The sequence below is a fragment of the Trachypithecus francoisi genome, unplaced genomic scaffold (assembly GCF_009764315.1).
Source record: "Trachypithecus francoisi isolate TF-2019V2 unplaced genomic scaffold, Tfra_2.0 Lachesis_group6, whole genome shotgun sequence".
NCBI classification, from domain to species: domain Eukaryota; kingdom Metazoa; phylum Chordata; class Mammalia; order Primates; family Cercopithecidae; genus Trachypithecus; species Trachypithecus francoisi.
In genome coordinates, this window is record NW_022681471.1 from 83,759,781 (window position 1) to 83,831,869 (window position 72,089).

Sequence of the window (72,089 nt, forward strand, 5' to 3'; positions counted from 1 at the left end):
GTCTTGCTAGCGGTCTATCAATTTTGTTAATGTTTTCAAAGACCCAGGTCCTGGACTCGTTGATTTTTTGGAGGCTTTTTGTGTCTCTATCTCCTTCAGTTCTAGTCTGATCTTAGTTCTTTCTTGGCTTCTGCTAGCTTTTTAATGTGTTGCTTTTGCTTCTCTAGTTCTTTTAATTGTGATACTAGAGTGTCAATTTTAGATCTTTCCTGCTTTCTCTTGTGGGCATTTAGTGCTATAAATTTCCCTCTACACACTGCTTTAAATGTGTCCCAGAGATTCTGGTACATTGTAACTTTGTTCTCATTGGTTTCAAAGAACATCTTTATATCTGCCTTCATTTCGTTATGTACTCAGTAGTCATTCAGGATCAGGTTGTTCAGTTTCCATGTAGTTGAGCAGTTTTGATTGAGTTTCTTAGTCCCGAGTTCTAGTTTGATTGCACTGTGGTCTGAGAGTCAGTTTGTTATACACTCTGTTCTGTTAGATTTGCTGAGGAGTGCTTTACTTCCAAGCATGTGGTCAATCTTGGAAAAAGTGTGATGTGGTGCTGAGAAGAATGTATATTCTGTTGATTTGGGGTGGAGAGTTCTGTAGATGTCTATTAGGTCTACTTGGTGCAGAGTTGAGTTCAATTCCTGGATATCCTTGTTAACTTTCTGTCTCGTTGATCTGTCTATTGTTGACAGTGGGGTGATAAAGTCTCCCATTATGATTTCATGGGAGTCTAAGTCTCTTTTTAAGTCTCTAAGGACTTGCTTTATAAATCTGGGTGCTCCTGTATTGGGTGCATATATATTTGGGATAGTTAGCTCTTCCTGATGAATTGATCCCTTTACCATTATGTAATGGCCTTCTTTGTCTCTTTTGATCTGTGTTCGTTTAAAGTCTGTTTTATCAGAGACTAGGATTGCAACCCCTGCTTTTTTTGTTCTCCATTTGCTTAGTAGATCTTCCTCCATCCCTTTATTTTGAGCCTATATGTGTCTCTGCATGTGAGATGGGTCTCCTGAATACAACAAACTGATGGGTCTTGAATGTTTATCCAATTTGCCAGTCTGTGTCTTTTAATTGGACCGTTTTGTCCATTTACATTGAAGGTTAATATTGTTATGTGTGAACTTGATCCTGTCATTATGATATTACTGAAGATTTTGCTTGCTATTTGATGCAGTTTCTTCCTAGCATCGATGGACTTTACATTTTGACATGTTTCTGCAATGGCTGGTACCTGTTCTTCCTTTCTGTGTTTAGTGCTTCCTTCAAGATCTCTTGTAGGGCAGGCCTGGTGGTGACAAAATCTTTAAGCATTTGCTTGTCTGTAAAGGATTTTATTTCTTCTTCACTTATGAAACTTAGTTTGGCTGGATATGAAGTTCTGGGTTGAAAATTATTTTCTTTAAGAATATTGAATATTGACCTCCACTCTTTTCTGACTTGTAGAGTTTCTGCCAAAAGATCTGCTGTTAGTCTGATGGGCTTCCCTTTGTGTGTCACCCGACCTTTCTCTCTGGCTGCCCTTAAACATTTTTTCCTTCACTTCAGCCTTAGTGAATCTGAGAATTTTGTGTCTTGGAGTTGCTCTTCTGGAGGAATATCTTTGTGGCGTTCTCTGTATTTCCTGAATTTGAATGTTGGCCTGCCCTACTAGGTCGGGGAAGATCTCCTGGATGATATCCTGCAGAGTGTTTTCCAACTTGGTTCCATTTTCCCCGTCACTTTCAGGCACGCCAATCCAATGTAGATTTGGTCTTTTCACATAATCCCATATTTCTTGGAGGCTTTGTTCATTTCTTTTTACTCTTTCTTCTCTACACTTCTCTTCTCGCTTCATTTCATTCATGTGATCTTCAGTGGCTGGTACTCTTTCTTCCAGATGATCGAGTCAGTTACTGAAGCTTGTGTATTTGTCACGTAGTTCTCGTGTTATGGTTTTCATCTCTATCAGTTCTTTTAAGGACTTCTCTACATTGGTTATTCTAGTTAGCCATTTGTCAAATCTTTTTTCAAGCTTTTTAGTTTCTTTGCACTGGTTGTGTAGTTCCTCCTTTAGCTCTGAGAAGTTTGATCGACTGAAGCCTTCTCTCGACTCGTCAAAGTCATTCTCCATCCAACTTTGTTCTGTTGCTGGTGATGAGCTGCATTCCTTTGGAGGGGGAGATACACTCTGATTTTTTGAATTTCCAGCTTTTCTGCCCTGCTTTTTCCCCATCTTTGTGGTTTTATCTGCCTTTGGTCTTTGATGATGGTGACGTACTGATGGGGTTTTGGTGTGGGCATCCTTTCTGTTTTTTAGTTTTTCTTCTAACAGTCAGGACCCTCAGCGGTAGGTCTGTTGGAGTTAGCTTGAGGTCCACTCCAGACCCTGTTTGCCTGGGTATCAGCAGCGGAGGCTGTAGAAGATAGAATATTGCTGAACAGCGAGGGTTGCTGTCTGATTCTTGCTCTGGAAGCTTCGTCTCAGGGGTGTACCCTGCCGTGTGAATTGTGAGGTGTCAGTCTGCACCTAGTGGGGGATGTCTCCCATTTAGGCTACTCAGGGGTCAGGCACCCAGTTTTGCAGGCAGTCTGTCAGTTCTCAGATGTCAACCTCCGTACTGGGAGATCCACTGCTCTCTTCAAAGCTTTCAGATGGGGGCATTTACCTCTGCTGAGGTTTCTGCTGCTTTTTATTTAGCTATGACCTGTCCCCAGAGGTAGAGTCTACAGAGGCAGGCAGACCTCCTTGGGCTGTGGTGGGTTCCACTCAATTCGAGCTTCCAGGCGGCTTTGTTTACCTTCTTAAGCCTCAGCAAGGGCGGGTGCCCCACCCCCAGCCTCGCTGCCACCTTGCAGTTAGATCTCAGACTGCTGTGCTAGCAATGAGGGAGTCTCCGTGGGCATGGGACTCTCTAGACCAGGTGTAGGATATAATCTCCTGGTGTGCCATTTGCTAAGACCCTTGGTAAAGCGCAGTATTAGGGTGGGAGTTACCCGATTTTTCAGATTTTGTGTGTCGCAATTTCCTTTGGCTAGGAAGAGGAATTCCCTTTCCCCTTGCACTTCCTAGGTGAGACGATGCCTTGCCCTGCTTCAGCTCTTGCTGGTCGGGTTGCACCCGTGGACCAGAGTCAACTGTCCGACACGCCCCAGTGAGATGAACCCAGTACCTCAGTTGAAAATGGAGAAATCACCCGTCTTCTGTGTTACTCATGCTGGGAGCTGGAGGCTGGAGTTGTTCCTATTCTGCCATCTTGGGCACACCCCTCTCGGGTACTTCTTTATAGCAGTGTGAGAATGGACTAATACAGGAATTGGTACTGCGGATAGTTGGGCACTACTATCAAGATACCTGAAAATGTGGACACAACTTTGGAACTACATAACAGGCAGAGGGTGGAACAGTTTGGAAGGCTCAGAGAAAAGACAGAAAGATGTGGGAAAGTTTGGAATTTCCTAGAGACTTTTTGAATGCTTTTGACCAAAATTCTGATAATGATATGGACAATGAAGTCCAGGCTGAAGTAGTCTCAGATGGAGATGAGGAACTCATTGGGAACTGGAGCAAAGGTCACTCTTGCTATGCTTTAGCAAAGAGGTTTGTGGCATGTTGCTCCTGCCCTAGAGATCTGTGGAACTTTGAACTTGAGAGAGTTGATATGAAATTGGAACTTATGTTTAAAAGGGAAGCAGAGCCTAAAAGTTTGGAATATTTGCAGCCTGACGATGTGACAGAAAATAAAAAACTATTTTCTGGGAAGAAATTCAAGCCAGCTGCAGAAGTTTGCATAAGTAATGAGGAGCCAAATGTTAATTGCCAAGACAATGGGGAACGTGTGTCCAGGGCATTTCAGAGATCTTGGCAGCAGCCCCTCCCATCACAGGCCTGAAGGCCTGGGAGGGAAAAATGGTTTCATGGGCTGGTCCCAGGGTCCCCCTGCTCTGTGCAGCCTCAGGACTTGGTGCTCCATGTCCCAGCTACTCCAACTCCAGTCATGGCTAAAAGGGGCCAAGGTACAGCTCAGGCTGTTGCTTCAGAGGGTGTAAGCCCCAAGCCTTGGTTGCTTCCACATGGTGTTGGGCCTGCAGGTACACAGAAGTCAAGAATTGTGGCTTGGGAACCTTCACCTAGATTTCGGAGGATGTATGGAAATGCCTGGATGTCCAGGGAGAAGTTTGCTGCAGAGGTGAAGCCCTCATGGAGGACCTCTGCTAGGGCAGTGCAAAGGCTAAATGAGGGACTGGAGCCCCCACAGAGAATCCCCACTGGTGCACGGCTAATGGAGCCATGAGAAGAGGGTCACTGTCCTCCAGACTCCACAATGGTAGATGTACTAACAGCTTGCATAGTACACCTGGAAAAGCCACAGACAGTCAATGGCAGCTGTGAAAGGAGTCAGTGCAGGGGGCTGTATCCTGCAAAGCCCCAGGGGCAGAGCTACCCAAGGCCATGGGAGCCCACCCTTTGCATTGGTGTGCCCTGGATGTGAGACATTGAGTCAAGGGAGATTATTTTGGAACTTTAAGATTTAATGACTGCCCCGCTGGATTTTGGACTTGGCATGGGGCCTGTAGCCCCTTTGCTTTGGCCAATTTCTCCCATTTGGAATGGAAGTATTTATTCAATGCCTGTGCTCCCATTGTATCTTGGAAATAACTAACTTGCTTTTGATTTTACAGGCTCCTAGGTGGAAGGGACTTGCCTTGTCTCAGATGAAACCTTGGACTTTTGGTTAATGCTGAAATGAGTTAAGACTTTGGGGAACTGCTGGGAAGAAATGACTGTGTTTTGAAATGTGAGGACAGAAGTGGTGACTCATGCCTGTAATCCCAGCCGAGGCAGGCAGATCACTTGAGGTCAGGAGTTTGAGACCAGTCTGGCCAACATGGTGAAACCCTGTCTCCACTAAAAATACAAAAACGAGCCAGATGTGGTGGCAGGTGCCTGTAGTCCCAGCTACTCAGGAGGCTGAGGGAGGAGACTTGCTTGAACCTGGGAGGTGGAGGTTGCAGTGAGCCAAGATTGTGCCACTGCACTCCAACCTGGATGACAGATTGAGACTCCATCTCAAAAAAAAAAAAAAAAAAAAAAAGAGAGAGAGAGAAAAGAAAAAAAAAAAGAAAAAAGAAAAGAAAAGAAAAAGAAAAAAAAAAGGAAATGTGAGGACATGAGATTTGGGAGGGGCCGGGGTGAAAATATATGGTTTGGTTGTATCCCTACCCAAATCTCACCTTTAATAGTAACCCCCATAATCCTCATGTGTCCAGAGAGGGACCCAGTTGGAGGTGATTGGATCATGGGGACAGTTTCCCTCATGCTGTTCTCATGATAGTGAGTGAGTTCTCATGAGATCTGATGGTTTTATGAGTGTTTGACATTTCTTCCTTCAGACACTCACATTCCCCTCCTGCTGCTTTGTGGAGAAGGTGCCTGCTTCCTCTTCTGTCATTCCCTTTCTGCCGTTCCCCTTCTTCCATGATTGTAAGTTTCCTGAGGCCTCCCTAGCTATGCAGAACTGTGAGTCAATTAAACCTCTTTCCTTTATAAATTACCCAGTCTCGGGTATTTCCTTACATTAGTGTGAGAACAGATGAATACACCATCTAAAGAAATGCATTTGGGGCAACTTAAGGAGCTCAGAGAAACCACAGAAGATAAAAAAAGAACCAGGGCCAATGAAACATGGAAGAAATTGATTCTACTTAATCCAAGTGATAGGAAGTTAAAGACCTACTCCTTAGTCTAAAGGAATACCAAATCTGGAGTCTGGGGATTGTCAAAGTGAGTGATGTGTAAATTTATACTTTCCATGTTAGTCTGTTAATCATCTATTTGTTTTATTTTATTATGTTACAATCTTGCCTACTTCAAAAAAGTCTTTTAGTAGTAAAGGAAGAGCAACTCTAACTCCATACAATTACTTTCACTTGATCCCTGAGAAATAGCACAGATATAAAATCTTTTCCTTTCCTTTTAATTAGATTTTATAGACCAAAAAGTTGGGGTTTTTCCCCTTCCATCAGATGAGAATGAATGAATGACTTTCTCCCTGGAGAAGGCTATATATTTTCCCTAAAGTCTCCACCAGTATCTTAATTGGCATCTGAATTTCTAGTTTTGTTTGTAACCAGAAAATTTCCCTTCATTATAACAATACTGTGGCCAAAAGATACATGGAAATTGCCAACTAGTCAAATGTGCATCAGTGTGGAATCCCACATGTGATTTAGGCAGGTGCACCATCTTTGTACAGTTGGTCTCAAGAAACTGTCTTAAACAAAATATAAAATAGATCTCAATGGCTTCCTGGTCAGAATATTTGCCTCTTTTGCCCAGCCTCGGTTCATGTATTCAACCAGTTGTTCCATTCAGATGATATAGATTATACTCTGACCACAGCCTCCAGCCAGGAGGAACAAGAAATCGAGGAGGAGACAGAGTCTGGTAACCGTGTCAGCTTTAAGATCTGACTCACTCTGCGGGATTTAATTGACAATACTAGAGTATTCATTTGAAAATGCTGCTGTATAAAAAGAAATGAATTTAGAAAATCATTCAACATGTAGACTCTGATGAAGAGCTTAGAGTAAATTTTGTTTCATTCTACTGTTTCTTTGGTTATGTAAACAGGGAACTATTCCCTAGAGAAAAGGTGTCCTGGCAGCCCTGGTCTTCACTATAAAAGCAGAGATACCCTGGCACTGCTGCTTGACCACTGTGTTTCTTTTAGCAAATCATTAACCACTCTCAGTCTTCTCAGGATTGTACGTAGTCATAGGGATAACTTACTGTCAACCTCCCACTCCTCACCTATGAAATGGAGAGCCCACACCACTTACCTCAGGGTTTAATGAGTAACTCACACAGAATATGACAAACGGTGGGTTTGAATTTAAGGGCAGTTTCTTTCCCCAAGCACCACCACACCTCATTATTGGTGCAGCATTCTGCCCTTGCTTTATACTCTCATTTTAAAATATATAACAGGGTCCAATTTCACCTCTTAAACTAATCCGGTTCCCTTTTTCAAACTCCTAATTTTGAAAAAAAAAAAAAATCCAGAGGAGTCCTTTTGTAACACCAAAGATTCTTGCCTGAGCCACGCCAAAGAGAGAGACACAGATCGGACCGAGAGAGAAAAAGCTGTAGGCTTTATTAAGCAGAGTGACCATACAAAGCTTCCACAGCGTGGAAGGGGTACCAAGCGGGTAGCCAGTGTCAGATTTTTTGAACACCTTTTAAACTCTTTAAGGTGGGAAATATGTGCGGCAGGAACATGTTACCAGAGCGAGAAACAAAGACAATTAACATGACTCAGATCTTGAGGCAACCGGAATTGTAACTTAAGTTTTATCTACTTATAACCTTGCACTGGCATGACAAAGGAGACAGGATCTCACAGGATTTTACATATTGTGTTTACAAGGAATTGGAATTGGGAACATAGATAAGGTCTGCTGGTCACAGAAAAAGGGGCTTTTAACATTCCTTTTAGTTTCAGGGGAGGGGGAAGGGAGAGAGAGAGGACACAGGGAAGCTTACAACAAAATTTTTGCTGTTTATAGCTTTCTTGGGGAAGGAAACACAGGCACAAATTCTGATGTTAGGAATATTTTAAGCATGTATCTTCAATACTATTCATCCAGGACCAAAGTAAGTCCTGATGCAGGAAATGAGTGAGTTTCACAGCTTTCTGAGCCCCTACTCGACTCAGGAAGCTCAGCTGGAACCTCCTCTCACTTTTTACTTTCTTCTGATATTCCTTGAAAATACTTCTCCTTCATAGTGGAGATAATTAGTTTTAAACAGCTTGGTTCCTTCCCTGCTGTGAAGTATTGAGTTTTATTTCAGGACCAAAGGACATAAACCAGTTTATGACATGAACAGGTTTACACAATCTGCAAAAGACAGGACAGAGATTGCATATTGTATTTACTAGGACACGAGATTTACACTGACCACTCTGGAATAAGACTGTGCTTACTTAGTTCAACTAAGTACTGAAAAGTCATAGAGACTGAAAAGCCAACACTTTTTCTGTGTGTATGTAATTGCTTTATTATGTCTTTTTTTTTTTTACTTTGAAAAAATAGTGCTTTGTCGTGGTGATAGTTCTATCTTTCATATTTTAAATAGGGGGAATGAATGGAAATTTGCTTTCTCAGCTTTTCAACTACACTGTGTTTTTAACAGACACTTTCTTTCAGTAGGATGCTGTGTATTTAAGCCCGCAAAATTCTTCCTAGGTATTTCTGAATCCTGTTGTGTACATGTGGGTTGAAAGTTCAAATATTTCATCTTCTTTAGTGTTTAGTTGCTCACTTTATTGTTAGAGAAACTGGTGGCCAGGTATTCTTTCTCTGTTTTCTGCCATAAAACCTTTTAGAATTCAAATTTCTTCTCACATACATCTGGAATTGACTTTGGAAGCACTGGCCATAGAAAAAATGTTCTTACTCAAACCATCTAATTGAGAAATAATTGACTCATGCCTACTCCCTAAGGTTGGGGCCAATACAGTGCTGTAATTTTTTCTCCGTAACACTAAAATTCTACTACAAGTATCTTCCTTAAAATCCTACCCATATTCAAGGAAACAACCATGAAAATTGTGTGTTTGTGTGTGTGTGTGTGTGTGTGTATGTATGTATTCTTTTCCTAGGATAGTGTTCATTTTCATACGTTAATTCTGTCATTTAATAAAATCTCATTCTTCTTTAAGTAAAACTGTTACCTTACATCTTTTCCAAACCTTGCCAATTGGCAAACGCCTCTTTGTAGAGCTATCCATAGTTCACAGATCTGCTAGTTTCCACTCTGTGGACCTCCAAATATAGTGCAAAAGAGAATGTGACTAGGGAGGAGAGGACTGTTAGACTCTAAAGCATTTTTGTTTAAATCTACCAACAGGTTGTACCCCTTGCATACTCCAGGGCAGAAAACCTGATGCATCCTGGTCCATTGTTCTCACAGCTCACCACTGAGGAAGCACATCTATGAATTCCCTATTCAAATTTGGTTGGTTCTTTAGTATGACTAAAACGTGGGGATCCCCCCATCTCTAAATCAATATTACTGCCTATTTCTTCTAATGGCATCTCAGCTTATTGTTTCTAAGCCATGCGAATCTTTGCAATTTTAATAATGGAAGCTAGCCCCCTTATCTCTATGAAAGCGTCCGTGTAGCATAAAGTGGGCAGTTGTCCAACCCACTTCCACAATTCTTGTTACTTTAAACATCAGTTTAGAAGCTTACACTGTATTAACATTTACTCTATACATAATAGATGGAATTATGAGATCACATAATGTGCTAATGTAATAAATTTTCATTTAAGACAAAATGTAATTACCTATTTCTTATCTGACAGAATTGAGAAGTGTTTCCTACTAAGTCTGAAGTGCACACTCTAGAGGATAAATGATACAGAAGGTATCTAAGTATACAAGAACCTTAGAAACATTCTCCCTGGAAATACAAAGTGTAGAGACAGTTATTAGAGAGAGGTTTTCACGTTCATAGTCTAAACTGGGTCTGATTGTTGCCATTACAACTAGAGAGCAATTTCAATAGAATATCTACCTTCTGAGGGGAGTATGGCAGTTCATTTCAGTGCAAGACTGAATCTGGCTTTGCATATTTGGGAATACTAACTTACAGTTTTTTGAGTGTGGATTTTTTGTTGTTTTTTTTAAATGAAAGCTACATACTCTTTACTAGGCTATTGTAGTTTTTAAAATGAAGACTTACTTGTATTTTAAAAAGATGTTTAACATAGAGTTTCTAATTGATGGATCTGGAAATCAATCTGAATTGGACATATGGCTTCAATGCACAGGAGAAGTTTCCTCATATTGCTACCTTAACATGAATTTGACACCCAACTTGAAAACTCCATGTAGAAAGAGTAAAATAAAAATAAAAATTTCATAAAAAATTCTTCACAGCCCCTTTAAAACTGCAACAGTGCAGTAAAACCCCAATTAAACAACTGCCCATTAACTTGTTATTTAAAATGTAGACTTAAAAACCAATAGACTTTTTTGGTGTGTATGCAATTGCTTTCATAAACACAGTTTACGCTGGAATAAGGAAGTCCTAGTTCATAATGTTGGAGGTCGTCCTCGCTGCTGCAGGCTGTTGAAGTGAGCCTCCTTCAAGGTCTGGTTGATGTGGGAGTAAAGACCTTGGCATGGTACATACCCCTCATGCAAGAACTGGGGAATGTTTGCATTGGGTTCAGTAACAATCTGGTTTAAGTTGCCTTCTGGTCCACTTGCTCTCTCTGGGATATTAATGCAGCTGCTGCTCCTTTCATTATCACTCCATGAGAACTGGAAGGAAAAAGACAGAAAGGGGATTGCTATTATGCTATTACAATATTTTTCCTACTTGGCTTGGAGAATAGCAGCATAAAACTCTATACTGGGCTTTAAAAAGCCATTTAAGATAGTTCATTCCATCCTCACAACAACCCTTTAATTAAGTTGGGATTAACAGCCCCCATTTTACAGATGAGGAAACAGATCACTGCCTTGTCCAAAGTCACATAGCTACGAGTGGCAGGGTGAGGATTCAAACACAGGCCTTCCAGTTCCAAATCCCTTCACACAGTCTCTACCCTTGCTTGTACCATTTATTCCAATAACTGCATCAGAGAAGTAAGTACTCATCCTTTACCTGAAGTATCAATTAATGCTAAGGATGTAGTAGAAATAACGACCATAACAAGTAAGTTGGACTATGGGTAAAAGTTACAATGAAGCAAATAAGACACATACATTTATACACACATGCATACACACATAGATACAAATAAACAATGATTTTGTACACATATCCTGATAGTGGACATGTATGGTCTTCCTATATCAATTCAATGCTACATACATATCCTGAAAGGCATTTGACATACTTTTAGTCAAAGTTATATGCTACTTATTAGCATTTTATGACTAGCATTTATTGTTCTTCTATATTTATGGATTTAATAGGTGTGTATTTTCTTCTTAAGATCTTTTTTTTTTAATTGAACTAACCTGATTCAGTGCCTTTTTTACATTGGAGAAGCTACTCAGGGATCCCTGTAAACAGTCATTTCCAAGAATTTCCTGCCTTCCAATGCTACAATTCCCAAAAGAAGAAGGTAATGGCAAGGACTCTTATTCAAATTATAATATTTAACAATGCTGGTATTATATTTCTTCTAAGTAATTTTTTTCCAAAGGCAACATTAGTAAGACTTAAACCAAGAATGGTCATAGTCCATAGGTCACTTGCAGCTGCTCAACTTAGGTCACACAGTACACTGCCCACAGCTACCAAGAGACAACCGATGCTCATCTTTATCCAACTAGAAACATATGTTAAAAGAATCTATACAGGAAAAGAGATAGAAGGGGCCAAATGAAGCCAGATGTGAGAGTTAGCAATAGCAATCAAATTGATTTAAGGATTAAATGTCAAGGCCAATTCAAAAAGAAAATTAAAAAAAATTCCTAGGCCTGAGTATAAAAATATAGAACTACCACTGCCACAAAGTAATGAAGTTATGAATATTCCAAAATTAAGCTATTACATTGGATAAAAAACCCACAGCCTACACTTGGTTCCTCTTAGTTGGCTTCCTTGTTTTTTTTGTTACAGGTACTGCCTGAAAAATAAGGTAAGAACTAGAAATCATTTCTGATGAATCAAATTTTCATCTCCAATGACATCATATTGATTTTACACTACAGTGCAACACTAGGGTGATGTTATGCTGTGTATATTAAAAATTCATAGGCTACAAGGGATTTCTTTAGAATAATTATTAAGAAAAAATACATCTACCTTTAATTTGTTTCATTTTAAAAGTTTTTAAACTCAATTGTGTACAGATATAAATAGAAATGCTCATTAAGACATTTTTATACTATCAATATTTTTAATAGCTGAAAATCAGAAACAACTAAATATTTAAAAACAAAGAAGCAGTTAAATTATAGTGCATGCATTCATACAACAGAATCTCATCAGCCATTAACAATAATGATATATCATGGTATATCAGAAGTCTTTATACTTCAGGTTCTTAGAAAAGTCTAAATTTATAGGCTATAAAAATAGTTAATGGAGAAATAACTAAACAATGACACTGACAGCTTTCATCTGGGTAAACCATTTAAAAATTAATTAGGTAAATGTAATGGAATAAATGCTTATAAATAAACTTGTCATATAATTTAAAATCTAAAGTTATATTAAGTTAAATAATAATACTCATTAAAGGTCTGGATCACTTCCAATTTTTAAAAAATTATACGAAAATATTTTTCTAAAAAATGTTTTCTTATTTAAAAGAAAATTATTTTTGTCTAATTCAAAGGTTACTTAAAAGTTATTTACGAAACAAGGTGAAAGTAACCAGTAAAAAAGAGCAATGTAAAGAAATGTCTCCCTCTTTACATACTATATATTTACCTCTTTATAAATATAAAGGGGTATTTTTGGCAAGAAAGGTTAAAAGGAAATCGTTTTTTAATAATTATTTTATGAGAAATAATAATTTCTTTATATGAGAAAGAATCTTGTATAGTAAATTTCTATCCTAAAATAACTGGTTATTTAAGAAAGAAAGATGTCTAGCATAAAACAGGAAGTTTGAGCATCTCATTAATGATTTGTATCAAGTTGTCTATAATTCAAGGGAAATTATAATAGTCTTTTTAGAGATTGGGTTTTGATTTTTTAGAAAACACTTATACACTAAAGAATTGGGTAGAACAACAACATTTTCTTAAGGTATTGATTTACTTTTAATAAAATTGCAAGGGATTTTAATTTTTTTAATCCAATTTTCAACTTTTATTATCTTGCTGTTTCCAGCATTCTCTCCCCTTTGAAAAGGCCTGAGATAACAGCCCTCTCCTTCAACTAATTTTCAGCTTCCGTAATTTTTTTCCTCAGGTTCTAACTGTTGGTCATGGCATGACGCTAAAAATGTTTTATCTTAAAGGTCTAAAGAAAATGTTTTCTTCCAACATAACATTCTGTGCTCTTGGCTTTAAATTTTTCTATGAATCCAAAAATTTTCACTTATTACCCAGGAAACACTCTGCCTATGTCTAACTAATTCAAGTATCACTTTCATTAATTTTGATTTGCAGGTTACCTAAATGGACTTTCCATAGGGAATATTAATTGTACTGCAGGTATCGGGGGAAACCAGGCCCTGACATTTCACGTACATTCTTTTCTATTTCCCTAAGTGTTGGCTGGTCTGAGAAATAAAGGGAAAGAGTACAAAAGAGAGAAATTTTAAAGCAGGGTGTCCGGGGGAGACATCACATGTTGGCAGGTTCCGTGATGCCCCCTGAGCTGTAAAATCAGCAAGTTTTTATTAGCAATTTTCAGAGGGGAGGGAGTATACGAACAGGGTGTAGGTCACAGAGATCACATGCTTTAAGGGCAACAAAAGATCACAAGGCAGGAGGTCAGGGCGAGATCACAAGGTCAGGGTGAAAGTAGAATCACTAATGAACTTTCACATCCCGCTGTGTACACATTGTCATTGATAAACATTTTAACAGGGTTCAAGAGAAGAGAACTGGTCTGACTAGAATTTGCCAGGCTGGAATTTCCTAATCCTAGCAAGCCTGGGGGTGCTGCAGGAGACTAGGGCGTGTTTCATCCCTATCTATATCTGCATAAAGGCAGACACTCCCAGGACGGCCATTTCAGAGGCCTCCCCTGGGAATGTATTCTTTTCCCAGGGCTGTTAATTATTTAATATTCCTTACTGGGGAAAGAATTCAGCGATACTTCTCTTACCTGTTTTCAGTAATAACAGAAATACGACTCTGTCCTGCCCGGCCCACAGGCAGCCAGACTTTAAGGTTATCTCCCTTGTTCCCTGAAAATCGCTGTTATCCTGTTCTTAAGGTGCCCAGGTTTGATATTGTTCAAACACACATGCTCTACAAACAATTTGTGCAGTTAACACAATCATCACAGGGTCCTGAGGCGATATACATCCTCAGTTTATGAAGATGATGGGATTAAGAGATTAAAGACAGGCATAGGAAATCATAAGAGTATTGATTGGGGAAGTGATAAATGTCCATGAAACTTTCACAATTTATGTTCAGAGATTGTAGTAAAGACAGGCGTAAGAAATTATAAAAGTATTAATTTGGGGAACTAATAAACGTCCATGAAATCTTCAAAATTTATGTTCTTCTGCCATGGCTACAACCGGTCCCTCCGTTCGGGGTCCCTGACTTCCCGCAACAGCAGGAGTTTTTTTTTTTTTTTTTTTCCCCTTTTGGTAACTGGCCTAACAAACAATTTTACATTTTATCAAAATAACTTCTTTTTTTTTTTTTTTTATATACTTTAAGTTCTAGGGTACATGTGCATAACGTGCAGGTTTGTTACATATGTATACTTATGCCATGTTGGTGTGATGCACCCATCAACTCGTCAAACCCATCAATTCATCATTTTATCAGTATAACTCCCCAATGCAATCCCTCCCTCCTCCCCCCTCCCCATGATAGGCCCCAGTGTGTGATGTTCCCCTTCCCGAGTCCAAGTGATCTCATTGTCAGTTCCCACCTATGAGTGAGAACATGCGGTGTTTGGTTTTCTCTTCTTGTGATAGTTTGCTAAGAATGATGGTTTCCAGCTGCATCCATGTCCCTACAAAGGACGCAAACTCATCCTTTTTGATGGCTGCATAGTATTCCATGGTGTATATGTGCCACATTTCCTTAATCCAGTCTGTCACAGATGGACATTTGGGTTGATTCCAAGTCTTTGCTATGTGAATAGTGCCACAATAACATACGTGTGCATGTGTCTTTGTAGTAGAATAATTTAAACCTTTGGGTATATACCCAGTAGTGGGATGGCTGGGTCATATGGTACATTTAGTTCTAGATCCTTGAGGATTGCCATACTGTTTTGCATAATGGTTGAACTAGTTTACAATCCACCAACAGTGTAAAAGTGTTCCTATTTCTCCACATCCTCTCCAACACCTGTTGTTTCCTGACTTCTTAATGATTGCCATTCTAACTGGTGTGAGATGGTATCTCATTGTGGTTTTGATTTGCATTTCTCTGATGGCCAGTGATGATGAGCATTTTTTTCATGTGTCTGTTGGCTGTATGATGTCTTCTTTTGAGAAATGTCTGTTCATATCCTTTGCCCACTTTTTGATGGGGTTGTTTGTTTTTTTCTTGTATATTGTTGAGTTCTTTCTAGATTCTGAATATTAGCCCTTTGTCAGATGAGTAGGTTGCAAAAATTTTCTCCCATTCTGTGGGTTGCCTGTTCACTCTGATGGTAGTTTCTTTTGCTGTGCAAAAGCTCTTTAGTTGAATTACATCCCATTTGTCAATTTTTGCTTTTGCTGCCGTTGCTTTTGGTATTTTAGACATGAAGTCCTTGCCCATGCCTATGTCCTGAATGGTATTACCTAGATTTTCTTCTAGGGTTTTTATGGTATTAGGTCTAACATTTAAGTCTCTAATCCATCTTGAATTAATCTTCGTATAAGGGGTAAGGAAAGGATCCAGTTTCAGCTTTCTACTTATGGCTAGCCAATTTTCCCAGCACCATTTATTCAATAGGGAATCCTTTCCCCATTTCTTGTTTCTCTCAGGTTTGTCAAAGATCAGATGGCTGTAGATGTGTGGTATTATTTCTGAGGACTCTGTTCTGTTCCATTGGTCTATATGTCTGTTGTGGTACCAGTACCATGCTGTTTTGGTTACTGTAGCCTTGTAGTATAGTTTGAAGTCAGGTAGCGTGATGCCTCCAGCTTTGTCCTTTTGACTTAGGATTGTCTTGGCAATGCGGGCTCTTTTTTGGTTCCATATGAACTTTAAAGCAGTTTTTCCAATTCTGTGAAGAAACTCATTGGTAGCTTGATGGGGATGGCATTGAATCTATAAATAACCTTGGGCAGTATGGCCATTTTCACGATATTGATTCTTCCTATCCATGAGCATGGTATGTTCTTCCATTTGTTTGTGTCCTCTTTTATTTAACTGAGCAGTGGTTTCTAGTTCTTCTTGAAGAGGTCCTTTACATTCCTTGTAAGTTGGATTCCTAGGTATTTTATTCTCTTTGAAGCAATTGTGAATGGAGGTTCATTCCTGATTTGGCTCTCTGCTTGTCTCTTACTGGTGTGTAAGAATGCTTGTGATTTTTGCACATTAATTTGTGTATCCTGAGACTTTGCTGAAGTTGCTTATCAGCTTAAGGAGATTTTGGGCTGAGACAATGGGGTTTTCTAAATATACAATCATGTCATCTGCAAACAGGGACAATTTGACTTCTTCTTTTCCTAACTGAATACCCTTGATTTCTTTCTCTTGCCTGATTGCCCTAGCCAGAACTTGCAACACTTTGTTGAATAGGAGTCGTGAGAGAGGGCATCCCTGTCTTGTGCCAGTTTTCAAAGGGAATTTTTCCAGTTTTTGCCCATTCAGTATGATACTAGCTGTGGGTTTGTCATAAATAGCTCTTATTATTTTGAGGTACGTTCCATCAATACCGAATTTATTGAGCGTTTTTAGCATGAAGGGCTGCTGAATTTTGTCAAAAGCCTTGAGATAATCATGTGGTTCTTTCTTTGGTTCTGTTATATGCTGGATTACGTTTATTGATTTGCGAATGTTGAACCAGCCTTGCATCCCTTGGATGAAGCCCACTTGATCATGGTGAATAAGCTTTTTGATGTGCTGCTGAATCCGGTTTGCCAGTATTTTATTGAGAATTTTTGTATCGATGTTCATCAGGGATATTGGTCTAAAATTCTCTTTTTTTGTTGTGTCTCTGCCAGGCTTTGGTATCAGGATGATGTTGGCCTCATAAAATGAGTTAGGGAGGATTCCCTCTTTTTCTATTGATTGGAATAGTTTCAGAAGGAATGGTACCAGCTCCTCCTTGTACCTTTGGTAGAATTCAGCTGTGATTCCATCTGGTCCTGGACTTTTTTTGGTGGGTAGGCTATTAATTGTTGCCTCAATTTCAGAGCCTGCTATTGGTCTATTCAGGGATTCAACTTCTTCCTGGTTTAGTCTTGGGAGAGTGTAAGTGTCCAGGAAATTATCCATTTCTTCTGGATTTTCTAGTTTATTTGCATAGAGGCGTTTATACTATTCTCTGATGGTTGTTTGTATTTCTGTGGGGTCGGTGGTGATATCCCCTTCATCATTTTTTATTGCGTCTATTTGATTCCTCTCTCTTTTCTTCTTTATTAGTCTTGCTAGTGGTCTGTCAATTTTGTTGATCTTTCAAAAAATCAACTCATGGATTCATTGATTTTTTGAGGGTTTTTTGTGTCTCTATCTCCTTCAGTTCTGCTCTGATCTTAGTTATTTCTTGCCTTCTGCTAGCTTTTGAATGTGTTTGCTCTTGCCTCTCTAGTTCTTTTAATTGTGATGTTAGAGTGTCAATTTTAGATCTTTCCTGCTTTCTCTTGTGGGCATTTAGTGCTATAAATTTCCCTCTACACACTGCTTTAAATGTGTCCCAGAGATTCTGGTATGTTGTATCCTTGATCTCATTGGTTTTAAAGAACATCTTTATTTCTGCTTTCATTTCATTATGTACCCAGTAGTCATTCAGGAGCAGGTTGTTCAGTTTCCATGTAGTTGAGTGGTTTTGATTGAGTTTCTTAGTCCTGAGTTCTAGTTTGATTGCACTGTGGTCTGAGAGACAGTTTGTTATAATTTCTGTTCTTTGACATTTGCTGAGGAGTGCTTTACTTCCAATTATGTGGTCAATTTTGGAATAAGTGCAATGTGGTGCTGAGAAGAATGTATATTCTGTTGATTTGGGGTGGAGAGTTCTATAGATGTCTATTAGGTCCGCTTGGTGCAGAGATGAGTTCAATTCCTGGATATCCTTGTTAACTTTCTGTCTCGTTGATCTGTCTAATGTTGACAGTGGAGTGTTGAAGTCTCCCATTATTATTGTATGGGAGTCTAAGTCTCTTTGTAAGTCTCTAAGGACTTGCTTTATGAATCTGGGTGCTCCTGTATTGGGTGCATATATATTTAGGAGAGTTAGCTCTTCCTGTTGAATTGATCCCTTTACCATTATGTAATGGCCTTTTTTGTCTCTTTTGATCTTTGATGGTTTAAAGTCTGTTTTATCAGAGACTAGCATTGCACTCCCTGCTTTTTTGTGTTCTCCATTTGCTTGGTAGATCTTCCTCCATCCCTTTATTTTGAGCCTATGTATGTCTCTGCATGTGAGATGGGTCTCCTGAATACAGCAGACTGATGGGTCTTGACTCTTGATCCAGTTTGCCAGTCTGTGTCTTTTAATTGGAGCATTTAGTCCATTTACATTTAAGGTTAATATTGTTATGTGTGAACTTGATCCTGTCATTATGATATTAACTGGTTATTTTGCTGGTTAGTTGATGCAGTTTCTTCCTAGCCTCGATGGTCTTTACATTTTGGCATGTTTTTGCCATGGCTGGTACTGGTTGTTCCTTTCCATGTTTAGGGCTTCCTTCAGGGTCTCTTGTAAGGCAGGCCTGGTGGTGACAAAATCTCTCAGCATTTGCTTATCTGTAAAGGATTTTATTTCTCCTTCACTTATGAAACTTAGTTTGGCTGGATATGAAATTCTGGGTTGAAAATTCTTTTCTTTAAGAACGTTGATATTGGCCCCCACTCTCTTCTGGCTTGGAGAGTTTCTGCCGAGAGATCTGCTCTTAGTCTGATGGGCTTCCCTTTGTGGGTAACCCGACCTTTTCTCTGGCTGCCCTTAAGATTTTTTCCTTCATTTCAACTTTGGTGAATCTGCAATGATGTGTCTTGGAGTTGCTCTTCTGGAGGACTATCTTTGTGGCGTTCTCTGTATTTCCTGAATTTGAATGTTGGCCTGCCCTCCTAGGTTGGGGAAGTTCTCTTGGATGATATCCTGAAGAGTGTTTTCCAACTTGGTTTCATTTTCCCCCTAACTTTCAGGCACCCCAATCAGACGTAGATTTGGTCTTTTTACATAATCTCATAATTCTTGCAGGCTTTGTTCATTTCTTTTTTCTTCTTTTTTCTTTTGTTTCTCTTCTCGCTTCATTTCATTCATTTGATCCTCAATCGCTGATACTCTTTCTTCCAGTTGATCGAGTCGGTTACTGAAGTTGCATTTGTCACGTATTCTCGTGTCATAGTTTTCATGTCTGTCATTTAGCTTATGACCTTCTCTGCATTAATTAGTCTAGCTGTCAATTCTTCCACTCTTTTTTCAAGATTTTTAGTTTCTTTGCACTGGGTACGTAATTCCTCCTTTAGCTCTGAGAAGTGTGATGGACTGAAGCCTTCTTCTCTCATCTCTTCAAAGTCATTCTCTGACCAGCTTTGATCTGTTGCTGGCGATGGGCTGCGCTCCTTTGCAGGGGAGATGCGCTCTTATTTTTTGAATTTCCAGCTTTTCTGCTGCCCTGCTTTTCCCCATCTTTGTGGTTTTATCTCTCTCTGGTCTTTGATGATGGTGACCTACTAATGGGGTTTTGGTATAGGTGTCCTTCCTCTTTGATAGTTTTCCTCTGACAGTCAGGACCCTCAGCTATAGGTCTGTTGGAGATTGCTTGAGGTCCACGCCAGTCCCTGTTTGCCTGAGTATCAGCAGCAGAGGTTGCAGAAGATAGAATATTGCTGAACAGCGAGTGTACCTGTCTGATTCTTCCTTTGGAAGCTTCCTCTCAGGGGTGTACTCCACCCTGTGAGGTGTGGGGTATCAGACTGCCCCTAGTGGGGGATGTCTCCCATCTAGGCTACTCAGGGGTCAGGGACCCACCTGGGCAGGCAGTCTGTCCGTTCTCAGATCTCAACCTCCGCGTTGGGAGATCCACGGCTCTCCCCAAAGCTGTCAGACAGAGTCGTTCGCGTCTGCACAGGCCCCCGCTACTTCCCCTGTTGGTCTTCAGCTGTGCACTGTCCCCAGAGGTGGAGTCTCAGTTGAAAATGCAGAAATCACCGGTCTTCTGTGTCGCTCGCGCTGGAAGTTGGAGACTGGAGCTGTTCCTATTCGGCCATCTTGCTCTGCCCATCCAAAATAACTTCTATGTCATTGTTATTAAAGTTTTAGTTTGCTTAGAAAAAAACTGAGGTTAAATTTTTTTAAAAATCAAGGTTACTACATCCATGTAATTTTCTTTCTTTTAAAGTCCTTGCACCTTTAAGTTATAGGGCTTTGACTCCTGGATATAAAAAGAACACCAAGTCTTGCTAAATCTTAAACAATGACAGCAGTTAAAGCCTTATCTTCAGACCCAGTAGAAGATGCCAAGCAAAATACACTGTGTGCATAATACACAGGGCCAGAAATTAAAACTATTGCATTCCTCAAGGCCTAGGGACTATTATAGAGGAGGTGGGTGTGTGAGATTGTAATGGTCAATTTTGAGAGATAAAATTAGTTTGTTTTCTCTATAAATTAACTATTAATACTGAAGGCACACTGATGCAAGACCAGCATCTGTGCCCCAATGTCAGAGTAACAAGGTTTTCTTGGAGCATTAACCTGCGTGGACGGGGGAGGGGAGAGGGAGAGAACAAAGGCGACTAAGGTGGCGCATTTCCGGGTTCTTCATCACCAACTTTCCTGTGCCCGGGAAAAACACAGATCGACTGCACAAGCGCAACGTGACGTCTGATCGAGTAAACCGAAACTTACTTGGCCACGCCTGCAGAGACGCCTATGGCACGCCCTTGTCCCACCCACTGCCCTACCGCTTCTGAGCCCAAAACATAAAAGCTGCTCCCCGCAGAAGTGCGGTGCAAACTTCCTCGGCCCCTCTTCATATGCGGACCTAGGAACCTCACCCGAGAACGCGGGAGCGACTTCCTCGGCCTCCACTGCAGGAGGCCAATGAACCTCGCCCTTTTCCCCTCACATTGGCTGGCTAATAAAACTTTTGTACTTTGCCTATTTGCCTCATCTCTGGTATCTGATCCAGTGGTCGCATAAAACAAATCATAACCCACTTAATTTTTTAAGAAATAAAGGTTATGAAAAAGTTTATTGAAATTATATCTTATGGTCAAGATGACCAAAACTTAATAAATTTGTTTAGAAAATTTTAAAAGACAGATTTAATGGGCCTCGTGCTGTCTTCATTAAAGCTTATTGTTTGGGAAATTAAGTCTCCAGTCTCAAAAAAATAAAAACTTTTGTCCCTTTTTGAAATCTTTGAGTCATCACTCGGCTAAATGGATGACTTATTGTGCAATGACCTTTGATCCTATTTTGTGATATCAGGTTTTTTTAACTTTTTATAGTTGACAAACTTTCCAAAATAAAATTCTAGCTTTGGTCCTCATTAATCTTTTGATATTAGGTCCCCTGAAGTCCAAAAGAGACATATTTGGGTTATTTGATATAATATAATCATACAGAAGTATTGTCAAATATAAAATGGCATTTAACCTTCTTTGGATTATATTTATATAAATGTGTTTTTAGTATGTATTTAAGAATTGTATGTAATTCCTGTGATTCTGATATGTCTTGGTACATGTCAGCAGTCCCCAATCTTTTTAGCACTTGGGACCGGTTTTGTGGAAGACAATTTTTCCACAGATGGGGGACGGAAGGGATGGTTTCAGGATGAAACTGTTCCACCTCAGATGATTAGGCATTACATTCTCATAAAGAACACACAGCCTAGATCCCTCACATGTGCAGTTTACAATAGAGTTTGTGCTCCTATGAGAATCTAATACTGCCGCTGATCTGACAGGAGGCAGAACTCAGGCAGTAGTTCTCGCTTGTCCACCACTTACCTCCTGCTGTGCGGCCTGGTTCCTAAGAGGCCATGGACCAGTACCAGTCTGGTGCCGGAGGACTGGGAACCCCTGGTATATGTTATCAGTAGTAATAATGATTATGTAAAATGGTTGTATGCCACAGAAGTAACCGAATTTCCTTGTCAATTACGTCTTTATGACTGTTCTAAGACTCTTGTTATTCATGGTGGTTTTACTTTTATCACTTTCAAAAGGTGGTTTTATAATCAACTATAGGACTCTGACAGGTGCTCTTGAATGCAGGTTTCTGATAACTTTGGAGATTGTGATACTAGAGTAGAGGAAAAACTTCCAAGACTCCCATAGAGAGCTAATGTGTTCATAAACATTGAGCAGAACAGGAGTTAATTACACAGACTAAACTGATGGAAACTGAAATAATCTTTTTGTGACTTTGAAACATGTTTGAAACTCAGAAACTTTTGTTTCTGAATTTCTAACTTTGTTTCTTTTTCTAACTTGTTTCTGAGCCCAGAAAACCATCTTTCTTTGAGCTATTTTACAGCTTTTAATATTGGGTTAACTATGCTCCTGTGAGAAAATCTGAAGCGTATTTCTCTCTACCTGATTTCTCCAGAATTTGAAAACTATTTGCAAGTATACGTAGTTTATGGTAGTATAGTTATTTGCAAAAATTTGATAAGACTGTTTTCTTTTGTAACAGGACACAATTGAAGCCACTGATTTTACTGAGGCTTTGATTGGGATGGCAGATCCAAACAGATTGCTTTAAGTAATCAAAGCTGACTTATAGAGCCAATAAAATCCCCTTGAGAAAGCTGGCCTCATATATTGTCTACACAGTCCGTGTACAGGTTCCTGAACTTTGGTAAGTAAAGAATGGCACTTTCTGACAGGCCCAAGGAGTCCCACATTATCATGGGACCCCAGTAAGGAATTCACTCAATTAATGTGGATATTTACAGGCACAGATAAATCCATGGCTGGGCTCAAGGCGTTGAAGTGTAATCTGAGATTCTTTGTGGGATAAAGTTCCAGCAAAGCCAATTTAAAAACAAAAGAGTGTGCATGGCAAATAGTTATTCTTGCTGACTTTATACAAATACTCAGGCAAAGTATAATAAAACTAACACTTATTTATGCACAAATTTGTCCTATGATTTGTTTTTAGTGAAAACGGAGCTTGAAGAGAAAAAAAATGTTTCAAAATAAACTATAGTACACTTGTTGTTAGATTCTAGTCTTGCCTAATGTTTTTTCAATTTTTCCTATTTTCCAGTTTAGACTGAATTATAAAATTTTTTTTGGCTACAAGTCTCCAAAAATAATGTTTTCATTTTTTTCTTTCTTTCCTTTCCTTTTTCCCATTTTTACTGATTTGAAATCACTAAAAATTAAGCTGTGCTTTCTTAAAACCCTGTGAACTGAAGCTAGACAACTTAAGCTTCAGAAAAAAATAACAGCAACCTATTTACATATATAAAACACTTTCATACCTGCCTACTGATGTATGGACTTCAGAGTAATATGGCCTATATTGATTTTCCAGGATTGTTCTCTATCTTTTTGTTTGTTGTTTTCTTTCTCTCTTCCTCCCCCTACTTTTTCTTCATAGAACATGATACTTCACAACCTGCTAAAAATGAGGTTTCCTAATAATGTGTGACCTACCCATCTAGAAATAAACCATCCTTGCCACAAGAGATCAAACAAAATCTGAGACCAGAGATTAATTTTCTTCTAAAATGCTTTCTCCAAAAGATTTAAGAAAGAAAGTGGGGGAAATGTGAAAGGAAAATAAATCTCAGGGCCCTAAAATCATTAGGCCAAGGGAAAAGCCAAGCTAGGAACTACATCAGGCAAACCCACTTCCCATTTTATTCCTAAATCAGACAGCTACAAATATTTTTTTTAAAGCGACATACCTTTCTCACAATTTGCCCACAAAGAAATTCCTTTTGGGCTTCAAGATCTTTGAAGTCCTGTTGAATTTTGAGCTGGCAATGTAAACTGATAACTTGTCTTCACAGGTGTCAGAGAGAAAGTCACACCTCTGCTCACCTGAGACAAATGCATATCTAATTACTCCCTCTACCCTATTGTTTATGTAAAAATGCAGATTCACTGAGCCAGACTAAATTGTATATTCAGTGAAAGACAGATCAAGGACTCAAAAGATTGCAACCTCTTGTCTCTTATCTACCTATGACCTGGAAGTCTCAGTTTCAAATTGTCTTGTCTTTCCAGACTGAACCAATGTACATCTTACACATATTGATTGGTGTCTTCTATCTCCCTAAAATGTATAAAAGCAAGCTATACCCCGACCACCTTGGGCATATGTTGTCAGGTGTGTGTAGCAGGTACATGCTTAACTTTGGCAAAATAAACTTTCTATATTAATCGAGACCTGTCTCAGGTATTTTGAGTTCATACATATAGTTGGGACTTTAAATACTTTTTAAAAAGTTTTAGTTTTGTATCTTCACTTTCTTTCTTATTTATTTATTTATTTATTTGAGATGGAGTCTCGCTTTGTCACCCAGGCTGGAGTGCAGTGGTGGGATCTCGGCTCACTGCAAGCTCCGCCTCCCGGGTTCACGCCATTCTCCTGCCTCAGCTTCCCAAGTGGCTGGGACTACAGGCACATGCTGCCACACCCAGCTAATTTTTTTTGTATCTTTAGTAGAGACGGGGTTTCATCATGTTAGCCAGGATGGTCTCGATCTCCTGACCTTGTGATCCACCCGCCTCGGCCCCCCAAAGTGCTGGGATTACAGGCGTGACCCACTGCGCCCAGCCTGGATCTTCACTTTGTAACTCATCTACTGCAAATATATTTCTTTTGTGAAAAACAAACATTTTATTTGTAAGTAGGGAAACTAAAGAATGCTACTACAAAACCAAATACAATCTCCTGCTTATGGATTCAGTTACTTCTGACTTCAAAGCAAAGACTTAAAAAGCGCTGTAATTCCATAAATGAGATTTTGGGAAGAGGGTTTAACCTCCTTTAGTCTAGTAAAGAGCATCTAAAAAGTCATATACACTAGCATTTTCTAGGCTAATAATGCTGTTATTTAATAAACATAGCCTATATTATGCAACCTGGGCTTTGTCACACTCACCCTGTGAATCTATTTCATGTGAGATATCCCACTTAATGAACTGTTTGTCAGAATGATTGAGAGGAAAATTTGCTTCTTGATGGTGTATGGTTTTGACACTTGAAACTGCTTAGTACAGAAGCATTAACCTTACTACACTTTATTTTATTATTTTTTTAGAGACAAGCTCTCACTCCATCATCCAGGCTGGATTGCTGTGATGCAATTGCAGCTCACTGTGGCATTGAACTCCTGGGCTCAAGGGATCCTCCTGCCTCAGCCTCCCAAAGTGCAAATTCTTTTATCAGGGAATAAATGAGATTTTAAGCACCTCACTATTTGGAAAGACTCATAATATATAACATCTTCAACACCCTCCTGATTCTTCATACAAATGTCTTACCAGAATGCTTATCCTATCTGACATTTACAAAGCTCATTCTTTTTTCTCTGAATTTTCAATATAGGTTTAATGCTGATATCTGTGCAAGGAAAATGAAGGACAGAGCCCTTACAAATTCACACACATAGCAAAATAAAATTATATTTATGAAGACTCTAAAGAAGAGTATCTCACTATGCAAAATTCACAAAGGCACTTAACAAAAATCCTGGAGTCCAGGTCTGTGTGTAAAAGCGGATTTAGGTTAGTTTGGGCCATAATGAAATCTGCATACTTACCTGTAACCAAAGAAACTTTGAGACCAGCAGGGATTTGCTAGAACACATTCTGTTTTAGAATAGGCATCAAAATCACCCGTGTGGCTGACACTTTGACTTATGTGCACATGCTGGGGCCCAACCTCTGAGAGGCTCTCAAGTAGGCACAGATTGTTCTGATGCCCAAGCAGTATCTAAACAAATATTTGCATGTCTATTATACAATGTATAAGGAGGCACTTTGCCTGGGATACTTAGGGATTCAACAGGTAATTCTTGAGCCTAATCAAGAAGAATACAGTACTCTGAGAGTGACAGGATCAAGCTATTGCAATGATAACGTAACACTGAATGCTGACTGGGGAAATAGAGGAGCCTTCTTAAAATGAAATGCATCTAAGCTAGGCCTTCAAAGATACAGAGAATATTAATAGGAAGGGTGTGACAAATGGAGAGAGCAATAAGAGCACAAGCAAGCTGAAGAAGAGTTATTGAGGAAACAAAGCCACAAATGATGTAGCTGGTATCTCCGAGAGAAGAGTTAGTGAGAACCAAAAATGCAAGAGAAGATATGGCTAGGTTATCAGGGGCCTTGAATGTCACTCTAAGAAGTCTGTACAAACAGGTATTTGAGCATAAGATAAATGCTCAGATCTATATTTAGGAAAAGCATTTTAATGGATGAATGAAATAGGGGGTGGATGAGACCACAAAAACCACTGGGAAATTTTGCAATGTATCAAGCAAGAGGCAATACAAGTGTGAATTAGGATGGTGGAAATGTAAAGAAAAGGATATATTTGATACACGCAGAGGTAGAATAGAAAGGAGTCATTGAGGAAATGACAGAGACATCTAAGTTGCTGTCAGGCACCTAGGACAATGATTGGCAAATGGTAGGTGCTCAGTAAATATTTGGTAATGCAATTTAGGAAGTCTCAGATGTTCCCTGACATATGTTACAGCAAAGGAGTAGGGAGGGGATGGAGGAGCTAAGGTTTACTGAGTGGAGGTGAGGAATAAAAGGGAGTGAATGTAGATTACAGTTTGGATTTAAAAGACAGGGAAAAACACAATATTTGAGAGAAAAATAAACCAGACACAAGATTAGTTAGGGAGTGAAAAGAGAGCCTTAGCAGGCTAATGAAGGAAACAGTAGATAAATAAAACTGAGGAGATGAGGAGGAATATTAATTACGGAATATCTTCATAAAAACAGAACAGAAATTCATGCATGTATTTATGATATAAAATTATATAACACTTTCTAATTGTAAAAGCAGATGAACCCAGTATTTTATTTATTTATTTATGTTTTGAGATGAAGTCTCACTCTGTCGCCCAGGCTAGAGTGCAGTGGCACGATCTCAGCTCACTGCAACCTCCACCTCCCCGGTTCAAGCAATTCTCCTGCCTCAGCCTCCTGAGTAGCTGGGACTACAGGCACGCACCACCATGCCTGGCTAATTTTTGTATCTTTTTTTTTTTTCTTTTCTTCTTTTTTTTTTTTTTTTTACTTTAAGTTCTAGGGTACATGTGCATAACGTGCAGGGTTGTTATATATGTATACTTGTGCCATGTTGGTGTGCTGCACCCATCAACTCGTCAGCACCCCTCAATTCATAATTTATATCAGGTATAACTCCCAATGCAATTCCTCCCCCCTCCCCCCTCCCCATGATAGGCCCTGGTGTGTGATGTTCCCCTTCCCGAGTACAAGTGATCTCATTGTTCAGTTCCCACCTATGAGTGAGAACATGCGGTGTTTGGTTTTTGTTCTTCTGATAGTTTGCTAAGAATGATGGTTTCCAGCTGCATCCATGTCCCTACAAAGGACGCAAACTCATCCTTTTTTATGGCTGCATAATATTCCATGGTGTATATGTGCCACATTTTCTTAATCCAGTCTGTCACAGATGGACATTTGGGTTGATTCCAAGTCTTTGCTATTGTGAATAGTGCCACAATAAAAATACGTGTGCATGTGTCTTTATAGCAGCATGATTTATAATCCTTTGGGTATATACCCAGTAGTGGGATGGCTGGGTCATATGGTACATCTAGTTCTAGATCCTTGAGGAATCGCCATACTGTTTTCCATAATGGTTGAACTAGTTTACAATCCCACCAACAGTGTAAAAGTGTTCCTATTTCTCCACATCCTCTCCAGCACCTGTTGTTGCCTGACTTTTTAATGATTGCCATTCTAACTGGTGTGAGATGGTATCTCATTGTGGTTTTGATTTGCATTTCTCTGATGGCCAGTGATGATGAGCATTTTTCATGTGTCTGTTGGCTGTATGAATGTCTTCTTTTGAGAAATGTCTGTTCATATCCTTTGCCCACTTTTTGATGGGGTTGTTTGCTTTTTTCTTGTAAATTTGTCTGAGTTCTTTGTAGATTCTGAATATTAGCCCTTTGTCAGATGAGTAGATTGCAAAAATTTTCTCCCATTCTGTAGGTTGCCTGTTCACTCGGCTAGGGCAATCAGGCAAGAGAAAGAAATAAAGGGTATCCAGTTAGGAAAAGAAGAAGTCAAATTGTCCCTGTTTGCAGATGACATGATCGTATATTTAGAAAACCCCATTGTCTCAGCCCAAAACCTCCTTAAGCTGATAAGCAACTTCAGCAAAGTCTCAGGATACAAAATCAATGTGCAAAAATCACAAGCATTCTTATACACCAGTAACAGACAAACAGAGAGCCAAATCATGAATGAACTTCCATTCACAATTGCTTCAAAGACAATAACATACCTAGGAATCCAACTTACAAGGGATGTCAAGGACCTCTTCAAGGAGAACTACAAACCACTGCTCAGTTAAATAAAAGAGGACACTAACAAATGGAAGAACATACCATGCTCATGGATAGAAGAATCAATATCGTGAAAATGGCCATACTGCCCAAGGTTATTTATAGATTCAATGCCATCCCCATGAAGCTACCAATGACTTTCTTCACAGAATTGGAAAAAACTACTTTAAAGTTCATATGGAACCAAAAAAGAGCCCGCGTTGCCAAGACAATCCTAAGTCAAAAGAACAAAGCTGGAGGCATCACGCTACCTGACTTCAAACTATACTACAAGGCTACAGTAACCAAAACAGCATGGTACTGGTACCAAAACAGAGATATAGATCAATGGAACAGAACAGAGTCCTCAGAAATAATACCACACATCTACAGCCATCTGATCTTTGACAAACCTGAGAGAAACAAGAAATGGGGAAAGGACCCCCTATTTAATAAATGGTGCTGGGAAAATTGGCTAGCCATAAGTAGAAAGCTGAAACTGGATCCTTTCCTTACTCCTTATACGAAAATTAATTCAAGATGGATTAGAGACTTAAATGTTAGACCTAATACCATAGAAACCCTAGAAGAAAACCTAGGTAGTACCATTCAGGACATAGGCATGGGCAAGGACTTCATGTCTAAAACACCAAAAGCAATGGCAGCAAAAGCCAAAATTGACAAATGGGATATGATTAAACTAAAGAGCTTTTGCACAGCAAAAGAAACTACCATTTTTGTATTTCTTTAGTAGAGGCAGGGTTTCACCATATTGGCCAGGCTAGTCTCGAACTCCTGACCTCATGATCCACCTGCCTTGGCCTCCCAAAGTGCTGGGATTACAGGCATGAGCCACTATGCCCAGCCCAGTATTTTACTTTCTTTCAAGCCCTAGCTTTCCTCTCAATTCTATCCCTCCATGCCTACAGCTTTTCCTTTATGTGAACCTCCACAACAAAACATTCACTCGTAATACATAGTCTATCCCTGGAATAATAATATGATGTTTATTCAAAGGCACCTGTAGAAACTTGAATAAGTAAACAGATGATCCTAACCAAATCCATCAGAGGGCACTTAAAATATGTGCTCCCAAAGTTCCAAGGCATTTAAAATGACGTGTACGCATTATCTAATACTAGAAACATTGTGGAATCTTACGAACTGTAAAACACCAAATTAATTAGGTTGTTGAATTACAACCATTTTCCAAATTAGCAAGGCAATGATAGTCATGTGTTAACTTCTCTGTGCTGATGGGGTAAATAATCTATGCTTTTTGTAGCTCAGTTTCCTCATAAGATGAAGTTAGGACAGACACTGAGTTGTAAGTTATTTTCCAGCTCAGAAATTAAATTTATAAAAGCTTGTTCCTCCATTTTGAATGTATCTCTAAGTAGAAGCCAATTTTAGAAGGTTCCCATTTTCCCACGGGGTTTAAAACCACATCTAATGACCATTATTTTGTTCAACAATGATTTCATTCCCAAAAATGTCTCCCAAAGTAGTTCTGTCTCTTAGAATGTATGTGATCAAACGTGATGAGAATGACTCCAAACTACTAAGAATCTAAGAGGAAATGTTCTTCAAAAAATTTCACCAAGGCCAGGGCATGGTGGCTGATGCCTGTAATCCCAGCACTTTGGGAGGCCGAGGCAGGCAGATCACGTGAGGCCAGGAGTTCGAGAACAGCCTGGCCAACATGGAAAAACCCCATCTCTACTAAAAATACAAAAACTAGCTGGCCATGGTGGTGCATGCGTGTAATCCTAGCTACTCGGGAGGCTAAGGCACGAGAATTGCTTGAATCTGGGAGGTGGGGGTGCAGTGAGCGGAGATCGTGCCACTGCACCTCCAGCCTGGGTGACCCAGTGAGACTGTCTCAAAAAAAAAAAAAAGTCCCAGTTGTCAACTGAATTGATATTACTTAAAATGATAATCTGACAAGGGGAGATTTCCTGTCAGTTGACAAATAACAGGATTCATAGAACTCTAATTTTAAATGTATTTGGGGCTTCCTGGTTCTGTTTTTTCTCTCATTTGTCTTACTTCTGCTACCCCCTTGGAATTGTAGCATTAGGGCACAAAATCTTTTCCTACTCTATACAGTGGGGAAGAGAAAAAGGCAGAGATCTGCTCCAGATAAGCCACTTGTGTGTGTATCTACATAATTGTCCACTCTTAATTTCTTGTACTATTCAGTAATCTGAAAGGTAAAATGAATGTTCCTTGAAGTTGAAATTCAAGTTCCTTAGAATGGTGGTTACTACAGGTTTAGAAAAGAGGAAGGCGGGGGATGAAAAGAAGTTGGCTAAGGGGTATAAAAATACAGTTAGATAAAAGGAATAAGTTATAGAATTCAACAGTACGGTAGGAAAATTACAGTTAACAATAATTTATTGTCTATTTCAAAATAGAAGAGAAAAATTATAAGTTTCCAACACAAAGAAAAGACATGTTTGAGGTGATGGATATCCCAATTACCCTGACTTGATCATTACACATTACATACAGGTATCAAAATGTCACATGTACCCCCAAAATATGTACAACTCTTCTATATCAATAAAAAATTAAAAACTTCAAACTCTTTTTATAGCACCATTAAATTTGCAAAAATCATGAGACTGCCCCAAATTTTTCACTTTTTTCACTGAGAAAGCAAGATTTGCCTTCCAGCTAATAACATATCACTATGCACTAGAAAACATGTTTTCCATATAAAAATAAGGGAAGTAAGACTACTATTCCCTGCTCATATGAGGGGACAAAATTACAGGGGCTAATTCCTCCTGATTATGTTTGGCAAAGTTTTTCTGTGCTTCTTTTCCATTTTCTGTGAGATACTATATCATAATTTAAAGCTCCAGCTCAAAAGCCACTGTAATCAATTAAGAAAATTTTTATGAAGGTTTCTTGGAATAATACATTTCTTTTCATTACAGAGCACAAATTGGATACTTTAGTGTAGGCAATGAATGAAATAGAGGGTATCTGCCCATACTTCCTACCTCCGTATCTTGAGAATCCTGAAAGATAGGGTTTCTCTTATTCCTTTTGGGCTGGGCAGAATGATGATTGCCCTCTTTACTGCCATTTCTTCTTCTTTTCCTGAAAATAAATTGCAAAGAGAGAGTTGTTAGATGAAACAACTGATCTTTTGGATGCTTAAACTGTAAAGCAGTGACAACATACATATATGAGACCTTGCCTGAAAAAATATGTCACTATCTGCTATCCCAAGATATAAAAGTCATAAGTACTCCATCACCAGGCATGAAGATAAAAAATGTAATACAAGAACTCTAAGTAAACTCAAGCTGCACATTTCATTTCTAGAAATAATTTTCGTAACTTTAAATGACCCTTGAAAATAAAGAATACGAGGAATTTAATAGCTAAGTTTTCAAAATCTACCTAATTAGTTTCATTGTCTTGACTCCACGAAGTTACAATTCCAGGGTAAGTGATTTTGAACCCCTTCAGTAACACTTCAGACATGTGTGTCTGCCAGTGTCTACTATTAAGTTCTTATGCCAGTGGTGTAGAGACACTGAAGAGATATTTCTCGTATTCTGAATGTGGTTAGGCACTTACTGTTGCCATACCAGCTAGTATTATGACATAGTTACTGCACTAGATTGTCACCATGAGATTGTGGCTGATTACTTCCTTGAAACATTCATTTCTCAAAATTGTTTTCAATGATTGGTAAGATTACATCTTCAGTTTCAAGTTCCTTGTCAATAAGTAATCAGACTGCAGCATTTGACATAGTTTTCACAGCACTCTATTATTAACCAGACGTTCTCCCCAGCCATCTGCTTAGAGACTACTTTTGAGTTATTGGTACTCTTAAGAATGGCTGAGTTTACTCATTTTTATAATTTCATTACTCTTTAATCAATTCTCATCTCTAGGAGACTGAGTACTAGTCATGTAGTGCAGCGATTTCTAACACTCTGTTAAATTAAACTGCTTTCTTTAAGAAAAGAAAAAGCAACAAATAATAGGAAAAAAAGGAGTTCCTATACTCGGAACAGGGGCTCTTTAACCACATCCCTCCCTGGATCTGCCTTCCTGTGCCACCCACTAACATAGCCTGACCCTCTTCTTAAAACTGAGGAAAGAGCAGGCCCAGAGAAGCACAGTGACTCAGACAGTAAAATGAGTAAGGCTGGTAGAGCTGAGGCTGGAAGGAAAGTTCTCTTTGGCCTTGGCCCAAGGTCCTCCAGGAAAGTTTTCAGGAAGTAAAAGTTAATGAAGAACTGCATGTCCAAATCAAACAATATCTTTATGATAAAGAACTTGCCAGTATAAATGAATTCAGCTTATTTGTGTACAGTGTCTAAAAAGGTACTTTTTTTTTTGGCAGGAATTGTGATTTTTACCCAGATATGTGAGACATGCTAAAGCAGTTTTAGTGGGATTTGGGGAGAGAAAGACCTTTGTAGTCAGATCAGGCTTGCTTCATAAATACTGTTTACTGTCAACTGTCTGTGTCCCTAATTCCAATAGCATGTTGGTAATTTGGCCCCTGAATTCATAGTTAGTGTATTTTTCTTTATATTGCAAGCTCCTCATTACATGATCTAAATCAATGCAGCAGGCCAGGTTGACTAGCTTTTCACCACTGGAATAAATAACCTTAGGATGCCTTCCAGAAAATAACCTTAGCATACCTTTCAGAAAATAACCTTAGGATGCCTATCCTTCCAGAATCACAGTTCTATGAATTGATCCAGGGCAGGGTCTTTGTCAAAAGATAGCCAATATACTAACAGCTGATCAAAACATGGAGCAACAATAAAACATCCACCGCATCTACCAAGGAAATTCTATGCTACATCTTACTCACCGAAGCCTCAGTGAGATTATTATGAAATGAAAGAGAGAGCCTCGAACCTGGAAAGATCTGGGCTTTGTCCTGAGTCTGTTACCAACCAGCTAAATGGCCTTTGTCAACTGAACTGGCTGAGGCCAGTAAAACTGATTTTTAAGATATCTTAATGACATAGGCAAATGCTGACTACAAAATGCCGAATAAAAAATCACGTAGAAAACTGCTGCTGTATTACACTCCATTATGACATGATTCATTATATATAAAGAAAAAAAATGACTGGATATAAATATTATTTTATTTCACAATGTTTATTGAGCATCCACTAAGTACTAGGCACTCCTCCAGGTGCCAGGATAAAAGAGTGAAACAAACACATGCCACAGCTCCTGCCTTCATTAGGGAGCATGGTGATGTTTGTCTTTGATCATGGTATTTTGAGTATTTGAGTATTTTGCACTCAAGTTTTACTGAAACTTTCAACAGCTTACAATACGTTTGCATTGTTTTTAAAACAGACTAATACTATGAAAATGAATTTTCAAAGTGTGAAGCTGAGTTTAAAAAGTGGAATGTTCAAATCATGAAACAATGTTAATCTCATTTTTTAAAATACAACTTTATGAATGAAAAACATCTAAGGAAATTTATCACAAAATACGATTAATGGTCACAATTGGGTGATCGGACTGTGGATACGACTGGCTTCCTTTATTACGCTTTAACAGTCTAACCAAGTTTTCTACCATGAGATTCAGAGATGTTTGTAATGAAAGAATACATTGATAAAGGTCCATAGAACCCTCGTATCACGTGGAGAAAGATGACTAAACCAATCAGAGAAACAGAAATACTAGTTGCTAGGGTACCTAGCAGCCTCACCGAAGAAATGCCAATTTGAAAAACAGAATGCTATTGTCCACTGACTGAGTTTTCGAGAGGGACCACATCCCCACCTCACCCCCGCCTCCAGGGCTTGTAAGGCACTGACAACCAAAGAACCAGCATTTTCTTTCGGAGAAGGGTTCGCAGCATTTTTTTTCAAGCCAGAAGGGCGGGGCATGAGGCGAGCAGGGCCGCTCCGCCCGGCAACACTGTCACCTGCAGGTCATGAGAGCCGAGCGCCACCAACCCCGGAAGAAAATACATCTCCGCTGCGTTTCTGCCCCGAGCCTCGAGATCTTGGCTGAGAAAGCAAAGCGTGATGACAGTGGGGACCAGAGAACAGACAGGTACCGGCAGGAAAGGCCCCGACGAACCTACCGTACAGGGCAGCCTCCCATAGTACAGGACTACCTCGCATCGTCCTGCCCTCGGAACCATAGCAACCGCGCAGGAAGTTCCTGCGCCGCCGGATAAACGCAGCCCGGAGGGCGGGGCTGGCTTAGGATTGATGGGCTCTGGGCCTGTGCATCGGAGTCCGGGGAGGTTGGCGCCGGTCTCCTCCGGGTCCGCCGCAGGCTTCCTTCCCTGCTGTTGGGAGCTGACACCTGAGGGACGATCCGCTGAGCGTCAGGATCTGCTGCGCGACTGCCCCAGCCGCCCCATGTTCGAGACCTGTGCCAATCCCATGGACATTCTCCTCCCACCCAGCCAGCCTCTGAACACGCTTCTCACGTGGTACACGCCCTGTCCTCCTCGCAGCCCTCACACTGCTGATCCTCCTCGGCGACCTCAGCGCCCCCGGGGCTGACCAGGCCGTGGCCTGTGCCTCTCTGTCCTCAGGGGGGTTCTCCTCCCACCCCTAAGTCTCTTCCGCCCGCGGTCACGCCCCGGGCCTCAGGAAAGACTGCTATTTCTTGCATCCCCCACTCTCATAACGGGCAGCACACGATCCTGTCCTAACAGCTCCCTCTTCCAATGCCCCAGCATCCACAGCCTTCAGCCCCAAGGAGGCCACCTCTCCACTAACCACAACCGCGTTCCTCACCATTTAACCTTCCTTAGCCAGCTTACCCAAAGCTATTAATTCTCTCTCTCCTCCCTACTCTCCTGGCAATCCCCCCCAAGTAGACAATCAATGTACACCCTCCACAAGTGTACCTTCTCTGTCTAGTCTACTTACAAGATCCCTCCACAAGCACCAGCACCCAATTTTCTCATGATATTCACTGATTTTCCCTTGAGAAAACAGAAACAATCAGAGAGGAACTCGCACCACTTCCCAACAGCAGTGAACCTGCACTTATAATCTTGGCTGCTTCCCTGGAGGAAGTGACAGGATCCTACTTGAGACAAGGCCCTTCACCTGGATCCTACACCCTCCACCTTCTTAAGGGATCATCTTTTGCAGTTATGCTTTCACCTGAATTATCATGTTCCTCTATCTGTACTTTATTATCTATAAAGTTGGCAAAGGGAGTGCTAGAGTTTAGGCTGATCCTGGTTCTTGCTGTTAAGTAGGTGATACCACAGGGGGCTGCATTCCCTGAGGATGGGGGCAGGGAGGGGGCAGATGTTGAAAGTGACTGATTCAAGAGCTAAAGATCATGCCATAAAGGAAGCCTAACCCAGCTAGGGGCTAGGTGACCCTGCAGCCAAGGCTGTGGAGAAGACAGCCCTGGACAGGGGACTTTTAGACAGCCATGTTTGTCTCTGCATTGTGCAATTTTAGCAAGAATCCTGCTAAGTTAGTTTAGTTAGAATTTCCCATGCTCAGTATCTCAGTTAGGTTCCTCATCCCTCAGGTGATGTCTGGTCACCCTGGCCCACCTTCACCAAGAATCCTGTTAGTTCAATTTAGCCACAATACCCCCTTACCCTTGGTGTTTCCTCTTAGTAATTTTCCATCCATTGCTCCCCACCCTGCTCCTTGGCTATAAATTCCCACTTCTTGTTGTTGTATTTGGAGTGGAACGCAGTTTCTCTCCCTTCACTACAAAACCCCATAGCAGTTGTCCCTACGCCTATCCTGATGGTCCTGAATAAAGTCTGCCTTACCGTTTTTTAATAAATGTCATGAATAATTTTTTTTCCTTAACGTCCTTTACTTGGATCCCATGCCCTTCCACATTCTCAAGGAATAAGCTTTTGTAATGATCATTCATTTTACTTGAATCACCACATTCTCCATGTCTATTGGATCATGCTATCTTCTACAAAATGGGCAAATAGATGGTTAGAAATGAGGGATTTTGTTTTCTAGAGCTGATCTTGGTTACTGCTGTGTTATAGGTGAGACCCCAAGGGGCTGCATTCTCTGAGGAAGGTTCGGGGGCTGGAGGATATGGAGATAGGGACTAGGTTACCCTGCAGCTGAGGCTGTGGAGTGGACAACCCTGGTCAGGGGCGGAAGAGAAGATGAAGCCCAGATTCAGAGTGGTCTGCAGAAGCCAGCACACATGGCCTGAGGCTGAGTCAGCCAGGGAGTACCAGATTCTGACCAAGATGAGAGAGACAAATATGCAAGTTACACCAGCCACAGACAAATTGTGAGCAAATCAGCATCACCGGCAGGATTTGGGAGATAAGTTAGCCTTCCTTCAGAAACCACTGAGGACACTGCAATCAACATGAGACTCCTAAGCAATGCAGACCATCTTGCATTGCTGTAAAGAAATACCTGGAGTCTGGGTAATTTATAAAGAAAAGAGGTTTGAATTAGCTCATGGTTCTGCAGGCTGTATAGAAAGCATGGCGCTGGATTTGTCAGAGGCGTTCGAACCAGCGCAATTCTATCTTCAAAAATAGGAAAAATCTAGGAAAAATGAGACTGGGACTTGCTTGGCTGCATTCTCGGGAAGTTAGGTATTTCTAGCCTCTAGATGTTTCTACTGAACAGACCCTGACTCAGGAGTGTTCTGATATCCCGATATCTTGAGAAAGAGCCATCCTACTTTTGCTTTAAAAATCATAATATCGATTCTTGTAAAATATAGAAGTTAAGAAAATTAATCCTTTATCACAAACCCTTGTAGCAGAGCACATCTCCCCATAATCTTTTTATCCTGTATACAAATGAGTATTGTACCTAAGGTGGATGCATTCCTTTTCTTACTTTTGGGAATACCTTACTCTGTCTACAGAGTAGCTGTACTTTCACCACTTTACTTTCTTAATAAATTTGCTTTTGCTTTGCACTGTAGACTCAACTTGAATTCTTTCTTGGGCAAGATTCAGGAACCCTCTCTTGGGATCTGGATCGGGACCCCTTTCTGGTAACAGCTTCTGGGGAGGCCTCAGGAAGCTTTTACTCATGGTAAAAGGTGAAGCAGGAGCAAGCACTTCACATGGCAAAAGCAGGAGCAAGAGAGAGAGAGAGAGAGTTGGAGGAGGGGAGGGAGGCGCCACACACTTTTAAATGACCAGACCTCATGATTATTATGTAATGGCCCATTTTGTCCCTTGTAATAATCTCCACTACAAAGTGTGCTTTGTGAGGTATTAATTTGACACCTTGAGTTTTTATGTGATTCATATTTGCAGGGTATATCTTCTTCCATCCTTTACTTGTAACTTGTTTATTTTTAAAGTGAGGTTCTTTTTTCCCAAGATACAGATTGGTGATAAATATATTGTGAAAATCAAGATTTTCTTGCAGCTGTGAAACAGTAACAGTAAAAATACCAAAAAAATCAGATGTAGAAGCTAATATGGAACTGAAGTGTTTTGCAGAAATCCACAGAATAATTTGTTAGGTTCCTCAAAAGAACCTCAATCGAATTTACTGACAGCCTTTATAGAAAGATAACTTGAAACTAAAGTGACACATTTATATGAAAAAGTATTACTTTATCGCCCCATTTTCCGCAGTAGGGTTTTAGATGAAATTTCATTTCACAAAACTGTTCTGTTGCTAAAAATATTTTGAAAATGGCTATATAGGATGATCTCTCAGAGGTTTCTCAGCTTAGAAAATTTGGGATTCAAATATCTTTCTCTAGATTGAATGGAAAAAGTAAAAAGAGAACAATATCATGGGGGAGGGAAATATTGATCTCCTGTATTTTTCTTTTCTTTTTCTTCCTAAACTAACTGGTCTGTGTTGGTTCTCAGCTGTGCTGTTAATCCAGGGAAAAGTTGGCCTACAGGAGAACACATGGATTCACTGGGCCCCAAGGCAGTTTTGAATTGCCCAGAAACAATAGCCAGAATAACTTTTGAAAGAATAACTTTTGAAATGGAGATGATTGAGATCTTCTGACATGGTTTGGTGGTGTCCCCACCTTGTGGAAGGGACCTGGTGGGAGGTGATTGAATCATGGGGGCAGGTCTTTCCCATGCTGTTCTCATGATGGAGAGTGAGTCTCACAAGATCTGATGGTTCTATAAGGGGGAGTTTCCCTGTACAACCTCCCTCCCTTTGCCTGTTGCCATTCATGTAAGATGTGACTTGCCTTCTGCCATGATTGTGAGGCCTCCCCAACCATGTGGAACTGTGAGTTCTCCATTAAACCTCTTTCTGTTTTGTTTTGTTTTGTTTGTAAATTGCCCAGTCTCAGGTACGTCTTTATCAGCAGCATGAAAACGGACTAATACATCCTCTGATTTATGTTACTTCTCACTCAAGTTGCTTGAAGTGCCTTCTCATCAAGAACTGTTTGGGTAGAGACAGACACATTTGTTCAGCCGTATTTTTCTCTGTTTTTTTCTCCTCTTTCTTTCCTCCTTCCCTCCGTCCCTCCTCCCTCCCTCCCTCCCTCCCTCCCTCCCCCTTCCTTCCTTCCTTCCTTCCTTCCTTCCTTCCTTCCTTCTTCCTTTCTTCCTTCTTTGTACAAAAATAAGTGAATTTATTTCTTCTCAGTAAAAATATCAGAATATTTCATAAATTTTGTGAGGTTTTTCTTTGAAATTTTTATTTTGGGTTGAGGGGTACATGTGCAGGTTTGTAATATAGGTAAATGCGTGTCACAGGGGTTTGTTGTACAGATAATTTTGACACTCAGGTATTAAGCCTAGTGTCCATTAGTTATTTTTCCATATCCTCTCCCTCCTCCTACTCTCCACCCTCTGATAGGCCCCAGTGTGTTGGTCCTTGCTATGTGTCCATGTGTTCTCATCATTTAGTTCCCACTTATAAGTGAGTACATGTGGCATTTGGTTTTCTGTTCCTACATTAGTTTGCTAATGATAATCACCTCCAACTCCATCCATGTTGCTGCAAAGGTCATGATGTCTCTCTCTTTCTTACAGATGCATAGTATTCCATGGTGTATATGTACAACATTGTCTTTATCCAGTCTACTATTGATGGGCATTTAGGTTGATTCTGTCTTTTTTTTATTGTGAATAGTGCTTCAATGAACATACTTGTGCATGTGTCTTTATATACCCAGTAATGGAATTCTGGGTCAAATGGTTGTTCTGCTTTTAGCTTTTTGAGGAATTGCCACACTCCTTTCCACAATGGTTGAAATAATTTACACTTCCACCAATGGTGTATAAGCATTGCCTTTTCTCCATTCTACTTATGTCGGAGACTTCTAGGGATTCCAGCTCTCTCAGTTGCCTATGTTTGAACTTTATGAATTTGTTACATTTCAGTTGTTTCCTTCTTACCCACTTTTATGACTGTCACTTCTCGCACATATGTTCTGCCAGAGGTAACACAGTTTGTGTGTCTCATCTCTCCTCAGAGGGACTTGTCATCCTCTTGTATCAGTTTCCATGGCCGCCTTATTACCTCAGCTCTCTCATGATCTAAAAAAAAAATGATAATATAGACTATTAGGCTTTTTCTCATTTTCAGGGCTAAAGTGACTTTCTCTTGAGCCTTTCTAAATATTATGTGGAGGTAGAGCTCTCCTTTGTTAATATTTTGACTACTGGTACAAAAATGCAGCATTCAAATATTTGAATTAAAAGATAATCCAGGGGATAGTTGACTATGGCTTGGAAGCTAAATCCAGCCCATGGCTCATTTTTGCATAGCCTTTAAGAGAAAGACTTTTTTTTTTTTTTTACATTTTAAACTCTTATTTTTAAAAACCACAGCAATATGCCACAGAATCTATGTGGCCCACAAAGACTAAAATATTTATTGCCAAGCCTGTTAAAGAAAAATCCATGACCCTGTATTAATCTAATATGTACTATTCTGCATTACATTAAGGCATACATTTTCATCCAATATTTAATTTATTTACTCACAGACTGAAAAGTATGGATTACTTTCTGATCTTACCCTATCACCTTAAGAAAGCATCCAGCTTTACCAAACCATGTTTTCAGTCTGAGAAACTTGTCCCAGGGCTTAAATGAATACAGAAACATATATCTGAGGTCGGAGATTGTCAGGACTTGTTTCTGGTCATAACCCTGCTGACTAAAACAGGATCTGATTCAGACAGAATAAAGTGGATAAACTGGCAGAAACACAGCAGATGGCCATAAGGGTGATCCCTGGCTGCCTTTATTGCTTATTAGCATGAGACACTCCCACCAGCACCATCACAGTTTACAAATGCCATGGCAATGACCTGGAAGTTACAACAGCTTCCCATGGCAATGGCCTGGAAGTTACTACCTTTCATAGAAAGTTCTAAATATCTCACCCCTCAACTTGCATTAACCTGCCCTTAATGTACGTATCAGTCAATAGAATGTGTTTGCAAAGACCCCATAGGTTGGTGACTCTGAGTGTAGTGCCTGTGAGTCAGCCCTGCTCTGCAAGAAGCAGTTCCATTCAATAAAGGATTGCTGTCTGACACTACCAGCTCACACTTGAAATCTCTCCTGGGCAAAGCCAAGAGCCCTGTCAGGCTAAGCTTCAATTTTGGGGCTAGCCTATCCTGCATCAGTTTCAAAAGGAGAATTTTTCCAAGTATTCCATGACTGTGTATTTCTCAAGGTCATTTTTTAAAAATGTCAATATCTCAGAATCTTTCATTCTATGTCTTGGTCAATGTGTCATTTATGTAAGCCTGATGGTGACATATACCTCAAGTGTAATGACTGTTAGTCTATTATAAATGCAGTAGAATTATTGCCCAGTGAGACGTAACATCAAATATCCATATTTAATTGCATTGGACTCCTCCAAGTACTTACAGGAAAGTTGGTAAGAATATATATTCATGCTTGAAAATATTTTGGAATACGTGTAAAATGGATCAAATCCAAATACCACAGATGGCACTGTCACTAGATGCTGATGAAGTACATAATAGGAACCACAAGAGGCAGTCAATAATAAAGGGGGGAAATGAAAGGGAACACATCAAAGCACCATCAGACAAGTGCAGAAGCACACACATGAACACACCCTGTAGTTGCAGAAACACATGTTAGAAACTAAAGCCCCACCACTAATTAGATTTTTTCTCACCAACTCAGGAGTTCGCAAATGAGTTTGCTAAGGGTCAAACGCCCACAATAAAACGGACCAATTTAAATATCACTGAGAGTTACTTAAAGCATTATGTGGAAAGCTACAGACAACAGTGAATTTATTCTGAGCAAGTCTTAATCCATCATCTTCACAGATGGCTAAAGAAAGGGCCTCTAAACATTTTGTCTCGTAATCTCTAAGGTAGTGACCTTCAAACTCTTTTATTATAATGCATGAGAAATACACAGTTTGTATATATTTCAGTACACAAATAAAATATAAGTATGTATATGTGGGTGTGCCATGTATTTATATATTTTGTATGCAATGGATACTATTTACTATTTTATCTCATTTCTTTAAAATTGTCATTCTTTGAACTCATCCAGCTGGTCAAGGGTTATCTCCCACAAGAATGGTGGGAAGAAGCTTAAATTTGGCATGAGGTTAAACACTGCCCTTTTAAGCTGGAGTGCGGCTACTCAGCAATCATTAAAATCCAGGTCTCCGTGAAGCACAACCATGCAGCCATCTGATGCTGTGACTTTGATCGTGTGCTAATTAGTTGCTCACAGAAAGTCTAAATCCAGAAATCACTATCTCCCATTCTTTGAGAACTTCTGAGTGCACTATACTAAAAACTAGAATTAACAAGAAGATAAAAGATACACTAATATTAGGTCAGGATTATGACAAATGACGTTTTTCAATCCCAAAACTCTTTGAAGCCCTAGTCTAAAAATCCTTGTCTTGTTGACTCCATCAATCCTAAATCATTATGATTCCTACCCAATTCTAACAAAACTGTCCCCGACTTTAAAAGACCCACTTTACACCAGATTTCAAAATCAGAATAAATGTGCCTAAAGCCAGTCCACATCTGACATACTAGTGGCTCTTTTGAGGTAGTGCTCTTCCTTACAGTGTTATGCAAATAATGTCAGAGCTGTCTTATGAACAGGTTATTTGGATGCTATTTGGGGAGTACAGTTTATGATGAGCACAGTCACCACTGCTGTGCATCATGTCACAGTAGACTGAGCCTAGATCCTACCATCAACATCTATGGAGATTTCTGAACTATACACTGCCTGAATGACCTACAGGTATATTCATGTAAATTTGTTACTATTCCAGAGACTTAAATGTGCAATAACATAACCTAAAAATAGTAAACAGGTGTGTATTTATTTAGTCTGCATTAGAATTTAGTTAAACTCATTGCAAGCATTACAGAAAACACAGAACCAAATAAAAATTGGTTAATCAAAGCATGTATAAAAATTGGCCAAGGTGGGAGGATCACTTGAGCCCAGGAATTCAAGACCAGCCTGAGCAACACAGTGAGACCACTGCCTAAAAACATAAATCAATCAATTGCCCAGGTGTGGTGTCCACACATGTAGTACCAGCCACTCAGGGGAACTGCTTCTTTAGGATTGCTTGAGCCCAGGAGATCGAGGTTGCAGTGAGGTATGGTCATGCCACTGCCCTCCAGCCTGGGTGACTGAGCGACATCCTGTCTGAAGAAAAGCATTTATAAATATAGATATGAAAATAATTTAGTTCTTTCACAAAAGGTCTTTCTGAGACACGTCCTCCACTAAGGGTGATATGGGACTGTCTGTTCCCAAAGTTTCTGGATGCATGAGAATGGTTGGGCAAGAGACAAAACAAAACAAAACAAAACAAAACAAAAAGATCTCTCAAGTCCCTTTCTTTATGTTCCTGAGACCCTGTGGATGTGAGTCTGGGGACAGCAGGAAAACCCTGTCTGGCCCTGCATGTGCCTGACTTAATAGTGTGCATGCCCCTTGCTGGGCAAGTCCTTTGCTGCTCATGTGCCTTAGTGTCTGTCTCCTGTCCCTGCAGAGCCCTGACAGATGGTGACTTTTTTATTTTATTTTATTTATTTTTTATTGTTTTTAGATGGAGTCTCGCTCTGTTGCCCAGGCTGGCATGCAGTGGCGTGATCTTGGCTTACTGCAAACTCCACCTCCCAGGTTCTAGCAATTCTTCCTCAGCCTCCCGAGTGACTGGGACTACAGGTGCATGCCACCACGCCCGGCTAATTTTTTGAATTTTAGGAGAGATGGGATTTCAACGTGTTGCCCAGGCTGTTCTCGAAATCCTGAGCTCAGACAATCTGTCTGCCTCGGGCTCCCAAAGTGTTAGGATTACAGGCGCGAGCCACTGGGCTTGGCGACAGATGGTGACTTCTTTTGTTCTTGCCAACTAGGATCCAGCCGGTAGGTCCACAGATCATTCCTCCCAGAAGTTGAAGGGGGAGTGAGCATGAGGAGGGGCGGGTGGTCTTTGCGTGCATCAGGCGACTGGATCCATGGCCATGTAGAGAAAAGGTTGCGAAGTGGTCATCCTTCTACTAAAAGGCAGTAATGCTGCCTTGGCCTCGTCGTCGTGGGGAGACCAGACAAGGGAGGAAGGAGGGCCCTGGAGGGGAAGAGGGTCAGCTGAACATGGAGTGAGTTGTGAAGGGGTACACTATTTGAGGTCTTTGAGTCCCTAGAGCATATGAATCTGCCCACAGAGGACGGATTCCAACCTCCTTAGTGGGGACCTGGGGAGAGGAGGACTGGACGTGGCAGGACAAGGAGGGGCAACTCAGCCCACAGGACAAAGTCAGATCTCACTGCGCATGCTTCTTGGGTGACCGCCTCAGTGCGCATGTTCACTAGGCTTCTTCTGGTGGACCTCTTTGCAGCACGTTGCAAACGCTATGGAGCTGAGAGGTTGTGAGGGTTGCTTTCCTGCTGTCTGAACTCTTCTCCCCTACTGAAACGTAACGGGTAGGTCCGCAGGGCAGTCCTTCTGGGAGGTGAAGTGAGAATGAGTGTGAGGAGGAGCCAGTAAGCTTCTAAATGGGTCAGGCTGCGTGGTCCCTGGCTCAGAGGTAGAAGTGCCTCAACGTCGTCATCTTTCTCATGCGGCACCAGGGCCATGGGCCTTCTGGTCTTGGCAGGGCCACAACTAGGGAGGAAGGAGGGCCACGGAGTGGAGGGGGGTCAGGCGGAGATGGGGCGACTGCTGGGGTTGCTGTTGGAGGTATCTGAGTCCTGGAAGCATCTGGAACCCCCAACAGAGGACAGATTCCAGACTCCTAGGTGGGGAGTCTGGGTGGGTGGGAAGGAATGGGAAGGGACGAAGTGCATGGTAAGGAAGGAGCTTAGAAACTGGGAATGCCGCAGGCTGGTGACCACAGCCCTGAGGTCTGTAGAGTGACTGGCAGAGGTGGCCCGTGAGGAGCACCCAGCACTGTGTCGCAATTTCTGAACTCCACCATGGAGGTTTGAATGGGCGGGGCTCTGTATTTCAACAAAATTTGATTTTAGGGGGCAAATGGGCCTAGCAAATGGGTGTGTGAGAAAAGTCGTTGTCACTCAAATTTTAATTCTCTAGCTGTATTTTCCTAAATGTCTCCGTGATGGAGAGTTCAATTGTGACACCAAAAACCTTATCAGAAATTTCCTGAGTCTTTGCCAGGAGCCTTAAGACATTGCTGTGCTAGCTTGACCAACATAAGTAGCTTTGTAAGCATACGATTCAGAAGACATACACACACATTTGTCCCTGGGACTTACTTTCAAAGTTTTTCCAAATTAAAAAAAAAATTGCAAGTTAACATTTGTCCATAAAAGTGGCCAAATATAGCTATCCTCTCAAGTGCATTTTCCTAATCAGGATATTCTGTTTGCAGAGTGAAATATGAGGTACCAAGGAATATCAACATATAGGCCTATACCAGAAGTTTATGACCTTCTGAGCTGACTGTGCCTCTGCTTGTGAGTGCCTTAACGTTCAATATTTTCTATTAGCAGAACGTTATTTTTGTGATAGTGTTATTAAACTAGTATACATACACTGGTAAAAGGTCTTCCGTGCTGATAAAAAAATGATCATGGCATCTCATGAAGGACAGACTAATCCAAGAGGATTATGTTCTGGTTTTGTCTGAATAGATGATCTTCTGTTCCCCGGTTTTTTGCCCATGACTTCCTTCTCATGCTTATTGATAACTGATTGCACACATCTCTACCAAGATAGATTAAAATGGCTACCAAAGCCCTTAAGGGTAACTGTATTAGAGTAAACTCTCTGTGGAAGAGTAACTTTATGAAACATTAAGAATATGAAATAGTGTCGGAGAAATGTCTTTAGACTTATGATCAGAAGTATCTATGTATTCTGTATACTTATATTATTGAGAAGTATGTCAGTGTATTTGCACACACTCACCGCTCCTGGTCCCGGGAGCTCAGTCATGAAGAGTCTCAAGAAGAGGAACCACTAACTGAAAGTCGGGATCCTACACCTGGTCAAGAAAGAGAAGAAGATCAGGTGCAGCTGAGATTCAAGGTGCTGGGAAGGGAACAAAAGATGTCTGTGGGAAGGGGAGGAGGCCTATGTGTGCATCACGCATTATGCCATGACCAGTAAGGGGAGGAAAGAAAACATTAGGAAAAGATCGCAAACATTTGCTGAAATTTGGCTGTAAAAGTGAAGAGTATAGTTTGCAGTCTTATGCAGTCTCTGGATATAATGAATCTTCTCTTTTTCTTTGCGATCTACTTTGTATGCTTGCAAATACAGTCCCTGCTAAATTAGAACTTAGGTGACCACAGCCTTGAGTTCTGTAGAGCGCTTGGTAGAGGTGTCCAGTGAGGAGCACCCAGCACTATGTTGCAACTTCTCAACTCCACCCTGGAGATTCGAATGGGAGGGGCTCTGCATTCCAACAAAACTTGATTTTTGAAACCATCTGATGTAAGAAAATGTACATTATTTCACTAGTGTAATTTGATCTTCTTAGAATGTTGTATCATCTTCTCAGCTGTGGTGTCCACAGCGTTGTATGCACCCTTTAATAGCGTGTAGAGTGCCAAGTCACCCTACCTTTTAACACCCTGAATAAAGCCCATTTGCATAGGGATGTTAGTCCCATTTTATAAATAAGAAAACTGAGGCTCATGGGTTGAGGTTTACCAAAGAACACTTGAGTCATGGAGACAGAATTCATATTTCATTTCAAGTTTATTCATATTTCAAGATGATGATTCCTCCTATCATCTATGTTGTAAGAGAAAGTGACTGGTTTTGCTTAAGATGCATAATACTCAAATATGGCTGTACTATAAGGTACTTCAGTATTGGCTCAGGACAAAACACGGTTCAGTGAAGCAGGATAGAAATTCCAGAAAAGAGCTCAATGAATGACAGCCACTGTTTCCTTTCATTGGTGTTTTTCACAGTATGTTTGGTAAAAGTTGGATAATTCAGGACACTGGCATATGGATAGCTATATTAGTATGATTTTGAGGGACTTTTAAGAGTTGTTTAAACACTTTTATAATTAGAAACTTAAAGTGCCATAAGATTATCATGAAACAGAAATTGTTTCCTCAACAGGTAGCATTTTCAAGGTAAACACTGACAGAATTTGGGCCATGGATTATTTAGCAATTCACTGTTAAGGGGTTTCCAGAATATGGTTGTCCATAATGCTAGTTTGTTTGTTTGTTTGTTTATTTATTTATTTATTTATTTTAAATTATACTTTAAGTTCTGGGATGTATGTGCAGAATGTGCAGGTTTGTTACAGAGGTATACACATGCCATGATGGTTTGCTGCACCCATCAACCTGTAATCTACATTGGATATTTCTTCTAATATTCTCCCTCCCCTCATGCCCCCAGCCCCCAACAGGCCCTGGTGTGTGATGTTCCCCTCCCTGTGTCCATGTGTTCTCATTGTTCAACTCCCACTTATGAATTAGAACATTCAGCGTTTGGCTTTCTTTTCCTGTGTTAGTTTGCTGAGAATGATGGTTTCCAAAGGACATGAACTCATCCTTTTTTTTATGGCTGTGTAGTATTCCATGGTGTATATGTGCCACATTTTCTTTATCCAGTCTATCATTGATGGGCATTTGGGTTGGTTCTGAGTCTTTGCTATTGTGAATAGTGCTGCAATAAACATATGTGTGCATGTTTCTTTAGTAGAATGATTTATAATCCTTTGGGCGTATACCCAGTTATTTATTTGCACTCAACTTCCTGTACTCTCACTGTGGGACAGTGATTTTGCTGTTGTTGTTGGTACTTTATTCTCATTGAGATTCATCTATGGAAAGTTACATATAGAGCCTTTGGACCTAAGCATAACTTTAATTAATTTTAACCAGAAATTTTTCAAGTTACTTCAACAAGGGATGGGTGTCACGATTGTATGACTTGTCATAAGCCAGCCAATACATTGATGTAAACTTTCAGAAAATTACATTTAAGTTATGATTAAAATGCTATTTATGTGGCAGACTTCAGATATCTTAGGTAGTTGATACTTGCTATTCATAATACACAATGCTAACATATGGAAAATGTAGGTGTAGTGTGGTTTATCCTTAGATTGTCATTTAAAATAAGATTTCAGGCCAGGACCAGTGCCTCATGTATATAATCCCAAAACATTGGGAGGATAAGGCCAGCAGATCCCTTGAGCCCAGGAGATTGAGGCCAGCCTGGGCAACACAGGGAAACCCCATCTCTACCAAAAAATACAAAAATTATACTTGGTGGTGGCATTCACCTGTAGGCTCAGCTACTCATGAGGCTTAGACAGGAGGATCCGTTGAGCCCAGAAGGTTGGGCCTGCAGTGGGCCAAGGTGGTACCACTGCACTGCAGCCTGGACAGAGTGAGACCCTGTCTCAAAAAACAATTAAATACATAAAATACGAAAAGACTTCATAATACGAGAAAACGAAATTGTAACATTTTTGCATCACATTTGTTATGACACTAGCCTACAGGCTTTTATTTCATAATGCTGAGGAAAAGAATATTATCATTTCCTTATTTATATTTTATGTTTGTCTGCTTCAGTTGATAATTTTTGCATTTTTAAGTGTCTGACCTGGAAGCTGATCTCCAAGAGCTGTCTCAGTCAAAGACTGGAAATGAATGCAGAGATGATCCTGATGTCAAGGGGAAGATTCTGCCAAAACTAGAGCATTTTAAAATGCCAGAAGCAGGTACGTTATCCATTAAATGCAAAATTAGGTGCTTTCTGTTTTCTACAAAATTATACTTTTGATAATAGAAAGAGAGAATATTAGTGCCCCTTTAAAAACAGAACTTAAATGCAGACTTTCTTTGAAAGGTAGTTCAGACCCTGAATGCCTGACTGCAAGACTTAAACACTATCAGATACAGAAACAAATTGGGTCAAAGCCATATTGAATCGTCAAATGTGAAAGCATTTTCTTCTGAGTATAACCAACAGCTAATAATTTTCCAATTAGTTTTTAATGTCTGCTTTTAAAAAATACATTGTAATGCCATTTGTAATACCAGTTTGTGTGAAATGTGCTGAGAACTGAAGAGGATTCTAGTACCAGCTCTACCATAATTTGTGATATTCTTAATGAATCCCATAAATTCTACACCCACGTTTGCTCTTATTGAAAATAGTGAATGAACATCAGATTAAATTCTATTTCAGTGCTGATTTCTGCATGCTGTGGTTTTGTTGGATAGAATACAAAGATACTCGACTTTCATGATTTGTTTATCATAATAATCAGCTTCAGTTCAATTATAATATCTGAGTTGAGACTTCATTGCTCCTAAGAAAATAAACAACCACTCTGCTTGATATTTGTTTCTCTAGATGGAGACCTTAATGACTGTTTTTGGATTTTGTCAACATCTGAATTCTGTGGCTCTTAGTGAAGCCTTGAATATCTGAATAATAGAATGGCAGGAGACAGGTTTCTGTGGCCCATGAAGTAGGGAGAATGCATGTAGGTTAGTGAGCATGCTGCTTGCCCTACTGTTAGTCTTCATGAGCTACTGTGTGTAATTAGATTGAAGACACATATGATAGAATCACCTCTAACTATATCATAGATTACATATTACAAATTTCTGTCTTGAGATGTCAGTTAACAGGATCTAAAGTTTAAAGTCCAGGGGCATGCCCAGATGGCCATATAGGAAAAGCTCCAGCCTCCAGCTCCCAACGTGAGCGACACAGCAGATGGGTGATTTCTGCATTTTCAACTGAGGTACCGGGTTCATCTCACTGGGGCATGTTGGACAGTTGGTGCTGGCTTGCGGGTGCAGCCCGACCAGTGAGAGCTGAAGCAGGGCGAGACATTATCTCACCTGGGAAGCGCAAGGGGGAAGGGAATTCCTTTTCCTAGCCAAAGGAAATTGAGACACACAACACCTGGAAAATTGGGTAACTCCCACCCTAACACTGTGTTTTACCAATGGTCTTAGCAAATTACACACCAGGAGATTATATCCCACACCTGGTCCAGAGGGTGCCATGCCCACGGAGCCTCCCTCATTGCTAGCACAGCAGTCTGAGATCTAATTGCAATGCAGCAGCGAGGCTGAGGGAGGGGCGCCTGGCATTGCTGAGGCTTAAGTAGGTAAACAAAGCCGCTGGGAAGCTCGAATTGGGTGGAACCCACCACAGCTCAAGGAGGCCGGCCTGCCTCTGTAGACTCCACCTCTGGGGATGGGGCATAGCTAAACAAAAAGCAGCAGAAACCTCGGCAGAGGTAAATATCCCTGTCTGACCGCTTTGAAGACAGCAGTGGATCTCCCAGCATGGAGATTGAGATCTGAGAACAGACAGACTGCCTGCTCAAGTGGGTCCCTGACCCCTGAGTAGCCTAACTGGGAGACATCCCCTACTAGGTGCAGACTTACACCTCACACCTCACAAGGCTGCGTACACCCCTGAGACGAAGCTTCCAGAGCAAGAATCAGACAGCAACACTCGTTGTTCAGAAACATTCTATCTTCTGCAGCCTCCGCTGCTGATACCCAGGCAAACAGGGTCTGGAGTGGACCTCAAGCAAACTCCAACAGACCTACAGCTGAGGGTCCTGACTGTTAGAAGGAAAACTAAAAAACAGAAAGGACACCCACACCAAAACCCCATCAGTACGTCACCATCATCAAAGACCAAAGGCAGATAAAACCACAAAGATGGGGAAAAAGCAGTGCAGAAAAGCTGGAAATTCAAAGAATAAGAGCGCATCTCCCCCTCCAAAGGAACGCAGCTCATCGCCAGCAATGGAGCAAAGCTGGACGGAGAATGACATTGATGAGTCAAGAGAAGAAGGCTTCAGTCAATCAAACTTCTCAGAGCTAAAGGAGGAAGTACGTAACCAGTGCAAAGAAACTAAAAACCTTGAAAAAAGATTTGACGAATGGCTAACTAGAATAACCAATGTAGAGAAGTCCTTAAAAGAACTGATAGATATGAAAACCATAACACGAGAACTACGTGACAAATGCACAAGCTTCAGTAACCGAGTCGATCAACTGGAAGAAAGAGTATCAGCGATTGAAGATCAATTGAATGAAATGAAGTGAGAAGAGAAGTATAGAGAAAAAAGAGTAAAAAGAAACGAACAAAGCCTCCGAGAAATATGGGATTACGTGAAAAAACCAAATCTACATCTGATTGGTGTGCCTGAAAGTGACGGGGAAAATGGAACCAAGTTGGAAAACACTCTGCAGGATATCATCCAGGAGGACTTCCCCAACCTAGTAAGGCAGGCCAACATTCAAATTCAGGAAATACACAGAACACTACAAAGATACTCCTTGAGAAGGGCAACTCCAAGACACATAATTGTCAGATTCATCAAAGTTGAAATGAAGGAAAAAATGTTAAGGGCTGCCAGAGAGAAAGGTCGGGTTACCCACAAAGGGAAGCCCATCAGACTAACAGCAGATCTCTCGGCAGAAACACTCCAAGCCAGAAGAGAGTGAGGGCCAATGTTCAACATTCTTAAAGCAAAGAATTTTCAACCCAGAATTTCATATCCAGCCAATCTAAGTTTCATAAGTGAAGGAGAAATAAAATCCTTTACAGACAAGCAAATGCTTAGAGATTTTGTCACCACCAGGCCTGCGTTACAAGAGATCCTGAAGGAAGCACTAAACATGGAAAGGAATAATAGGTACCAGCCATTGCAAAAACATGCCAAAATGTAAAGTCCATTGATGCAGGGAAGCAACTGCGTCAACTAATGAGCAAAATAACCAGCTAATATCATAATGACAGGATCAAGTTCACACATAGCAATATTAACCTTAAATGTAAATGGACTAAATGGTCCAATTAAAAGACACAGCCTGGCAAATTGGATAAAGAGTCAAGACGCATCAGTTTGCTGTATTCAGGAGACCCATCTCACATGCAGAGACATACATAGGCTCAAAATAAAGGGATGGAGGAAGATCTACCAAGCAAATGGAAAACAAAAAAAAGCAGGGGTTGCAATCTTTTCTCTGATAAAACAGACTTTAAACCATCAAAGATCAAAAGAGACAAAGAAGGCCATTACATAATGTTAAAGGGATCAATTCAACAGGAAGAGCTAACTATCCCAAATATATATGCACCCAATACAGGAGCACCCAGATTCATAAAGCAAGTCCATAGAGACTTACAAAGAGACTTAGACTCCCATACAGTAATAATGGGAGACTTTAACACCCCACTGTCAACATGAGACAGATCAACGAGACAGAAAGTCAACAAGGATATCCAGGAATTGAACTCAACTCTGCACCAAGTGGACCTAATAGACATCTACAGAACTCTGCACTCCAAATCAACAGAATATACATTCTTCTCAGCACCAGATCGCACTTATTCCAAAATTGACCACATCATTGGAAGTAAAGCACTCCTTAGCAAATGTACAAGAACAGAAATTATAACAAACTGTCAGACCACAGTGCAATCAAACTAGAACTCAGGACTAAGAAACTCAAATAAAACCTCTCAACTACATGGAAACTGAACAACCTGCTCCTGAATGACTACTGGGTACATAACGAAATGAAAGCAGAAATAAAGATGTTCTTTGAAACCAGTGAGAACAAAGATACAACATACCAGAATTTCTGGGACACATTTAAAGCAGTGTGAAGAGGGAAATTTATAGCACTAAATGCCCACAAGAGAAAGCAGGAAAGATCTAAAATTGACACCCTAACATCACAATTAAAGGAACTAGAGAAACAAAAGCAAACACATTCAAAAGCTAGCAGAAGGCAAGAAAGAACTAAGATCAGAGCAGAACTGAAGGAGATAGAGACACAAAAATCCCTCCAAAAAGTCAATGAGTCCAGGACCTGGGTCTTTGAAAATATCAACAAAATTGATAGACCGCTAGCAAGACTCATAAAGAAGAAAAGAGAGAAGAATCAAACAGATGCATTAAAAAAGATAAAGGGGATATCACTACTGACCCCACAGAAATACAAACTACCATCAGAGAATACTATAAGCACCTCTATGCAAATAAAGTAGAAAACCTAGAAGGAGTGGATAATTTCCTGGACACTCTCCCAAGACTAAACCAGGAAGAAGCTGAATCCCTGAATAGACCAATAGCAGGCTCTGAAATTGAGGCAATAATTAATAGCCTACCAACCAAAAAAAGTCCAGGACCAGACGGATTCACAGCTGAATTCTACCAGAGGTACAAGGAGGAGTTGGTACCATTCCTTCTGAAAGTATTCCAATCAATAGAAAAAGAGGGAATCCTCCCTAACTCATTTGATGAGGCCAACATCATCATCCTGATACCAAAGCCTGACAGAGATACAACAAAAAAGAGAATTTTAGACTAATATGTCTGATGAACATTGATGTAGAAATCCTCAATAAAGTACTGACAAACTGAATCCAGCAGCACATCAAAAAGCTTATCCACCACGATCAAAGTGGGCTTCATCCCTGGGATGCAAGGTTGGTTCAACATATGCAAATCAAGAAACATAATCCATCATATAAACAGGACCACAGACAAAAACCACATGATTATCTCAATAGATGCAGAAAAGGCCTTTAACAAAATTCAACAGCCCTTCATCCTAAAAACGCTCAATAAATTCGGTATTGATGGGACATATCTCAAAATAATAAGAGCTATTTATGACAAACCCACAGCTAATATCATACTGAATGGGCAAAAACTGGGAGCATTCCCTTTGAAAACTGGCACAAGACAGGGATGCCCTCTTTCACCACTCCTATTCAACATTGTGTTGAAAGTTCTGGCCAGGACAATCAGGCAAGAGAAAGAAATCAAGGGTATTCAGTTAGGAAAAGAACAAGTCAAATTGTCTCTGTTTGCAGATGACAGGATTGCATATTTAGAAAACCCCATTGTCTCAGCCCAAAATCTCCTTAAGCTGATAAGCAACTTCAGCAAAGTCTGAGGATACAAAATCAATGCACAAAAGTCACAAGCATTCTTATACACCAGTGACAGACAAACAGAGAGCCAAATCATGAATGAACTCCCATTCAGAATAGCTTCAAAGAGAAGAAAATACCTAGGAATCCAACTTACAAGGGATGTCAAGGACCTCTTCAAGGAGAACTACAAACCACTGCTCAGTGAAATAAAAGAGGACACAAAGAAATGGAAGAACATACCATGTTCCTGGATAGGAAGAATCAATATCGTGAAAATGACCATACTGCACAAGGTAATTTATAGATTCAATGCCATCCCCATGAAGGTACCAATGACTTTCTTCACAGAATTGGAAAGAAACTGCTTTAAAGTTCATATGGAACCAAAAAAGAGCCTGCTTTGCCAAGACAATCCTAAGCCAAAAGAACAAAGCTGAAGGCATCACGCTACCTGAGTTCAAACTATACTACAAGGCTACAGTAACCAAAACAGCATGGTACTGGTACCAAAAACAGAGATATTGACCAATGGAACAAAACAGAGCCCTCAGAAATAATACCACACATCTACAGCCATCTGATCTTTGACAAACCTGACAAAAACAAGAAATGGGGAAAGGATTCCCTATTGAATAAATGGTGCTGGGAAGTTGGCTAGCCATAAGTAGAAAGCTGAAGCTGGATCCTTTCCTTACCCCTTATACGAAAATTAATTCAAGACGGATTAGAGACTTAAATGTTAGACCTAAAAGCATAAAAACCCTAGAAGAAAACCGAGGTAATACCATTCAGGACATAGGCTTGGGCAAGGACTTCATGTCTAAAACACCAAAAGCAACAGCAACAAAAGCCAAAATTGATGAATGGGATCTAATTAAACTAAAGAGCTTCTGCACAGCAAAAGAAACTACCGTTAGAGTGAACAGGCAACCTACAGAATGGGAGAAAATTTTTGCAATCTACTCATCTGACAAAGGGCTAATATCCAGAACCTACAAAGAACTCAATCAAATTTACAAGAAAAAAACAACCCCATCAGAAAGTGGGCAAAGGATATGGACACTTCTCAAAAGAAGACATTCATACAGCTAACAGACACATGAAAAAATGCTCATCATCACTGGCCATCAGAGAAATGCAAGTCAAAACCACAATGAGATACCATCTCACACCAGTTAGAATGGCAATCATTAAAAAAATCGGGAATCAACAGGTGCTGTAGAGGATGTGGAGAAAGAGGAACACGTTTACACTGTTGGTGGGACTGTAAACTAGTTCAACCATTGTGGAAAACAGTGTGGCGATTCCTCAAGGATCTAGAACTAGAAATACCATTTGACTTAGCCATCCCATTACTGGGTATATATCCAAAGGATTATAAATCATGCTGCTATAAAGACACATGCATACATATGTTTATTTCAGCAGTATTCACAATAGCAAAGACTTGGAATCAACCCAAATGTCCATCAATGACAGACTGGATTAAGAAAATATGGCACACATACACCATGGAATACTATGCAACGATAAAAAAGGATGAGTTTGTGTCCTTTGTAGGGACGTGGATGCAGCTGGAAACCATCATTCTCAGCAAACTGTCACAAGAAGAGAAAACCAAATACCACATGTTCTCACTCATAGGTGGGGATTGAATAATGAGATCACTTGGACACAGGAAGGGGAACATCACACACCGGGTCCTATTGTGGGGAGGGGGTAGGGGGGAGGTATAACATTAGGAGATATACCTAATGTAAATGACGAGTTAATGGGTGCAGCACACCAACATGGCACATGTGTACATGCGTAACAAACCTGCACATTTTGCACATGTATCCTAGAACTTAAAGTGTAATAAAAAAATAAAAATAAAGTTTAAAGTCCATAGCTCACTGATTCCTGAGTAGTCAGCATATTTTACCATATTTTCTAAATTGCCAACTGTTAATTAGAAGAGCTTCTGAATTTAAAGGAAACACTCCATGTTTTTGGAGGAAATTACCTAGATGTTTTTACTCTACACTGCTGAACCATTTCATTAGACTATTTACATTAAAAGATAGTTTTCAGACTATTTCCAGGAGCCTATTGAACAAGCCTCAGTTGCATTCTTAGGTAGATCATAGCCTTAAATGCAGATCTTATTAGAGTGGATAGCAAATTACATGATACAAGAAAATCATAATAAAAAACAAAACTAGTAATAATAAAAGAGCAACAGAATAAACCTAACAGAAGAGGAAAGAGGTAGTGAATAAAAGAAAGGTGTGAATCATTAGTAAAAGGCAAACTAATCCAAAAATAATAAATTTAACAGCTTGTTCTTTTGAAAAATAGCTACGAATAGAGTATCCAGTAGTATATAGTAGTTTACACTATCTAGAAGAAAATGGAAAAAGATGAACATGGAATGTGTATAAGACACAGGTTTTGAACATAGGCCATAATAGAAAATGAATACATTCTTGAACTCTAATATTTTCAAAGTATGGATGAAATTATTGATATAAGAACACACTCATTATTTAATATGTCTCAATAATACCTGAATATCTAAACATCGCAAAGACTGTAGAAGAACTTGTGACATTTGCCAGTTGTCCCTCAAGTACACTTACTTTTAGAAACAAATATTTGTCTTCTTCACGTGTCTTACTCTTCTTTTCCATTTCCCTCTATCTGTTCCTTTTTTGCCACACTGTTCATGATATATACTTATTTGATGTTTTGATGTCAAAAACGATAGTGATAGCTTAACACTAATGTAGCTATATAATTAATTATGTAAATGGATACTTTCCTAGTGAAAAAAGGGTCATTGTGGTTATAAAGTTAATGGCCCCTAAGATAGAAGAAACACCTGCCAAGTGGAGATAGAAGATGGTCAGATCCAGACACTCCTGCATGTGCTAGATTTCCTGCTAAAGGGGGATAAACTGTTCAGCTGGCTCCAGCGCCAGCTTCTGCTATTGAGGATGCAAGTGGAAGTAGAAGAGATGGGGGAAGAAGTCAGAACTCATGCTATTTATTCTAGGGAATGCCATGTCGGTGCACCAGTTATCAAAGGGACTAATCAGTTGCTGAATCCCCCAATTATGACTGGTATTACCAGAAAGAGGATCATGATGAATATGTGGGTGGTAACAATAACATTGTAGATCTGATCATCCCCTAGCGGAGTTCCTGATTGGCCTAATTCTGCTTGAATTAGGAGGTTTAAGGCGGTGCCTACTATCCCTTCCCATGTGCCGAATAGCAGGTATAGAGTTCCTATGTCTTTGTGGTTAGTCGAAAACAATCAACAATTGATGAACACAAGGGGGAAAAAAGGTAAAATAGCTGAGTAAGCATCAGACTGTAAATCTAAAGGCCTCTTTTTAGCAGCCCTGAGGGGATTTCTCATGTTGAATTGCAAATTCAAAGGAGAAAGGGGCTTCTCTCGTCTTTTCCTCCCAATGGCGGGAGAAGTAGATTGAAGCCAATTGATTAGGATGTTTAGCTGTTAACTAACTTTTCTTGGGTTTGAATTCCACCAATCTATCAAGGGCTTAGCTTCATTAAAGTGGTTGATTTGCATTCAATTGATGCAGAATAGAGTCTTGCAGTCCTCAGGTCTGTTACAGAAATTAAGTGTAATCTGCATGCTTTTAAGGCTCTTGGTCTTATTTAACCTAAACTTCTAAGTTATAGTTAGTATTAATGGAGAGATACGTAAGAGGAGGGTAGAAGAGATAAGTGGGGGGAAGAATGGCATGGGTTTTGTGTTTTCGAATTGTCATTTTATTTTCATATTATTAGATGTGGGGAATAATGTCACTGAGATGGAATAAATTAGGCATATGTAAAAGTACAGGTTGAGTAGGGTTATGATAGCTATAATAGTTTGGCAATAAGGTTCTTGTTTTTTTGCAAATTCTTGGATGATGATTCATTTAGGCAGGAACCCCGTTAATGGAGGTAAACCTCCTAGAGATAGTAGAATTAGTGGAATTATAGGTGTTAACCATGTTAATTTGTTTCAGGTGTGTGATAGTGACAGTGTTGTGGTGCTTATACTCAGGTTGAGTGTTAAAAATGCAGTTATTGTTAAGATAAAATAAGTAATTAGGTTTAGAATGGTAATGTTTGGGCTATAGAGTAGTGCTTCTATTATTTAACCTATGTGAGTGATTGAGGAGTAGGCTAAGATTTTACACAGTTGTGCTTGGTTAAGTCCTCCTCAGCTGCCTACTATAAAGGATAGAATTATGATAGATAGGAGGATGTCGTGTTTGTTGATGGGAAAATTTAAAACATAATCAATGTTTCTTCATAATGTCATGTGAGGAGAAGTATACCAGATATTAGAGAGGTTCCTTGGGTTACCTCTGGGACTCAGAAGTGAAAGGGGGCTGGCTATTCCTAGTTTTATTATTAGGGTCACTATTATTAAGGATGAAAATTGATTAATAGTGTTTATTATTGTTCATTGTCCAGAGGACAGGTTGTTGAAAAGGATACCTATTATGAGAATTACAGATGTGGTTGCTTGTGTAAGGAAATATTTGGTTTCTGCTTCTGTAGAGCTGTAGATCAGGGACTTATTTTTAAATTAGGATTGGGATAAGGGCTAGTATTTTATTTCTAGGCCTGTTCAGATGAGAAATCGGTGTGATCCTAGCATTGTGAAAAGAGTTCCTGTAAAAATAGTAAGGGAAATAACAAGTTGAGCTAAGGGATTAATCAGTATGGGAAGGGTGTAACCAACATTTTCTGGGTATGGGCCCGATAGCTTATTTAGCTGACCTTACTCTAGGACATGGTGTGATAGGTAGCATGGAGAATTTTGGATTCTCAGGGGTAGGTTCAATTCCTATAGTTCTAGAAATAAGAGGATTTTAACCTCTGTTGTTTACTCTATCAAAGTAATTCTTTTGTCAGACATATTTCCTATGTTTGGGGTGGGATGCTAGAAATTAGGACAGGGATTGAGATATGTCATATACAGAATGCTAGTGTAAGTGGTAGGAAATTTTTTCATGGAAGATATATGAGTTGGTTGTAGCAGAATCAAGAGTATGCTCTTAGAATTCATAAGAATAGAGTGGTTAAAAGAAGGGTCTTGGTAATGAAATTTGTGGTATAGAGTTCTGGTGAATATATGGTGTGTAGTGCTCCTAGGAAGATAGTGGTAGTTGTGACATTTATTATGATAATATTCATGTACTCTGCTATAAAGAAGAGGGCAAATGAGCTTACGGCATATTTGATGTTGAAACCTGAGACTAACTCTGATTCTCCTTCTGTTAGGTCAAAAGGGGCTCGGTTAGTTTCTGCTAGTGTGGAGATAACCATATTGTGGCTAGGGATCATGATGGTAGGAGCAGTCAGAGGAGTTCTTGCATTGTGATGAGTGCATATAAGTTAAATGAACCACTTATCAGTAAAACTGATAACAGGATAATGGCTAGGGTGACCTCATTTGAAATTGTCTGGACCATAGCTCGCGATGTGCCTATTAGTGCATAGTTTGAACTAGATGCTCATCCTGATCATAGAATAAATGGCTAGACTTGATGTCGTTAGTATAGATAGGAGGCCTATATTAAAATTAATTAGAGGATCTGGTATAGGGAGGGAGTTCATAAGAGGAGAGTGATAGAAAGGGCTAGGACTGGAGCAATAATGTAAAGGGTAATAGTAGATGTTGAGGGCTGTAAGGGTTCTTTGGTGAAAAGTTTTATTGTGTCAGCAAATGGTTAAAGCAGCCCGTAGGGACCTACAATGTTAGGTCCTTTGCATAGTTGTATGTAGCCTGAGATTTTTCATTCGATGAGTGTAAGTAATGCTATAGCGATGAAAGTAGGGATAATAAGTAGGAGAAGGTTAATTATAGGCATATTGTTAATGAGAGGAGTTGAACCTCTGATTATAAAGTTTTAAGTCTTATACAATTGCCGGGCTCTGCCATCTTAACAAACCCTGTTCTTGGGTAGGGTGTGTGATGATTTGTTAGATTGAGATAGCATCATCTATGGAGCGAGGGCACTTTATGAAGTGGGCCCTATTTCTCTTGCCCTTTTGTACTAGGGGAAATGTTAAATAGATAGAAACTGACCTGGATTACTCCGGTCTGAACTCAGATCACGTAGGACTTTAATCGTTGAACAAACGAACCCCTAATAGCGGCAACACCATTAGGAAGGATGTCCAGATCCAACATCGAGGTCATAAACCCTATTGTAGATATGGACTCTAGAATAGGATTGCACTGTTATCCCTAGGGTAACTTATTCCATTCATCAAATTATTGGGTCAATATATATTAACTTGCTTAGACTAGTGCAGTCTTAGTTTAGGTTGCTCAGAGGTTGAATTATGCTCTGAAGTCACCCCAACCAAAAATTTTAATGCAGGGATAATAGGCTAGAATCTGTAGACTTGTTTAAGTTTTTATTTGAATTAATAAATTAAAGCTCCATACACAGGGTCTTCTCGTCTTATTTGTTTATATCCGCCTCTTCGCGGATAGGTCAATTTCACTGATTAAAAGTAGAAGACAGCTGAACCCTCGTGTGGCCATTCATACAAGTCCCTATTTAAGGGACAAGTGATTATGCTACCTTTGCACAGTCAGGATACTGCAGCTGTTGAACATATGTCACTGGGCAGGCAGTGCCTCTAATACTGGTAATGCTAGATCATGTTTTTGGTAAACAGGTGGGGTAAAATTTGCCGAGTTCCTTTTACTTTTTGTATTCTTTCCTTACAGCATGCCTGTGTTGGGTTAACAGTGTAAATAATAAGATGCTTATTATATCATTTATTAATATTAGGCTGTCAGTGGGTTATTCCAGTCTGATGTAAGCTTATGCAATGGAGAATGCTTTCATATTACTTATATTAACATTATTGCTTCTATTAAGTAATAGATTAGTCCAATGTGATGTTAGGAGTTCAGTAAAGTGACTAGAATTTAAGATAGTTAGATGTTGAGCTTAAACACTTTCTTAGTTGGTGGCTGCTATTGGGCCAACTATGGTGGAAATATTTTTTACTCTCTCTAGGAAGGTTGTTTCCTAGGGTCTAAAGAGCTGTCTAAATTTACAGGGAGATTAAGTAATTGTGTGGGTAATTTTAAAGTTGAACTAAGATCCGTTCTTGGACAACCAGCTATCACCAGCCTCGGTAGGCTTGTCACTGCTACTCATGAATCTTCTCACTATTTTGCCACATAGGTAAGTGTGCTCTTTCAGTTGTTCTTGGGTAGCTCGTCTGGTTTTGGGGAACTTGGCTATAATTCTCTGTGTAAAGTTATTTCTAGTTAATACATTATGCAGAAGGTATAAGGGCTTGTCTTTGCTTTTTAATGCTTGATACAGTTCTTTCATCTTTCCCTTAAGGTACTATGTCTATTGTGCCAGGGTAAAAATGTCATTGCCTATACTTTTGTCTAGGGTAAATGGTTTGATTAAGATAATTTAATTATATTTTTAGCAAGGTTTGGAGCTAGAGTTGGCTCAAAGTAATCAGGTCGTGATGAAATCTTCCGGGTGTAATCCTGATGCTTTGGTTAAGCTACACTTTGGTTTGTCCAAGCACACTTTCCAGTACGCTTACCTTGTTATGACTTATCTCCTCTATATGTGCGTAGAAAATTTTTAGTAGTAGTGATTTCTGGAGTAATATTTGAGGGTGACAGATGGTGTGTGCGTGCTTCATGGCCTTATTCAATCAAGCACTCTGCTCTTGGCTTACTGCTAAATCCTCCTTGAGTCCTTAGATTTCATAAAGATTATCGTGAGAGTTTCTGAACATAGAAAATGTAGCCCATTTCTTGCCACCTCATGGGCTAAACCTTGAACTAATGTTTTTATGTGTGTACTTGTGCTTACTTTATAACCTTTTTAGGGTTTGCTGAAGTTGGCAGTATATAGGCTGGGGGCAAGAGGTGGTGAGATGTGTCAGGGTTTATTGATTATAGAACAGGCTCCTCTAGAGGGATATAAAGCAACGCCAAGTCCTTTGAGTTTTAAGCTGTTGCTTGTAGTACTCTGGCGAATGGTTTTGTTAATGTAACTATTAGGGTTTAGGGCTAAGCATAGTGGGGTATCTAATCCTAGTTTGGGTCTTAGCTATTGTGTCTTCAGGGTATTAATGCCACTTTCGTAGTATATTTTATTTCAGCTGAAGTTTTTTACAACTTAGTTGGAGTTTAGCTTTATTGAGGGCAGACCTTAAACACTCTTTATGCTGAGCTCTGTTAGCTTGGGTTAATTGTATGGCCGTGGTGGCTGGCATGAAATTGACCAACCCTAAATATTAGTATAATTTAGTTAAACTTTTGTTTATTACTAAAGATTTATCACTGCTGTTTCCCGTGGAGGTGTGGTTGAGCAAGGTGTTTTGAGCTGCACTTGTGCATGCTTGATACCTGCTTCTTTTGATCCAGGTGATCTAGAGGGCATTTTCACTGGGGCAAGGATGCTTACATGTGTAATCTTACTAAGAGCTAATAAAAAGGCCAGGACCAAACCTATCTGTTTATGGTATTGTGTGGACCCATCTAGGCATTTTCAGTGTCTTGCTTTGAATAGTTAAGCTACATTAACTATATAAATACCTAAATGTAAAATTAAAATATAAAAAGAAATAAGCATGAATGGTTGTTTGCAGTTCTGGAAATTCAGGCAGAGGTTGGGCCAAGAGGGTTACTTATAATTAGAGTATAATTGATTTAGGACATAATATATGGGGCAGTGTTTTCAGAGGGATATGCTCAAAGTATCATATTAGTATTAGGGCAGAAGTATAGTTATTGCATTTATTGTATGAAATGGATGATAAATTTGGTGGGAGGGTCTTAGATGTTTTAGAAAAATTGCATCAATCGAGGGGTAGCTGTTGGGGTGTTCATGGTTAAAATACGATTTCTCGGCTCTGACTGGGTTGCATTTTAGTCTTTCGTTTTTGGGGTTTGGCAAGGGTACATTTACCTAGGTTGATGGTAAAGTCAGAGATGGGGGAGGGGGGATTGCAGATTCAGTCAGAGAGAGTTCTTGAAATCGTACATGCATCAGTGTACGATTTTTCCAGTGAAAAAAGAGTCATTATTCTTGTTGACATCAGCACTGTTAGGTGAAAACTGGGGACAAATGTTTTCCATACCTGAAAAACGACGTAAAGATAAACTAGCCTAAAGCAAGATTTTTGTACTTTTGCAAAAAAGGAAAAATCAAATACTGGCCTTTCTATTCACTTCAGTTATGCAGTTCTTAATGTGACATTAACTATTTTCTTTAAAGATAGCTTTCAAACTACTTCCAGGAGGCTATTTGACATCCAGACCATAATTTCAAGCCAGAACATTAAATTATTCATTTTTTTGTGAATTCCATTTGTTTCTTAGGTTTTTTGAGTGTTGGTTTTATTTTTAGTAAAATTATACACAATTTTTGTTTTCTATTTTAACCACCCTTTTAATAGGTTCACTTGATTTAATGTGTTCTGACCTTGGACTGTCTTTTGGTTTCCTGTAGCACTAGAAAGTAGGGTGTGTTTAAAAAACTTTTTTATTGTATATACTTGGAAGTCTATCTCCAAAGTCTCTACAGAGGTCTAACGGAATGTAAGCAGAAGGGTGACTCTTAGACTTCTGGTTTTAGTCCATTGCATAAAAGTGAAACTTTGGTGTTGTTTGCAAACCTTTAATGTCATCTGAATACAGTTCTGCTAGTAACGTCCCCTCCTCTTATGTTTCTATTATAGGTGAAGGGCATCCACAGGTTTGAACGAAAATAAGCTGAAATGATGTAAACTGGTTTTATCTAAGATATTTGACTTAAAAAGATCTCAATAAAGTTTTACAGTTTTTTCCAAAGAATTCTTGCACATCTTTTGTTAATTTTATTTCCAAGTATTTGAGACTATGGAAAATTGTGGTTGGGTGTAGTGGCTCATGCCTGTAATCCCAGCACTTGAGATGCTGAAGCAGGGGGATTGCTTGAGCTCAGGAGACTGACACCAGCCTGGGCAACATAGGCTCTATGAAAATGAATGAGGAATGCATGAATGTTTGCATGTATATATGTAGTTGTAGTCCCAGCTACTCTGGATGCTGAGGTGGAAGGGTCCCTTGAGCCCAGGAGGTCGAGCATGAGGATGAGGTTAATCGTGTTCAGGTCACTGCTTCAGTCTGGGTGACAGAGGGAGACTTTGTTTTGAAAAAAAAAAGGGGGGGAAGAATATTTTGAAATTTTGTGTTCTGATTGAACTAGTGTATGCAAGTGTGATATTGTGAAATACATATTTGGTCCTCTATCCTGTTTGCTGGCATACAACTAAAAATTTTAGAATATCCAAGAAGTGACTTTTTTTGTTTTTTTTGAGACAGAGTCTCGCTCTGTCGCCAGGCTGCAGTGCAATAGCGCGATCTCGGCTCACTGCAACCTCTGCCTCCTGGTTCAAGTGATTCTCCTGCCTCAGCCTCTCGAGTAGTTGGGATTACAGGTGTCCGCCACCACACCCAGCTAATTTTTGTATTTTTAGTAGAGATGGGGCTTCACCATGTTGGCCAGGATGGTCTCGAGCTCTTGACCTCGTGATCTACCCACCTTGGCCTCCCAAAGGAAGTGACATCTTTTATATGCTAGTGCGTTGACTGAGGCTGGCGGCCCCTAGGTAGTTCTAAGATGGGGAATTAGAGGGATGGGACTTGCAGCCCCACCCCCAAACTTCAGGGAAGGGAGAGGGGCTTTTCTGTGATGAAAACTTTTTATCTCTTTAATCATCCTCTTTCTCCTCCAGACTTTTCTATTCTGGAGGAGTTGTATGCAAGAGGGACAAAAGCATTTTCAGAAACCACATTTTAGTGTAATTTAAGTAAAAATATTCATTAAGTTTAAGAAATAGGATAAAATTCTGAATTTTTAAAAAATTTAAAAATGGGTTTACAGAACCTCCATCCTTTTTGTCTCTATCATTTATCCAGAGAATCATGGAAAACTGCAATCCCTGGCTTGTGGCTGCTGCACTGAGTAGCCAAACTGCTGGACCTCTTCTGTCAATATCGTCACACATCCAGATGTATTAACCAAGAAACGCAAGGCTGTTTTATGCTCCCCCTTTTTTCATCTCCAAGAAATTTCCTTCAAGCCCCTTGCAGTAAATTCACAGAGTTAAAAGTATCATGGACAAGAGACATCCTGGCTCAGATTTTGGGAGGTGGCTGCAGTAGCCGCAGCCCAGCTGAAAACAAGGCTGGAATGTGTCTTCACACCCCCAACTCCCCTTTCCGAGACAGGGTTTTGCTCTTTTGCCCAGGTTGGAATACACCAGAGGGCTCACAGCTCACTGCAACCTCGGACTCCTGGGCTCTAGTGATCCTCCTGCCTCACCTTCCTGAGTAGATGGGACTACAGGCGCGTGTCACCTCGCCCAACAAATTTTTAAAATTTTGTAGAGCAGGTGGGTCTCACTATGTTGCCCAGGCTGGTCTTGAACTCCTGGCCTCAAGTGATCTCCTGTCTCATCCTCCCAATGTGCTGAGATTACAGGTGGGAGTCACTACACCTGGCTTGATTTCCCTGTTTTTTTTTTTTTTTTCCTTTAAGGCTTAAGGTTGATCTAAGGCTTACTCAAGCCGAGGAAACTGATTTTTTTCCCTCCCACTTGGAGGAAAGGGCAATTCAAATGTTCAGGAATTTTTGGCTACTCAAAGCTCTTTGATATTTGGGTCCTTTCTCTACCTAACTGCAGGAGAAGACAAAAACCAAAGTCAGCATCTGGCTGCAGTTTTCCCCTTTCCATCATCCAGCATAGAACAGCAGTTAAGGGATCCAGTGAGCCAGCTCTCGTGCAGTTGGAGGGATTATTGTTAAATGCCGGGAGTACATGTATTTCTCATAACAGACAACAGCTCAGCTGCAGCTTCACATCATGGGGAAATCCATAGTCTCCCAGGTGTGACAGCTTCATCATCTCTACCCCTTCACTCTCCCTTTATTGGAAGAAAGCTTTCACCATATTTTAGTGAGTCAGGGTCTTGCTGGTGACTCACACTGTTGCTGCCATTGTGTCAGGGATCCCCAAGGCCACCCTCACTTTCAGTGATTCCCTGGCATTCTCTGCCACCCTTCGGCATACACTGCTCATAACCGAAGCCAGCCCCCCACCTCGGCTCAGGATCCCATGCCTCCCGCCTGCTCGGGGGCTTTGTTCCTGCAAAAAAGGGAAAAGAGTATTTTGAAATTTTGTGTTCTGATTGAACTAGTGTATGCAAGTGTGATATTGTGAAATACATATTTGGTCCTTCTTTCTCCTGAATCATGAGCTACTCCCTCTGTATTGGATCATTCCCCAAGCTAAGGTGAAACTCACCTTTTTCCGCCATGTCCTTGTATAGCTACTATCATATTTATCTGCTGCCATTGAAAGCAAAACTGCATCAATATAAACAACTCACTGCATTGGAATCAATTTTCAAAATTATCTGGAAAGGAAAAGGAACCAGAAGAGCCAAAACAATTCTGAAGGATAACTTTGGGGAATTCATGCTGCATAATGTCAAGATTCACATTAATTGTCTTATTTATTTATTTATTATTTTATTAATAGGATTTTTAATCGTCCAGCCCCATATGTCAATTATGTTGATCTTATAGGAATCAAGACAGTGTGCTGTTGGAGAAAAAATTAACAGATCAGAATAGAGTCCAGCAATAGACTCACAGCCATAGTAAATTGATTTTCAGAAAATGTGCAAAGGCAATGGAGAAAAATTGTCTTTTCAAGAAATTCTGTTGTTTTCCTTGTGCTTCTTGGCCACTGCATTAATTGTTTTTTATTCCCCTGTGTCCCTTCCCTTTGTTTCTCCTTTGCCCTTCAACTGCTCTTCTGTTTAAAGGTCTGTCTGTCCCACCACAGTGTGACAGTCTCCACAGCAAGTACCATGTGTTGTTGGTTGGTCTTCCCATTTCCAGCATCCCAGATATTTCCTGTAATGTGGCAGGTATCAATGCATGTCTACTGAACTGACTAATCAATCTTCTGTAATGATCCTAACAGAAAATCACCTCCTCTGTTTTGGACTCGTTATTGGAGATGGTATGTTTCTAGGCACCTTACATATGGTGTTTGGTTTTGTGCCAGACACTCTAGGGTAATGGCTCTGCCATGGTGTCCTGGAGCTCTTGCGGGTAACCACATAGGCCACATAGGCAAAGTGAGGCTGCAGGCTAACCTGAGTCTTGGCAGAATGCCTCGAATCTTGTTGGAGCAAAGGGAGATACGCAGCATGGTGGGAGCTGCCACAAGTACTTTCTCACCAGCTCCCTATCTTCTTGAAGGCCAATACGAGGCCATTCTTCATTCATCTTCCTAGTTTCAGTTAACCACAGGCCTTTCCTCATCTTAGGGTACAGTTGTAAAGTATAAAAGCGCTCACTGCCTTAGGATATGTCTGTGGGCTCCTCATAGGCGCCCACAGACTTAGGCGCCTCTGCCTTAGGATATGTCTGTGGCCTCCTCACAGATCCACCATCTGTGCTGTCTGTCACTGAGTACCTTCAAATTAGCATCATACTATGGGACACGATGCTGTTCTCGCTTTTGCTGTGTCTTCAAGCAATCAACTACTTGGATCCATCTGGGCTCATTGTCTCCCTATTGGTCAAATCTATGGATATGTGACAAGCCAAACTAACAGCTGCAGTGGTGATCCTTGTGGTCCTGTTCACCACCACAGGGCTGCTGAGGGAATGCTTGAGCACTTGACACACTAATGTATTCAGTGGTGTGTGGTGTTGCCTGACCAGAATATTGGCCTATTCTTCATGACATCACACACAGCAAACAAGTTTTCAGCACGTACTATTGATTTAGGGTTGGCCTTGTCACACCTTGGTTATTTACAAATCAACTTTAGAATTGATGCCATGTCTGACATCAGCTACACTGCTATTTAATTAACATAATTTATTTAAATCAAATAAGCTTCTGAACTGATATTCATTTAAAAAGGTAAGTAGATATCCCTGCTTGACATTCAAAAGCAGTTATCACATACTAGAGATATAATTGTAAAGAAAACTGGAATGAAAAAAATTTGAAATTTTAAAGGAAATAAGGAAATATAACTAGTAAACCAAATTTATCTGCAATTTAATGCTTACTTGGTATGTTATTTCATTGATTTTTCATAGGAATAATTTAGTGTAAATATTCTCATTTCTAATTTTGAAATGGGGAAACTATTCCAAAGGATATCAGTATCTTGCCTGACACCTCAATGCCAGTGTGTGAGAGGCAGGAGGGAAACCCATGGCTACTTCATGCCATATCCTGTAAAGCGACAGTGTAGGTAGGACCCAAGTCATCTTGCCTCAACAAGTTGCCCTGGTTACTTTCCTCTTTCTTCTACCTGGGCCCTAATTCTTTCACCCAGCTTTACAGCCTGGGGACTTCTCTTATATTTTGTGACAAATGGGTTACCCTGAGAAAGGATGCAGATGAGGAGACACATAGGGTGAGGTATGTTGGAAGGGGCAGGAGCTTCCATGCCCTCTGTGGGCATGGTACCCTTCATGTGTTCAGCTAGCTGGAAGCTCTCTGAACCCTGTCCTTTTGAGTTTTGATGGAGACTTTCATTATGTAGGTGTGATTGATTAAACCATTGGCCTGCCATTGGTGATCAACTTAACCTTCAGCCCCTCTCCCTTTCCTGAGGGTTGGGGGTGGGGCTGAAAGTTCCAACCCTCTATCCCCATTCTAGAGCTACCTGTAGGTCATTTAGACAGTGTATGGGTCAGAAATATCCATAGATTGATCTTTGTTATTGCTTTTCTTTTTCTAGCTTTAGGTTTAGTTTGTTCTTGTTTCTCTAGTTCCTTGAGGTGTGACATTAAGTTGTCAATTTGTGCTCTTTCAGACTATTTAATGTAGGCTTTTAGCACTGTAAACTTCTCTCTTAGCAGTGCTTTTGCTGTATCCCAGAGGTTTTGATAACTTGTCTCAATATTATTCAATTCCAGGAATTTTTAAATTTTCATCTTGATTTTATTATTAACTGACATATCAGTTAAGAGCAGATTATTTAATTTTTATGTATTCGTGTAGTTTTTAGGGTTCCTTTTGGAGTTGATTTCTAGTTTGATTCCACTGTGGTCTGAGAAGATACTTGATATAATTTTGATTTTTAAAAATTTATTGAGACTTGTTTTGTGACCTACCATATGGTCTATTTTGGAGAACGTTCCATGTGCTGATGAAAAGAATGTATATTCTGCAGATCTTTGGCAGAATTTTCTGTAAATATTTGTTAAGTCCCTTTGTTCTAGTGTGTCACTTAAGTCCATTGTGTCTGTTGACTTTCTGCCTCTAAGATCTGTCTGGTGCTATCAGTGGTGTATTCAAGTCTCCCACTATTATTGTTTTGTTTTGCTATCTGTCTCATTTCTTAGGTCTAGTAGTAATTGTTTTATGAATCTAGGAACTCCAGTGTTTGGTGCATGTAACTTTAGGATTCTATTATCTTCTTGTTGATTTAATCCTTTTGTCATTATATGGTGACCATCTTTGTCTTGTTTATTTATTTTTTTCTGTTGTTGCTTTGAAGTCTGTTTTGTCTGATATAAGAATAGCTACTCCCGTCTGGGAGCAGTGGCTCATGCCTGTAATCCCAGCACTCTGGGAGACCAAGGCAGGTGAATTACCTGAGTTCAAGTGTTCAAGACCAGCCTGGCCAACATGGTGAAACCCCATTTCTACTAAAAAAAAAAAAAAAATTAGCTGAGCATGGTGGCAGACACCTGTAAACCCAGCTACTCAGGAGGCTGAGGCAGGAGAATTGCTTGAACCCAGGAAGCAGAGGTTGCAGTGAGCCGAGATCACACTTGCACTCCAGCCTGGGCAGTAAGAGTGAAGCTCCATCTCAAAAAAGAAAAAAAAAAAAGAATACCTACTCCTGCTTGCTTTTGATTTCCATTTTCATGGAGTACCTTTTTCCACCCTTTTACCTTGAATTTGTATGAATCATTCTGTGTTAGGTGAGTCTCTTGAAGACAGTAGATATTTATATTGTGATTTATTATCAGTTCTACCATTCTGTATCTTTTAAGTGGAGGGTTTAGACCATTTACATACAATGTTATTATTGAGATGTGAGGTACTGTTCTCTTCAGCATGTTCATTATTACCTAGATTTTTTTTTTATCATTGTGTTATTGTTTTATAGGCCCTATGAGTTTTAAGCTTTCAAGAAGTCCTATTTTGGTGTGTTTTGGACTTTTCTTGCAAGGTTAAGCACTCCTTTTAGCATGTCTTGTAGTGATAGTGCTTTTAGTGCTAGTGACAAATTCCTTCAGCATTTGTTTGTCTGAAAATGACTTTACTTCTCCTTCATTTATACACTAGTTTTGTGCGATACAAAATTCTTGGCTGACAACTATTCTGTTCAAGGAGGTTGAAGACAGGGCCCTAATCCCTTCTGACTCGTAAGGTTTCTGCTGAGAAGTCTACTGTTAGTCTGATAGGTTTTCCTTTGAAGATTACCTGCTACTTTTGTCTTGGTGCTCTTAGAATTCGTTCCTTCATGCTGACTTTAGATAGCCTGATGACTGTATAGTTTGGTGAAGATCTTTTCGCAGTGAATTTCGCATGATTTCTTTGAGCTCCTTAGATTTGGATATCTAGATCTCTAGCCAGGTCCAGGAAATTTTCCTCAATTATTCCCTTAAATAAGTTTTCCAGACATTATTTTCTCTTCTCCCTCAGGACCATCAATTGTTCTTAGGATTGACCATTTTACATAATCCCTTGTTTCTTGGAGACTTGGTTTATTTTTATTCTTTTATCTTTATTTTTGTCTGATTGGCTTAATTCCATCTTCCTGGTGCCATGTTATTCCCTCTGTTCTGACGGAAACATTTCTATTCTTTCAATGTAAATAAAAAGTTTGAGGGTACTTCTTTTAAATCATAAACCTGTGGTTTATAGGCAGAATATCATCGACCACTTTGGGACATTTTGGAAGTTTCCAAGGACAGCTGTGATTGTTGGAATGATTGGCAGGGGCTACCAGCAATGGGGGCTTAAGGTTACAGGGAGGCAAATGTCTTTTTCCAGAATCTTAAAGCAACTGTACTTTTGATACATGTCAGTCTCTGTAAACTGAGGGAGGCTTGTGTGTTGCTTCATCTGTGAAATTAAAAAGACTATCAATTGAGAAAAATGATGAGATAAGTCTCAATCATTTTAGGAGATTTATTTGCATGCCTGGGAAACAGGTCTATGCCTTTCTCCAAAGATGATTTTGAGGACTCCCAAATTTGAAGGGGAAAGGGCAGGATACTGAGAATTACAGAATTTCATGAAAGAGGAGGAAGGCAAAAGTAGTCATTCATGCTTTTGTCTGGCTCACTGAATCTGCATTTTTTTGTATAAGATGCATAGACAAATAGGACAGAGGAAAAATGCAGGGAGTCTGCATTTTACATAAGATAACATAGACAAAAATGGGGCAAGGGAACAATCAGATATGCATTTGTGTCTTGTGGGCTGGGGGTGACTGCACCTGTAAAGGTAAGCTATCAATTTACATTGCCGTGGTGAAATTTTAACTGAAACACCTTGAAAGATTTTGCCGCTCACTAGGAATTTCCTTGTGGGCAAAACATGGGGGAGGCATGTAGCTTTTCATCTTGTAGCCATCTTATTTAGGAACCAAAAGTGGGAGACGGGTCTGCATGGCCCAGTTCCCAGCTTGAAATTTCCCTTTGGCTTAATGAGTTTGGGGTTCCAAGATTTAATTTCCTTTAACATTTTCCCACCCCTGACTTCCTTTTTAAAGTCTTTTGGAGAAAGCGTTTTAAAAGAAATTGAGTCTCTTGTCCCAGGTTTTGTCTGATCGCTCAAGGCCAGGATGGTTTATTTCTGTACAGGTAGGTCCAGAGTTATTAGGAAACCTCATTTCTAGACGATTGTGAGGTCTCATGTCCTATGGAAAAAAAAGTATGGGGAGGAAGGGAGAAAAACAACAAACAAAATAACAACTCCAGAAAATCAATATAGGCCACATTACTCTGAAGTCCATACATCAGTAGGCAGGTATAAAAGTGGCTTATGTAAATAAATAGGTTGCTGTTAATTTCTTCTCATGTTTAGGTTGTCTGGCTTCAATTTGCAGGGTTTTTCGAAAGCACAGCTTAGCTTTTGGTGACTCAAAATTAGGAAAAATGGGAAAAAAAGAAGGAACAAAATTGAAAACATTGTTTTGAAGACTTGTAGCCAAGAGAAAATTAGAATTTGGTCCAAACTGTAGAGAACAATAAAAATTGAAAAGCACTGGGCAATACTAGAAACTAACAATAGGTGTACTATAGTTTTTTTGAAACATTATTTTTCCTTCTCCATTTTTAC

General features: G+C 39.9%; 2 protein-coding genes across 4 annotated transcripts; both read right to left on the reverse strand.

The window, feature by feature from the left end:
- Positions 1 to 7,106: 7,106 nt before the first annotated feature.
- Positions 7,107 to 35,100, reverse strand: FAM104B (family with sequence similarity 104 member B). 3 transcript variants are annotated; one of them, XM_033201016.1, is made up of 4 exons: positions 34,430 to 35,100; positions 31,335 to 31,434; positions 10,185 to 10,315; positions 7,107 to 7,878 (listed from the first exon to the last, which is right to left on the reverse strand). In XM_033201016.1, exons 1-4 carry the CDS (start codon positions 34,447 to 34,449, stop codon positions 7,782 to 7,784), a joined length of 348 nt encoding a protein of 115 aa, XP_033056907.1. In that variant the 5' UTR covers positions 34,450 to 35,100; the 3' UTR covers positions 7,107 to 7,781. The 3 variants fall into 3 exon arrangements, with proteins under 3 accessions (XP_033056907.1, XP_033056905.1, XP_033056906.1); XM_033201014.1 differs by having other exon boundaries at positions 7,107 to 10,315; XM_033201015.1 differs by lacking the exon at positions 34,430 to 35,100 and adding an exon at positions 31,741 to 31,865 and having other exon boundaries at positions 7,107 to 10,315.
- A 24,553-nt stretch (positions 35,101 to 59,653) lies between these two features.
- Positions 59,654 to 60,698, reverse strand: MTRNR2L10 (MT-RNR2 like 10). Its single transcript, XM_033201019.1, has one exon. It carries the CDS (start codon positions 60,256 to 60,258, stop codon positions 60,184 to 60,186), a length of 75 nt encoding a protein of 24 aa, XP_033056910.1. The 5' UTR covers positions 60,259 to 60,698; the 3' UTR covers positions 59,654 to 60,183.
- Positions 60,699 to 72,089: the final 11,391 nt, after the last annotated feature.

Bases quoted from the DNA above. Each gene is read 5' to 3' on its own strand.
- FAM104B (XM_033201014.1), bottom strand. From the start codon at position 34,449: ATGGGAGGCTGCCCTGTACG. The intron at 31,435-34,429 runs GTAGGTTCGTCG...ATTTATTTTCAG, and splicing joins ATGGGAGGCTGCCCTGTACG to GAAAAGAAGAAGAAATGGCA. The intron at 10,316-31,334 runs GTAGGAAGTATG...TTTTCCTTCCAG, and splicing joins AGGATTCTCAAGATACGGAG to TTCTCATGGAGTGATAATGA.